Source organism: Pseudophryne corroboree, chromosome 3 (assembly GCF_028390025.1).
Source record: "Pseudophryne corroboree isolate aPseCor3 chromosome 3, aPseCor3.hap2, whole genome shotgun sequence".
Classification (NCBI taxonomy): Eukaryota; Metazoa; Chordata; class Amphibia; order Anura; family Myobatrachidae; genus Pseudophryne; species Pseudophryne corroboree.
Genome location: NC_086446.1, coordinates 208,358,051 through 208,430,139, shown reverse-complemented (window position 1 = coordinate 208,430,139; position 72,089 = coordinate 208,358,051). Strand labels below are relative to the sequence as shown.

Here is a 72,089-nt window from a genome sequence, read left to right as displayed (position 1 = left end):
CAATACAAAACACACTAGAACTATACAAAGAAGAACTTTTAAAGACAAAGACTCGTCAAATGAGAAACTATTAAGGGAGGGGGGGCATAATAGAGATGTTTTTCTCTTTGGTGCGGTTTTTCCTACTGAAAACAAAAAGAAACAGAAGTTTTTTTTATCTCCCCGTAACTTTCAAGCCCTTACAAGATTGTTTGATTCCCCTACCTGAAAGGACTTTGCGTTTCGGGTTCAAGGACTTTGCGCTCGTGTTCAATTTTTTTTTAATGTACATGTAAATTGTTCATGAATGTGATTTTGTTTATTTTACTTATGGAAACTTGTTTGCAAAACTGTATTTGTTTATAGTAACTGCACTAACTCCAAAATTATTTTTCTCTAACGTCCTAGAGGATGCTGGGACTCCGTAAGGACCATGGGGATAGACGGGCTCTGCAGGAGACATGGGCACTTTAAGAAAGACTTTGACTCTGGGTGTGCACTGGCTCCTCCCTCTATGCCCCTCCTCCAGACCTCAGTTTGATACTGTGCCCAGTGGAGACTGGGTGCATTTCAGGAGCTCTCCTGAGTTTCCTGTAAGAAAGCATTTTTGTTAGGATTTTTTATTTTCAGGGAGCCTGCTGGCAACAGACTCCCTGCATCGAGGGACTGAGGAGAGAGAAACAGACCCACTTCTCTGAGTTCAGGGCTCTGTTTCTTAGGCTACTGGACACCATTAGCTCCAGAGGGATCGGTACACAGGTCTCACCCGTGCCGTCCGTCCCAGAGCCGCGCCGCCGTCCTCCTCGCAGAGCCTGAAGAAAGAAGCCGGGTGAGTATGTGAGGAAAAGACCCATCTGAGGCGGCAGAAGACACTTGAATCTTCACTGAGGTAACGCACAGCACTGCAGCTGTGCGCCATTGCTCCCCTTCACCTCACACACTCCGGTCACTGTAAGGGTGCAGGGCGCAGGGGGGGGGGGGGGCTGGGCAGCAATATAAACCTCTCTTATGGCACAGATGTATATATACATGTACAGCTGGGCACTGTACATGTATAAAAAGAGCCCCCGCCATGTATTGAAAAAATTGAGCGGGACAAAAGCCCACCGCCGGGGGGGCGGGGCTTCTCCCTCAGCACTCACCAGCGCCATGTTTCTCCACAGCACCGCTGAGAGGAAGCTCCCCGGACTCCCCTGCTGAACACACGGTGACAGAGGGTTTTAAAGTAGAGGGGGGGGCACATAATTGGCGCAGATACATAAAACAGCGCTGCTGGGTGAACATAAATTTACTGTGTTATTCCTGGGTCATATAGCGCTGGGGTGTGTGCTGGCATACTCTCTCTCTGTCTCTCCAAAGGGCCTGGTGGGGAACCTGTCTTCAGAAAAGAGCTTCCCTGTGTATGTGTGGTGTGTCGGTACGTGTGTGTCGACATGTCTGAGGTTGAGGGCTCACCTAAGGAGGAGGGGGAGTTTATGAATGTTAGGTCTCCTTCCACGGTGCCGACGCAGGACTGGATGGATATGTGGAATGTTTTAAGTGCAAATGTTAATTTATTGCACAAAAGGATAGACAAAGCCAAAGCTGGGGCACAGTCAGGGAGTCAACCCATGCCTGTCCCTATGTCGCCGGGACCTTCGGGGTCTCAGAAGCGCCCACTATCCCAAATAGTTGACACAGATACCGACACGGATTCAGACTCCAGTGTCGATTACGATGATACAAAATTACAGCCAAAGGTGGCTAAAGGTATTCGATATATGATTATCGCAATAAAAGATGTGTTGCATATCACTGAGGAACACCCTGTCCCTGACACGAGGGTACACATGTATAAAGGAAAGAAACCTGAGGTCTCCTTTCCCTCCTCACATGAGCTGAACGAAGTATGTGAAAAAGCGAGGGAAACTCCAGACAAAAAATTGCAGGTTCCCAAAAGGATCCTAACAGCGTATCCTTTCCCGTCGCAGGACAGGATCGGTGGGAATCCTCCTCTAGGGTGAACAAGGCCTTGACGCGCTTATCAAAAAAGATAGCGCTTCCATCCCAAGATACGGCTACCCTCAAGGATCCTGCTGACCGCAAGCAGGAGGTTACCCTGAAGTCCGTTTACACACATTCTGGTACGTTACTCAGACCGGCTATTGCGTCGGCCTGGGTTTATAGTGCTGTAGCAGCATGGACAGATTCCTTATCAACGGATATTGAGACTCTTGATAAGGATACCATTTTATTGACCCTAGGGCATATAAAAGATGCGGTCTTGTATATGAGGGATGCTCAAAGAGACATTAGTTTACTGGGTTCCAGGATAAACGCTATTTCTGCTAGGCGTGTCTTATGGACCCGACAGTGGACTGGTGATGAGAGACATATGGAGTTGTTGCCTTACAAGGGTGAGGAATTGTTTGGAGAGGGACTCTCAGACCTCGTCTCCACGGCTACGGCAGGTAAATCAAATTATTTGCCATATATTCCCTCACAATCTAAGAAAGCGCCTCATTATCAAATGCAGTCCTTTCGTTCCAATAAAAGCAAGAGAGCACGTGGATCGTCCTTTCTTGCCAGAGGTAAGGGCAGAGGGAAAAAGCTGCATAACACAGCTAGTTCCCAGGAACAGAAGTCCTCCCCGGCCTCTGCAAAATCCACCGCATGACGCTGGGGCTCCCCTGAGGGAGTCAGCTCCTGTGAGGGCACATCTTCAACTGTTCAGCCACGTCTGGGTCCACTCACAGGTGGATCCATGGGCTATAGAAATAGTTTCCCAGGGTTACAAGCTGGAATTCGAAGAAGTGCCTCCTCTCCGGTTTTTCAGATCGGCCCTACCAAAACAGCCCCTGGACACAGACCAGAAAAGGGTTTTTCTTCCGACGGAAAAAGCGCAGGAACTCATGACTCTAGTCATTAACCTGTTGAAACCAAAACAAGTGTCAGTACATCATTGCACTCAAGTTCTGAGAAAGATGGTGGCAACATACGAAGCCATTCCATACAGCAGATTCCATGCAAGGACCTTCCAATGGGACCTATTGGACAAATGGTCCGGGTCGCCTCTGCAATTGCATCAGCGGATCACCCTGTGCCCCAGGGCCAGAGTATCTCTCCTGTGGTGGCTAAACAGTGCTCACCTTCTAGAGGGCTGCAGGTTCGGCATTCAGGACTGGATCCTGGTGACCACGGACGCGAGCCTCCGAGGTTGGGGAGCAGTCACACAGGGAAGAAATTTCCAAGGACTTTGGTCAAGTCAAGAGACTTGTCTTCACATCAACATCTTGGAACTGAGGGCCATATACAACGCCCTACGTCAAGCGGAGATCTTACTTCGCAATCGATCAGTTCTGATCCAGTCAGACAACATCACCGCAGTAGCTCATGTAAACTGCCAAGGCGGCACAAGGAGCAGAGTGGCAATGGCGGATGCCACCAGAATTCTTCGCTGGGCGGAGAATCATGTAAGCGCTCTGTCAGCAGTGTTCATTCCGGGAGTGGACAACTGGGAAGCAGACTTCCTCAGCAGACACGATCTGCATACGGGAGGGTGGGGACTTCATCAGGAAGTCTTTGCGCAGATTGCAAGTCAGTGGGGACTACCCCAAATAGACATGATGGCATCCCGTCTCAAAAAAAAAAAAAGCTACAAAGGTTTTGCGCCAGGTCAAGAGACCCTCAGGCGGTAGCTGTGGACGACCTAGTGACACCGTGGGTGTTCCAGTCGGTATATGTGTTTCCTCCTCTTCCTCTCATACCCAAGGTGTTGAGGATAATAAGAACAAGAGGAGTGAGAACAATTCTCATTGTTCCAGATTGGCCACGAAGGACCTGGTATCCGGATCTGAAAGAAATGCTCACAGAAGATCCGTGGCCTCTTCCTCTAAGGCAGGACCTGTTACAACAAGGTCCCTGTCTGTTCCAATACTTACCGTGGCTGCGTTTGACGGCATGGCAGTTGAACGCCGGATCCTAGCGGAAAAAGGTATTCCGGATGAGGTCTTTCCTACGCTAATAAAGGCTAGGAAGGACGTGACGTCTAAACATTATCACCGAATATGGCGAAAATATGTTTCTTGGTGTGAGGCCAGGAATGCTCCTACGGAAGAATTCCATCTAGGCCGTTTTCTTCACTTCCTACAAACTGGACTGAATTTGGGCCTAAAATTAGGCTCCATTAAAGTTCAGATTTCGGCCTTATCCATTTTCTTTCAAAAGAAATTGGCCTCTTTACCTGAAGTACAGACTTTTGTGAAGGGAGTACTGCATATTCAGCCTCCTTTTGTACCTCCGGTGGCGCCTTGGGACCTTAACGTGGTGTTAAGTTTCCTTAAGTCACATTGGTTTGAACCACTTAAAACAGTGGAGTTGAAATATCTCACTTGGAAGGTGGTCATGTTGTTAGCCTTGGCTTCGGCTAGGCGAGTTTCGGAATTGGCGGCTTTATCACATAAAAGCCCCTATCTGGTTTTCCATATGGATAGAGCGAAGTTGCGGACCTGTCCTCAATTCCTACCTAAGGTGGTCTCATCCTTTCATATGAACCAACCTATTGTCGTGCCTGTGGCTACACGTGACTTGGAGGATTCCGAGTCCCTTGATGTGGTCAGGGCTTTGAAAATTTACGTGGCCAGAACGGCTAGGATCAGAAAAACAGAAGCACTGTTTGTCCTTTATGCAGCCAACAAGGTTGGCGGCCCTGCTTCAATGCAGACTATTGCTCGCTGGATCTGTAACACGATTCAGCAGGCGCATTCTACGGCAGGATTGCCATTACCGAAATCGGTTAAGGCCCATTCCACTAGGAAGGTGGGCTCGTCTTGGGCGGCTGCCCGAGGGGTCTCGGCACTACAGCTGTGCCGAGCTGCTACTTGGTCGGGGTCAAACACCTTTGCAAAGTTCTATAAGTTTGATACCCTGGCTGAGGAGGACCTCCTGTTTGCTCAATCGGTGCTGCAGAGTCATCCGCACTCTCCCGCCCGTTTGGGAGCTTTGGTATAATCCCCATGGTCCTTATGGAGTCCCAGCATCCTGTAGGACGTTAGAGAAAATAAGATTTGAAACCTACCGGTAAATCTTTTTCTCGTAGTCCGTAGAGGATGCTGGGCGCCCGTCCCAAGTGCGGACTACTTCTGCAAGACTTGTATATAGTTCTTGCTTACATAAGGGTTATGTTATAGTTTCATCGGTTTTGGGCCGATGATATGTTGTTCTTCATACTGTTAACTAGATAGTATATCACAAGTTATACGGTGTGATTGGTGTGGCTGGTATGAATCTTGCCCTTGGATTACAAAAATCCTTTCCTTGTACTGTCCGTCTCCTCTGGGCACAGTTTCTCTAACTGAGGTCTGGAGGAGGGGCATAGAGGGAGGAGCCAGTGCACACCCAGAGTCAAAGTCTTTCTTAAAGTGCCCATGTCTCCTGCGGAGCCCGTCTATCCCCATGGTCCTTACGGAGTCCCAGCATCCTCTATGGACTACGAGAAAAAGATTTACCTGTAGGTGTAAAATCTTATTTTTTTGTATGTATAACTACAGAAGTGAATAGGTTCTATACTAAGATAGGGAGAAGTAACCAGAATTACATTTCCAACTTATAGTGTCGGATTTCCGACAAACAGGGGGACTGTGAAGGAGCATCGATATTTGAGTCTGCTCAGCGCCACTGATAAGGTGCGCATGCGCAAGACTGTGCTTGCGCACATTAAGAAATACACTGGGAATAAATCAGCTGTATATAGAACAAAAGAAATATACTGTATTGATCGTAACATGAGCTACAGTAATACAAAGAACAGGAAATGACACCTAGCCAGCCATGGACCTAATGTCCCACTTCCAAGCCATGTGCAGCTGTGGGGGTAGGTTGGTGAAGTGCATGCTGGGAAAGGTTATATAAAGTCCCCTCACCCAAAAACAAGCTCTCTTTTCCTGACACTACAATACAGGACACAACACTGACCTGGCTTCTGGAAATCCACTCGACAAAACACTTTCTTTGGAAGGTAACCATACTTCTGACTATACTATAACACACTCTACCTTTATTTACCTTCACTTTAAATCATCTCTCCTTTTGACATTTTGTCTGCTTTCATCTCTCCATCTCTATACACATACTGATAACTTTTTAACATACACACAAATATATATATACAATTACATACATACTTCCTACAAACTGGAGTGAATTTGGGCCTAAAATTAGGCTCCATTAAAGTTCAGATTTCGGCCTTATCCATTTTCTTTCAAAAGGAATTGGCCTCTTTACCTGAAGTACAGACTTTTGTGAAGGGAGTACTGCATATTCAGCCTCCTTTTGTACCTCCGGTGGCGCCTTGGGACCTTAACGTGGTGTTAAGTTTCCTTAAATCACATTGGTTTGAACCACTTAAAACAGTGGAGTTGAAATATCTCACTTGGAAGGTGGTCATGTTGTTAGCCTTGGCTTCGGCTAGGCGAGTTTCGGAATTGGCGGCTTTATCACATAAAAGCCCCTATCTGGCTTTCCATATGGATAGAGCGGAGTTGCGGACCTGTCCTCAATTCCTACCTAAGATGGTCTCATCCTTTCATATGAACCAACCTATTGTCGTGCCTGTGGCTGCACGTGACTTGGAGGATTCCGAGTCCCTTGATGTGGTCAGGGCTTTGAAAATTTACGTGGCCAGAACGGCTAGGATCAGAAAAACAGAAGCACTGTTTGTCCTTTATGCAGCCAACAAGGTTGGCGGCCCTGCTTCAAAGCAGACTATTGCTCGCTGGATCTGTAACACGATTCAGCAGGCGCATTCTACAGCAGGATTGCCATTACCGAAATCGGTTAAGGCCCATTCCACTAGGAAGGTGGGCTCGTCTTGGGCGGCTGCCCGAGGGGTCTCGGCACTACAGCTGTGCCGAGCTGCTACTTGGTCGGGGTCAAACACCTTTGCAAAGTTCTATAAATTTAATACCCTGGCTGAGGAGGACCTCCTGTTTGCTCAATCGGTGCTGCAGAGTCATCCGCACTCTCCCACCCATTTGGGAGCTTTGGTATAATCCCCATGGTCCTTACGGAGTCCCAGCATCCTGTAGGACGTTAGAGAAAATAAGATTTGAAACCTACCGGTAAATCTTTTTCTCGTAGTCCGTAGAGGATGCTGGGCGCCCGTCCCAAGTGCGGACTACTTCTGCAAGACTTGTATATAGTTCTTGCTTACATAAGGGTTATGTTATAGTTTCATCGGTTTTGAGCCGATGATATGTTGTTCTTCATACTGTTAACTAGATAGTATATCACAAGTTATACGGTATGATTGGTGTGGCTGGTATGAATCTTGCCCTTGGATTACAAAAATCCTTTCCTTGTACTGTCCGTCTCCTCTGGGCACAGTTTCTCTAACTGAAATGCATTATGCGTCTCAACTAGAGTCCCATGTGAGCTACACACGCGAACTCTCTACTATTGCCTGGGCCAAAACCGTCCAAATATTACTCCTTGACAAAATCCGTCAAGTAACCTCGTTATATCGCTATATTGCATTATCCATATGATTTAAACATTCAAATCCTTCTTACCCTCAGTTGTAATGAACCAAAGACCATATAAAGGATAACATCTTTTACTCCATAAACAGTAACTGCAATGTTATAGATGACTTACATGTGGACAGTTACAAATAATGCAATATAGATTATCAGGTCAGATACACTTTAACAACTCAGAAGTGAATTCCTAACTTGATCCCAGTAATGTATTACCCCATTCTGTTGCTAAATAAACTTCAATGCAGATTCTAGTTATTCCTTGCTAGTATATGTTCTTGGTGTACGTATAGATATATATATATATATATATATATGTGTGTGAATGTATGAATGCAAGAAAGCTGTGCTAGTGTTATCAGATTGTGCTCTTCCCTGTGTACGTGTGTATAAGGATGTGAGTAGATGGCTGTTCTAGAAAGCATGGTGAGAAACGTGTGTGTGTGTGTGTGTGTCTGTGGCATGTATTGTTAGGGGATGATAACGTGTGTGTGTGTGTGTTTGTGTGTGTTTGTTGCATTTATTGTTAGTGAATAAATGTTTAACACGCACTCGGCTAATCAATGGACTAACTGGTAAATGCTGGATAATCATCTACCTGAAAAACATCTAGTGTGTGTGTGTGTGTGTGTGTGTGTGTGTGTGTGTGTGTGTGTGTGTGTGTGTGTGTATTTGTGTGTATGTTAAAAAGTTATCAGTATGTGTATAGAGATGGAGAGATGAAAGCAGACAAAAAGTCAAAAGGAGAGATGATTTAAAGTGAAGGTAAATAAAGGTAGAGTGTGTTATGGTATAGTCAGAAGTATGGTTACCTTCCAAAGAAAGTGTTTTGTCGAGTGGATTTCCAGAAGCCAGGTCAGTGTTGTGTCCTGTATTGTAGTGTCAGGAAAAGCGAGCTTGTTTTTGGGTGAGGGGACTTTATATAACCTTTCCCAGCATGCACTTCACCAACCTACCCCCACAGCTGCACATGGCTTGGAAGTTGGACATAAGGTCCATGGCTGGCTAGGTGTCATTTCCTGTTCTTTGTATTACTGTAGCTCATGTTATGATCAATACAGTATATTTCTTTTGTTCTATATACAGCTGATTTATTCCCAGTGTATTTCTTAATGTGCGCAAGCACAGTCTTGCGCATGCGCACCTTATCAGTGGCGCTGAGTAGATGCAAATATTGATGCTCCTTCACAGTGTGTATCTGCCTTCAACTGCGATTATGTACCTAGTGAAACACAGCGCCAGCGTCACAGCTGCCGCAGCCAGTCTGTGTGACCATAGACTCACTCAGTGTTGACGTTCCTCGTTATTGTGATGGCTGTTGTGGGCATCCATATTCTCTTCTGGACTCCTTGACTTGCGATGATTAGCAAGTGCATAGCCTGATAAGTCGCAGCTTGGGCATATGCGTACAAGCATAAATTAGGCCCCCAAGTGCGGTTTTATAAATCCAGGTGCAAATTCACACATGATGATGATGATGATGATGATGATGACGATGACGACAAAAACAATAACTATAATAATAATAATAATTCTGATTAGTAAGTTTAGTGTGCTCTCCATCCACCCAGTTCCTCACAAAAAATGGTTGCATGCATATCAAAAATATTGTTAAACTATGTCTATAGCCTATATAGCACCACCCTTTATTGTTAGATAACTGGACTGCAGAGTACTAATTCAATACAAGAATAAAATTGGAAGTATAAATCATTTGTCTTGCCTTTGGCAAAAGAACTATAAAAAGTGTAATCATCACTATTTCCAGCGCCAACACCTCATACCTCTTGCTTTTAGTCTGTAAAAAAATTATATACAACTAAACTACTCTACTCTCCTGTGTTTCCAGGAGACTTTTGGATCCTAACCAGAGAAGTAGACGGCCCAGGGGTGTGATGACACAATTTGCATCATCATGACTCCGCACCACTGCATAGTGCAGCGAGTCACAAAATTGTGCAGTGGAAAATATGATTATAAAGGAATAATATAATATACAACATTATAATAAATATTTTATATTTAATAATATATAATAATGTATCTTGTTCTGTCTAGCATATAAGACTATGAGTAATGATTTGTTGTTAACCTTAGCCTGTAGAAAAGACCTCGCCATATAGATTATATGGCATATAATTATAGTTCCAGCTCTTATATAACACTGTACAAAAGGTATTTAAATTTGATGATAAATCGTGAATAGTAAACAACTCACAATATAGTAATATCCTGGTACTCACTGATTATATATCAATTTGTATTCAATAGAAACCCAGACCCATTGGCCACTATCAGCAATATCAGCAGTCACAGCGCCACCATGTTTTTAATCACAGGAAACACAGTTGATGTCAGATGCACAACGCGGAAACTGCCAATGCCTGTGTTTTTTCAACCACTCCCTGCAAATGCCATGTGACCACTGATGAACAGAGATCACAGATTACTGGGCCTGTGATTGCATTGCGTTTGCATTTTGGCCCGTGCATGTGTGATGCGGTTGCAGAGCATGCACAGTCATCCAATAATCGTCTGATTTGCGATACTACAAAATTGCAACTGAAGCTGAATAAGGCCCAAAATTAGCACAAAATAGCTTACTGAAGTACAGTAAGTAACTGGTTTCATCATTTAAATAACAAGCATGTGCTTTTAGTTACAGTACGATATTAGGAAGTTTCAAAATAACCCCAGGACTCAGGGCAAGGTAAAGGAAATATGTGATATCTGTGCTCCCATTGTACTGAAGGGTGAGCTTGTACCAGCCTGTAGTTCGTTACGCTCTCTTAGAGATAATTAAGTAATAACATCTTCAGAGGCAGGTAATGTCATCAGAGTCTTTTGGGAAAATTAACACCAAAGGCAAAGACAAGGGTGGTTAATGGACCTATTAGATTCAGTATGATCTGTCTTATAATGGCAGGAGAGTCATTGGATGTCAACAACACAGCTCGGAAAGAGAGTGAAATTTGACTTTTAAAATCCCCCGAATGTCCTACCAATCTTTTGATTGGTATAGTTGTTACTGTCTCCTTAGAAGAAAAAATACCAGATAAAAGCCGCTTTTGCACATACTAAATCTGAAATCCTCTTCTGAGAATGTTTTAATAAGAAATGACTTTTAGGTTATTACAGTCTAAAGATAATGCGTTATTCTGAGTGTGCTTTGATTGTATAACTGTGACGTGGGTCAGTAGCCAGGTTAACATTTTATGACCTTTTCCTTAGATCTACAAATAGATATAGTAGTAAGTTCTATACAACATGACTGCTGTCGCATATGCTTAGAGTCTGCATGTAACAATCATTTACACATGCATTAAGGGCTTGTTCTCACTCTTTTTTTCATATATTCACAAGTTAATTATATTTAGTACATGAACAGTGCATTAAAAATAGGATGAATGAGTTGTTTCCACCTAAAATGCTGTGTTATCGAATGTAGCATACCAAATTAGTCATATACTAATGTGTGCACTGCTACCTTTAAAATAAATGGTATTGGTTAAAGCGCAATGCATTACAAATGAATGGTCTATAAATAACTAAAGCAAACACTTTGGTTTTCATTACCCATTTTACCAGTGCAAATGCCCAAACAAGCTTTAGAAGTGCTGATTGAATAAATGTGTATTGCATTGTTTTATTTTGCTCAGAAAAGCAACGGACGTGATTTTCTCTGAATCACTGCTTTGTGAGCCATATGGATAATGATGATGATAAAAGCTGCAAGACTGGTTACCTTACAGCAATGGGGCAATGACTTTCATTCCTACCAGGCTGGGCCAGATTAACAATGGGCCAGAAGGAGCTGCAGCTCCAGGCCTCCACATAAAAATCGGCCCATTATCATGTCAGCATGATAATGACGAGACGCCTAGTTAGCCGCACAGTCACCCATAAATCGTAAGTGGTAAAATTGAATTTCTATTCTTTTTCCCCAAATTCTGCAAAATTTCTATTCAGTGGGGAAACTCTCAGAGGCAACGGAAGCATTGGCATCTGGGTTCCAGCTTTTAGGGGATCACAAGTGGCACAGATAATTCCATCTATAACCACTGCCTGCTCCCTGCTGATCACTGCATATAGTGGAGTTATAGTGGAGTACAGGGAGCTGCAGTTGCTTGCCGGCAGCTGCTGGTACAATAAAGTTGTTTTTTTGTTGAGATGAATGTGCATGACGTCATGGTGTCATGCCATTCTGCACTACTGACAAAGAGGAGCCACTGTGTAAAGGTAAGTGTCTGTGGGCTGAAAGCAGAGGGATGTGTGGACCAGAGCTGGAGAGACACTGTGGGACTTGAGACAAAAGAGGACTAGATGGATAGACACTGTGGGTGCTGGAGATACAGAAGGTGGCTGGCTAGAGTGACAGAAGGGGCTGGCTGGAGCTGGAGTCTCCAGCTTGGAGATACACTGTGGACTGGAAAGACAGAAGGGGGCTGATTGGAGAGAAACTGCAGGGTTGAAGAAACAGAATATGGCTGGTTAGGGAGACACTATAGTGCTTGAGAGACAGAAGGGGCTGGCTTGAGAGAACTGAGAGGGTGGAGAAACAGACAAGGGCTTGCTGGAGAGACACTGGGGGGCTGAAGAGATCAAGGGAGGATGAGGCCAAAGTGTAACGGGGTAGAAGTGACTAAGTACTTTCCACAACTGGCAGGATTAATGGCACTTTACGTCCTCCTATGGCCCCTTCACTGCGCTACAGCATACAGTGTTTCCGGTCACCTGGTATGAACTTGTGCCCTTGCTTCTTTTTAGGGTTTTTAGAAAACAGCTTGGCTGAGAGTGTGGGTGGTGTACACAACACATGGTTATGGTCACATCCTCACGGCACTGCCCCTATGTGGGTATATATAGTGGTTTGTAATGCAAGGCCCCCCAGAACCCCCTCCTCAACTCTCATAACATCCTTGCATTCCGCAGGAGCTCCACCCACCAACACATCAAAGTGAGTAGATCATACCACACAGCATTTCTAGACAATTTATGATGTCATATTTTGCAAACCAGGGAATATTAGCATAAAAAGAAGTAACCTGGCTCCCTGATACAGATAATGAGTATGAAATGACTGATTTTGAAGGGGTAGTCCACAATGGTAACGAAAAATTGCTGGTAGAATATATAAAAATACATTCAAACAGGAGAATTTATAAATGGGAACAAATTACTAAACATATTTATATTGCATACATCTTTGAGGCCTCACAAAGGTACACAACTACACTAGGGAGCTAATGTAATAGCCCCTGATATGCAAGTTCTGGCAAGATTACAGGAGTCTGCCTATAGGTTATCTTTTAAATGACTGTTTCATTAAAACTAGAGATGAGTGGTTTCGGCTCTCAGAGATCCGAACCCCCCCCCCCCAAACTTCACGATCTTCACTGTATCGTACCGCTCAGGACTTCCCACCTGACTCGGATCCCAGAACGAGGCGAAATGTCATCATCCCGCTGTTAGATTGTCATGAGTTTTGGATTCCATATAAGGAGCTGCAAGTTGCCACCATTTTCACTCCGGACTTGGAGAGTGAGGGAGACAGACCTCTGTCTCTCTGTGGGTTGTAGCATTGGGTGGGGTCAGTGTGTGCTTTTTAGGGGTGCTGTCCTGTGCACTGTTAGGGGTGCTGTCCTGTCACTGTGGTGTCTTGTGCTGTTAGGGGTGCTGCAGCTGTACATGGGTGTTGCTGTCCTGTCACTGTGTTGTACAGGGGGACTGTGCTGTATGCTGTGAAAAATACAGGGGTGTTGTAAAGGTACACTGGCCCTGTCTTGTATGCTGTAAAATTACACGAGTGTTGTTAAAATACAGGGGTGCTGGACCTGTCCTATATGCTGTAAAAATACAGGGGTGCTGCAAAAATACAGGGGTAGTGGTTCTGTCCTGTATGCTGTAAAAAATATAGAGGTGTTGTAAAGGTACACTGGCCCTGTCTTGTATGCTGTAAAATTACAGGGGTGCTGTGAAAATAAAGGTTACACTGGCCCTTTCTTGTATGCTGTAAAATTACAGGGGTGCTGTGAAAATAAAGGTACACTGGCCCTGTCTTGTATGCTGTAAAATTACAGGGGTGCTGTGAACATAAATGTACACTGGCCTTGTCTTGTATGCTGTAAAAATACAGGGTTGCTGTGTAAGTAAATGTACACTGGCCCTGTCTTGTATGCTTTAAAAATACAGGTGTGCTGTTGTTAAAATAAAGTTACACTGGCCCTGCCTTATATGCTGTAAAATTACATGGGAATTGTTAAAATACAGGGGTACTGGACCTGTCCTGTATGCTGTAAAAATACAGGGGTGCTGGTTCTAACCTGTATGCTCTAAAAAATACAGGGAGTTTTAAAGGTATACAGGCCCTGTCTTGTATGCTATAAAATTACAGGGGTGTTGTTAAAATACAGGGGTGCTAGTTCTGTCCTGTATGCGGTAAAAAAATACAGGGGTGTTGTAAATGTACACTGGCCCTGTCTTGTATGCTGTAAAATTAAAGGGGTGCTGTGAAAATAAAGGTACACTGACTTGTCTTGTATGCTGTAAAATGACAGGGGTGCTGTGAAAATAAAGGTACACTGGCCATGTCTTGTATGCTGTAAAATTACTGGGGTGCTGTGAACATAAACATACACTGGCCCTGTCTTGTATGCTGTGACAATACAGGGTTGCTGTGAAAATAAATTTACACTGGCCCTGTCTTGTATGCTGTAGAAATACAAGGGTGCTGTTGTTAAAATAAAGGTACACTGGCCCTGTCTTGTATGCTGTAAAATTACATGGGTGTTGTTAAAATACAGGGGTACTGGGCCTGTCCTGTATACTGTAAAAATACAGGGGTGCTATGAAAATACAGGGGTGCTGGTTCTGTCCTGTATGCTCTAAAAAATACAGGGGTGTTTTAAAGGTACACTGGCCCTGTCTTGTATACTGTAAAATTACAGGATAGCTGTGAAAATAAATGCACACTGGCCCTGTCCTGTTTGCTGTAAAAATACAGGGGTACTGTTGTTTAAAAAAAGGTACGAAAAAATAGTTAAAGATCTGGAACCACTTCCAGTTCCTAGTACTAGTGCTGAAGCTGCTGCTGTCACCAGTCATGACATTGACGATGCAATTCCATCAACGTTGTCTGCTAAGGCTGATGCCAATGTCATAGAGGGCATGTAAAATCCAAAAAGCAAAAATTAATAACCAAAAAAAAAAAGAAATTATCTGATGAGAAACGTAAAATTGGCAATATGCCATTCACGACTTGAAGTGGCAAGGAAAGGCTAAGGCCTTGGCCTATGTTCACGACTGGTGGTTCAACTTCCCATGAAGATGGAAGCCCTACTCCCTCTTGAAAAAAAAAAAAAATAAAGCTAGTTAAAGCACAGGAAAACACAACTGTGCATTCAGAGATATCACAAAATCCCAAGGAGAGTCCTAGTGTGTTCGCAGTTGCGATGTCTAGGCCTGACCTTCCCAAGACTGTATGAGAAGAGGAGGCTCCTATAATCATTTGCATGCCCCCTACAAGTGCTGGGAGGAGCACCACCAGTCCAGTTGCTGATATTGAGATTAAGGATGTCACTGTTGAAGTAAACCAGGATGAGGAGGACAATTCCATCTCGTGCATATTTTCTTTGTCTGCCACAACATTCCTGGGGTGCTGCCCTATATGGGGTGCTGTTGCCTGTCTGCTGTGCTGTGCAATTTTCCAGGGGTGTTGCCTATGCTGTATAACTCCAGGGGTGTTGCCTGTCTGCTGTCCTAGGTGCTGCCATATAATTCCAGGGGTGCTGCTGTACTTGATCCTAGGTTAAAATTAAAGCCTAGAGCAGAATATAAAACATGCTTCAACATCACAACCAGATTTGTGAAAACATATAGCCGCAAAGGTGAAAATGGTAATTGCAATTTTGACAGAGTGTTTTCCAATAAAGTGGGGAGAGACCACATTTGTGGCAAAAGTCAGTTAGACAGAATCAGAGACAGAATCATAATCCAGCAGAACGTGACATGGCATCATCTCCTACTTCATTTTCTCTGGCAACTGCCGAAGAAAACTAGATTTTCCAAACACACCTATGTCTGTATGTTTGCCATATAAGTCCAGGGGTGCCCTGTATGAACCCACTCATCTCGAGTAGATATATCTTCTAGTGTGCACTGTGTACCCAGCATTAGAGAGAGGTTCTTCTCAATTATTTCATGTTAGGGACTCAAATTAATGGCTCAAATTAGTCAACCTTAATTTTGATTTATTATTAATGTTGCACATTTTGGGATTATTTACAAGATGTTAATTTGTTGTACAGGGTTCTTTTCCTTTATGTTGTACATGTTTTCTCCTTAAAAATTGTGCAATGTAAGGGTTGCATAGGGTTATCGCAAGACCTCACGGTGTTAGAAGAACAGTTTCAGTGATCTTGCATTGCATCAGCTTTCCATTGCACTGAAGAACTAGATGGACAAGGAGCTCCTGTGAGGCACAAACAGGTACTGAATAAGGACCCTGTATGGAGTCTCCTGGTGGCTTACAGCCAGAAAGATGTCTGGCTTCCCTGACTGAGGCATGCTGGTGGCACAGAGGTTAGCATTGCTTTCTCCCACAGTCCTACTTCTAATATGAAATGAGTTTGGACTAGAGTGGTAAGCTCCACTAGGGCAGGAGCTCAATAATAAAAAATGCACTGCACAGTCCTGCTAAGTACTGTATCGAACCAACCCAAACTCAACTTGCCTGATCCAGGGCTACTGTGGGGGCTCAAGAGGGGCTGCTAAAACATCTAAGGGGCTGCTTTATTTAAAAATAAAATATGAATAAAATAAACAAGACACACTGGTATGCTCACATGCGTGTAACTGAGACACACAGGTATGCTCACATGCGTTTAACTGGGAGCTGTGAAAAATTAATATAAAGCACCCACCCTTATGTTGTATAAACAGGACATGCACACTTTAACTAACCAATCATTTCAGCGACAGGGTCACGAGGACATGCACTGAGACTGGAGGGGGGGAGGTTCAGGGGAAATTTGCGGAAAAATTACTTCACAGAAAGGGTAGTGGACAAGTGGAATAGCCTCCCATCGGAGGTGGTAGAGGCTAAGACAGTAGAGCAATTTAAACATGCATGGGATAGACATAAGGATATCCTTACAAAGAAATAAGGATCAATTAAGGTTAGAGATAACAAAAAAAAAAAAGGGGGCAGACTAGATGGGCCAAGTGGTTCTTATCTGCCGACATATTCTATGTTTCTATGTTAGGGTCTGCCACACGACTGTGGCTGAAATGATTGGTTTGTTTGGGCCCCCACAAAAAAAAAGCAATCAATCCCCCCCACCAAAAAGAACCAATTCATCTCTCCTTGCACAAACTGGCTCTCCTCCGATTCCTCACCACCCCTTTCAGTGTGTACATCCTCCTCATAGAGTATTAATTCGTCCCCACTGGAATCCACCATCACAGGTCCCTGTGTGTTTTCTGGAGGCAATTGCTGGTAAATGTCTTCCTGGAGGAATTTATAATTCATTTTGATAAACATCATCTTCTCCACATTTTGTGGAAGTAACCTCCTACGCCGATCGCTGACATGGTGACCGGCTGCACTAAACACTCTTTCAGAGTTCACACTGGAGAGTGGGCAACTTAGGTAAATTAAAGCCAGTTTGTGCCTCAATATTGCCTCTTTTTCCTGCCGGTATACAAACAGTCCGTACATGCCTACTTGGATGCTGTCACCCATATAATCCTCCACCATTCTTTCAATGGTGACAGCATCATATGCAGTGACAGTAGACATGTCAGTAATTTTTGGCAGGTCCTTCAGTACAGACCAGATGTCAGCACTTGCTCCTGACTACCCTGCATCACTGCCAGCGGGTGTGCTCGCAAATTGTATCTTTCCTCGCTGCCCCAGTTGCAGGAGAAAATGAAGGAGATGCTCTTGACGGGTTACATTCTGCTTGAGTTGACAGCTGTCTCACCAGCGGGTCTTTGAACCTCTTGGCCAACAACTGTCTCCCCCGGTGCCTGATTTAAATAAACCACATCACCATCAGAATCCTCATCGTCAACTTCCTCCTCAGCGCCAGCAACACCCATATCTTCATCCTGGTGTACTTCAACAGTGACATCCTCAATTTGAATATCAAAAAAACTCTTCCTGTCCAGTGTTGGGAAGGTCAGGCATCACAACCGCCGACACACATGGAATCTCCTTGGGGATTTGTGATGCCATCTTAGAACTCACAGTTCTTTGCTGTGCTTTTTGCCAGCTTAACTCTTATCATTTTTCTAGCAGGAGTATGAGGACTTCCATCGTCAGGTGAAGCTAAACCACTAGTCATGAACATAGGCCAGGGCCTTAGCCGTTCCTTGCCACTCCGTGTCGTAAATGGCATATTGGCAAGTATACATTTCTCCTCAAACCATTTAAATGTTTTTTTTGGGGGTAATTTTACTGAACTTTAGCTTTTTGGATTTTACATGCCCTCTACTATTACATTGGGCATCGGCCTTGGCAGACGATGTTGATGGCATTTCATAATCTATGTCATGACTAGTGGCAGCAGCTTCAGCACTAGGAGGTAGTGGTTCTTGATATTTCCCTATTTTATCCTGCAAATTTTGGTTCTCCATTATTTTTCTGGAGTTATAGAACAATATGCGGCACAGGAGAGCGTACCTCTACCTCACACAGGGCAAACCCTGTAAAAATTATTTGGATTAAATATTAATAACCCCTTTTATTTGGAGTAAATAATATACAGCACAGGACAGCACCACTGAATTTATATGGAAGCACCACTGGACTGGATTTATACAGCACTACCACTAGACTGGATTTATACGACAGTACCACTGGATTTATATGGCAGAACCACTGGACATATACGGCGGTACCACTGGACTGAATTTATACGGCAGTATCACTAGACTTATACAGCAGTACCACTTGGCTGGACTTATACAGCAGTACCACTGGACTGGATTTATACGGCAGTACCACTGGACATATACGGCAGTACCACTGGACTTTATTTATATGGCAGTACCACTGGATTTATACGGCAGTACCACTGGACATATACAGCAGTACCACTGGACTTATACGGCAGTGTCACTGGACTGGATTTATATGGCAGTACCAATGGATTTATATGGCAGTACCACTGGACATAAACAGAAGTATCACTGGAATTATATGGCAGTATCACTGGACTTATATGGCCGTACCACTGGACATATAAGTCAGTATCACTGTACTTATATGGTAGTACCACTGGACTGGATTTATACAGCAGTACCACTGGATTTATACAGCAGTACCACTGGACATTTATGGCAGTACCACTGGACTTATGTGGCAGTACCACTGGACTAGATTTATACGGAAGTACCACTGGATTTATACAGCAGTACCACTGGACATATATGGCAGTACCACTGGACTTATACGGCAGTACCACTGGACTGGATTTATATGGCAGTACCACTGGATTTATACCACAGTACCACTGGACATATATGGCAGTATCACTGGAATTATATGGCAGTACCACTGGATTTGTATGGCAGTACCAGTGGACTTGACTAATACGGCAATACCACTGGATTTATACAGCAGTAACACTGGACATATGTGGCAGTACCACTGGACTTATACGGCAGTACCACTGGACTGGATTTATATGGCAGTACCACTGGATTTATACAGCAGTTTCACTGGACTTATACAGCAGTACCACTGGACATATACGGCAGTACCACTGGACTTATATGGCAGTACCACTGGACTAGATTTATACGGCAGTACCACTGGATTTATATGGCAGTATCACTGGGAAAATATCGCAGTACCACTGGACTGGATTTATATGGCAGTACCACTGGACGTATACGGCAGTATCACTGGACTTATACGGCAGTACCACTGGACTTATACGGCAGTATCACTGGACTTATACGGTAGTATCACTAGACTTATACAGCAGCACAGGGACACCACCACTGGACTGATGCAGGATAACACAGCACCACTGCAATGAGCTGGACTTATACAGCAGCAGAGGACACCACCACTGTGACTGGACTGATGCAGCACAAGACACCACCGCTGGAATGAGGCAGGACAACACAGCACCAATGGCCTGGACTTATACAGCAGCACCGAACATACGGCAGCAGAGAACACCACAACTGTGACTGGATTGATGCAGCACAAGACAGCACTGGAATGACACACATAAGACAGAGCAGGTTGCCACACCACTTTCCCGCACAGACAGACACTGAGGAGAGAGACATGTCCTCTCGCTTCACTCTCCAGGACTGTAGTGAAAATGGCGGTGATGCGCAGCTCCTTATATTGAATCCAAATCCCATGAGAATCTGATAGCGGGATTATGACGTTTTGCCTCGTTCTGGTTTCTGAGTCAGGTGGGAAAACCAGAGCCGGACTTGGATTTGGGCTCGGGACATGTTTGGTAGGGTTCGGTTCTCAGAGATCCGAACCCTCTCATCTCTAAAGAAAAATCCAGATCCAAAACCTAAACCCATAAGGGTGGTTTTGGCAAAACCAATGCAGATTCAAAACATGAAGAGAGATCCAGATCCCAAATTATCCGGCGCACATCTCTATTTAAACTACAGGCAGACTCACCAGAATCATAGGCATATCGAAGGCTATTATATAAGCGCCTAACAATCTTGCAAAGGACAGGCTCAAAATATTTTTATACAGAAAAATATGACACAGCTCTATAAATGGCAATTAGGTAGAGAACCATTACTCTTAAAATGTTACACCTACCACATTTCTGCTCTGCTTCTGCATTCAATAGCTCACCTGGTTTATATCAACATATTAAGAAATGTATTAAAGATTGTATTAAAATATAAGAAATGTATTAAAGAATATATATATACTGTGTGTGTGTGTGTGTGTGTGTGTGTGTGTGTGTGTGTGTGTGTGTGTGTGTGTGTGTGTGTGTGTGTGTTCATAAGCTGTGGGGCAATATCTGGTTGCTTTCTCATGCAGCACACAGTAATATCACCCCTGACATTTCCTTGAAAATTGTTTGTGCAGAAAAATATCAGTGATTCTGTGAATATCACCCTAAGCACACTCTTCTATCCCAGATAAATAATATATCACTGACTCACTGTGCCAAATATGATACCTTTACAGACATTTCAAGCAGAAGGAGAGAGACAAGTTATTCAGGGCAAGAATGATAAGTGATGATTCTGATACCTGCACTGTGATTTCTCCACCCGAGTAAAGGTCCCTTGAGTTATAGCCTGTCAGCTAACCCCAACTCTGAATTGTTTTTATTTCCAAGTAATGGTGTTAGAATACAATGGACAATTTAGTAAGCACATTTGGACCAGATTGAGGGGGTAATTCTGAGTTGATCGCAGCAGGATTTTTGTTAGCAGTTGGGTGAAACCATGTGCACTGCAGGGGAGGCAGATATAACATGTGCAGAGAGAGTTAGATATGGGTGGATTATTTTGTTTCTGTGCAGGGTAAATACTGGCTGCTTTATTTTTACACTGCAATTTAGATTGTAGATTGAACACACCACACCCAAATCTAGCTCTCTCTGCACATGTTATATCTGCCTCCCCTGCAGTGCACATGGTTTTGCCCAACTGCTAACAAAGATCCTGCTGCGATCAACTCTGAATTACCCCCTTAGTTAGCTGCAAGCTGCCATGTAACCATTAATTCCGATAACTGATTTCTGCTTTCATCTCCATAGGCTCTGAGAAACATCCCACAAGTCCATTTTAACTGAATTTGGCCTCAAGTTTTCTGAAAGCCTGCAAAATGCATAGGGCATTGGTCATTTATAGCATATAAAGACTATAGTAATAGTATAGAGTGAAGGAGATATGAACATTAAACATGAGCAGAGAAACCCTTTCTAATATATGTAAATTTTTCTAGAAAAGAATTATGCCATAGATTTACATAGGAGTTACAGTATACAGGCAGTGAACAAGAGGGGAACATTTTGCCTGGAAAAGTTGTAAAGGGGGCATCCTATTCCCCTGCGAAGGGTGCGAGTTGCTGTTGCAGCAGTGTGTACCTATAATGGCCCCCACGCTCATACACTTTGTGGCCCTTTCTAGTGTCTGGCTCACACATTTCTGCAAGTCAGCGGTACCAAAAGTGCGGCATACAGCTGCACTTAATTGCACCTGTGTACATAGTGGGTAATTGGAATCACCCTGAAGAATTAAAAAATTAGACACTCACCTGTGTGTTCCCGTAATCATCTACCATATGCACTTGCTTTGATCAGTAACTGGAAAATCACTGCTGAATTGATTTGCAAACTCATGATTCTTGCATCTGCTTCATTAGTACCTCTTAATCTTGCCACTACTTACCTCACTCACTCTTACACATTTTTCAATAATATTTATCAATAACTTTTTCACTTTCTCCTTCATGCTCCCTTTTATCAACTACTTCCTCTGTCACTCCTGCTTAGCTACTTTATTCTTCATTTGGACATACTGTAGTCACCTCCACATTGCTAACATACAGGGGCGGATTGGGAACAAAAAGTGGCCCTGGAAAAATTTGTACTAGTGGCCCCACATGGGCAGCACCAGAGGTGTAAGGTCTAGCCATGGGCCATGGCAGCAGCACCCTCCCCCCAAATCTTTCCAGATAGTGGGCATGTCTAGCATCAAGTTAAAAGGAAATAATTATATGATACACCTTTAGAATTTAGGAAACTATATCATTCTTTAGAAAGATATATTTTCTTGCTTATTACACCAACCGTATCCCAATTCACTCAATTCACCCGATTCACTCAATCTTATATGTCAGCCAAGCAGGCACACTAGATCAGAGGTTCTCAAACTCGGTCCTCGGGGGCCCACACAGTGCATGTTTTGTAGGTCTCCTCACAGAATCGCAAGTGAAATAATTAGCTCCACCTGTGGACCTTTTAAAATGTGTCAGTGAGTAATTAATACACCTGTGCACCTGCTGGGTTACCTGCAAAACATGCACTGTGTGGGTTCCCGAGGACCGAGTTTGAGAACCTCTGCACTAGATCATCTGCAATCACAGGCTAAGTGGCAAAGTCATTTTCATATATGCAAATTATTTAGCATCTTATTCATTAAGTCTATAAATAGCACCACATGTCCTCAAACAAAACAGGCCCCACAGGTGCGTGGGAATCTTCCCTGTACACCCTATGGCCAATCCGCCTCTGCTAACATATCTCCACTGCTAGCGTCTCCATTACTGGAACTTAATTGTTATTGCCATTCTATTGTTCCATCACTATGTTGCTGTGCTGTTGTGTTACCACATTGATTATACTGCCACTGTCACATTTCACAGCATGCAACTCAAAACTTCCTGTACAGTATCTCTATTGTCTTATGTACTTTCTGTCTTCTCCCTGATCCCATCACCTTTACATTGTTGCATTTCTCTCCATTAGACCTCTATATCCCTTGTTTTACTATACTCTGCTGTCATCTCACCTCACGTCTAACCTCTTCACGGCCCTACAATCATTCATACATCTTTTTAACAACTACTGCTGTATCTTTTTGCCTTTCTTATGCTTTGATCCTCTTTCCATTCCTTTCCATTTCTATACCAAACGCTTCTTTTCCGCATCTTTACATAATACTTCCCCTTCTGTCTTGCTGTCCCTTCCTATTGTCCTCCCTCTCCTATTGTCCTCTCTCTCCTATTATCCTCTTTCTCCTATTATCTACCCTTATGACCCAGTTTTGTTTCTTACGCTGCCTTACCCATTCTGTTTCTCGGACCATTGCCTCCCTACTATTGGTCACCCCCTGGCTCAAAACCATACCAATCTCAGCAAAAAGCAATCTCAGCAACCTAATCCAGATTTCTCCTTTCCACTCCTTCCAGCTTTCCTGTGTTCTCTGGAATGTCAGATCAGTTTGCAACACAATGACCTTTGTCCATGATTCCTTCATTTCTAATTTCCCCAACCTCTTTCCTATCACTTACATCTGGTTACCTCCAACCCAAACAGGTCTACCATTGCTCACTCTGTTCTAGGCCTTGAAACTTTTACCTTATATGTCACTATTACCAGCCCAACCATGGCACATTCACTTTCTGATCACCTCTGTAGGAAGTTGTGATGTCATGTATATTTCTGCATCTTCAAATGTATTATTTCCTCTTACAATGAATGCCATGTCACCAAGGGCATTTTAAGAGAGGAGGAGGCCCGTGTTCAGCCTCCTCCGTCGGGCCCCTTCCTCTCTGCTCGGAGCGCTGTAGAGTCTGAGCACTAGAGGGCTCAGACTCTACTGCGCATACGCAGATCTCAGGGAAAATGGTGCGGCGGCCATTTTCCCTGAGATTTCTCTACTGCGCATGCGCTGAACTCCGTGAAAATGGCAGCTGGGCCATTTCACTGTGTTCTAACGGCGCTGGACTTCGGAGGGGTGAGTATTTTAAAAATGGGTGCAGTGTCTGCGGTGGGCGCCCCCTCTGGAATCAGGGGCCTGTGTGCACCGCACACACTGCACCCATTATAGAAACGCCAGTGTATGTCGCTCAATACAGCTCTAAAGCAGTGCTGCAAGTATGGCGGTATGGGGGAGGTACGGCGTACCTGTAAGAAAATCCTAGCAGGTATGCCATACCGCTGGGCTGCCACCTTGCAGACACGGGTGTTGGAGAGAGGAGCGCGCAGCATGCGCCTCTCTTCTTCTGCCTGCGAGTCCGGCAGCGGTGACGGTGGTGTGCACTGAGCAAGTCCGTGAGCCAATCAGAGCTCGTGGACCAGCAGCCAGTCAGGAGCCACTGCTGCCGGACCGCGAGCCCTCATTGGCTAACGGACCGGCGCAGTTCAGGAAACCGGACTGAGGGCAGGAGAGGGATAGGAGGAGTGCATGCTGCGCTCTCCTCTCCCCAGCAGCAGGCCAGCACGAGAAGATAGTGCCAGCCCCAGGCACCAGCAACAATGGTGAGTTGCACTGCTGGGGCATATCTGGCACTCTGGGGGCATGTGTATCTGGCACTGTGGTGGCATATCTGGCATTCTGGGGGCATGTATATCTGGCACTGTGGGGGCATATCTGGCACTGTGGGGGCATGTATATCTGGCACTGTGGGGGCATGTATATCTGGCACTGTGTGGGCATGTGTATCTGGCACTGTGGGGGCATATCTGGCACTGTGGGGGCATGTATATCTGGCACTGTGGGGGCATATCTGGCACTGTGGGGGCATATGTTTATCTGGCACTGTGGGGGCATATCTGGCACTGTGTGGGCATGTGTATCTTGCACTGTGGGGGCATATCTGGCATTGTGGGGGCATATGTGTATCTAGCACTGTGGGGCATTTGTGCATCTGGCACTGTAGGAGCATATCTGGCATGGTGGGGGCGTATCTGGCACTGTGGGGACATAGTGTAACTGGCATTATTGGTGTCATAAGTGTATCTGGCCCCCCATATGTGTATCACGCCCCCATTTTCATTGGCTACGCCCCATGTGGCATTTGGCCACACCCATTTTTCGGCGCACGCACACAGTACCTATAAGACATTTTTTCTACTTAAACCACTGCTCTACAATAAGGGTCTCATTTGCTCCTATTACTAAAGCTACTGTCACTTTTTTACTATCTTCAACTCCACAGAATGGGATGCGGTCAATTTACCTACAATCAAAATCCAGTAGGTCAAAATCCCAACAACCATTGACCGATGGCCAAAATCCCAACATGGTCAAAATACCTACATTTAAAATACAGACAAGGTCAAAATACTGATATTTAAAATGTCAACAGGTCAAAAAGTCAACAAGAGCTTTTCATGATTTTTTTTATTGAAACCGACTTGTGCATAATTTACCATCCCAGTGGACTTGGAGGGGGAATATAATATGCATGCCGAGCGCAGCGGGTACACTTATACGGTGTCCATGCAACCTATGTCGACATACACATGAAAAACTTGTGTAAGCTTTTTGACCTGTCAACATTTTAAATTTCTGTATTTTAACCTTGTCGGTTTTTTTAAATGTTGGTATTTTGACCTTGTCAGTATTTTGACATTGTCGGGATTTTGACATTGTCGGGATTTTGACCGTCGGTCAATTGTTTGATTGTAGGTATTTAATACTGATCCCCACAGAACAGCAGTGTGCACCTTCTTTGCTTGATGGTTAATACTTTCCCTCCCACAAATCAGGAAGGCATGGTATGTACATCCTCCTAGTCTATGATTTAAATAATGACCTACCACACAGTAAAATTGCACTCATATGCTGATTTTGCCGTAGGAATGTCATCGAACTGTTTTTTTTTTACCAGCTTTGTTCTATTACTATTGTTCCAATTGTAAATTGGTAAGTGCCACACCATTGGAGGATAGATATATACAGTATATATATATATATATATATATATATGAATGTATATACACACACACACACACACACACACAAAAATAAAAAAAGATCTACCACATTACCATTCCCTGGAACCAGCACTCACCAGCCCCAGGTAAAGGTGCAGTGGACTGTGACCGCATTGCTTAAACAATATACCAAGAGTCCAGCACTCACCATAGTAAGCTCATACTGAGCTCACTGCACCCTTGTTCTGGCAGAAATGTTAGGACTTGCTAGTGTCTTTAATAATGCACACTGATGGCTGCATTATGGGGGTCATTCCGACTCGATCGCTCGCTGCAGTTTGTCGCAGTGCAGTGATCGGGTCGGAACTGCGCATGTGCCGGGGCCGCAGTGCGCCGGTGCATGGCAGCTTTCGTTGCCTAGCAATCGCCACTGAGACAGAGGTGGTCGCTGGGCGGGAGGGGGCTGAACGGCAGCGTTAAGCCGCCGTTTAGGGGGTGCGGTCCAGCCAATGCAGGCATGGCCGGACCATTGGAGGGGCGGGCCACGGCGGCTGCGTGACGTCTCACGCAGCCGCTGTGGCCAGCGCCAATTAACTCCCAGCCAGCCGCAGGAGCTGCACTGGCTGGGAGTTACTCCTCAAATACAAAGGCATCGCCGCAGTGTGATGCATTTGTATTTGTGCGGGGGAAGGCTGGACTGACATGCGGGGCAGACTAGCCCTGTGCTGGGCATCCCCCCGCATGTCAGGGAACATGATCATAGCTGTGCTAAATTTAGCACAGCGACGATCAACTCGGAATGACCCCCTATGTGTTGAAAGTCTGTGTATGTGAGGACTGCAGTGTTCACCCACCACTCCTGCAGGTCCTCTGTTTCAGCACCCTGGACAGCTCTTTTTCAGGCCCAGTCCCCTTCTGTCTTCATCATCGAGAGCGTATTTCTGCCCACTATTGTGATGGCTCAGCCCACTGCTGCTTAATCAGAAATGTATGAAAAACCTGATGGTTTGCGTACCGATGTTTGTGGGAGACTGCATGCGCAGGACCCTAAGCTGTAGCCTGATTGATGGGCAGCAGATAAAGAACATTCTTCTTCTTCTTCCGACAGTGGGCCTAACTCAGATCTGATCGCATCAAATCTGATTGCAGCAGCAAATTTGTTAACAGTCGGGCAAAACCATTTGCATGGTAGGGGGGTCAGATATAACATGTGCAGAGAGAGTTAGATTTGGGTGGGGTGTGTTCAAACTGAAATCTAAATTGCAGTGTAAAAATAAAGCAGCCAGTATTTACCCTGTACAGAAACAAAATAACCCACCCAAATCTAACTCTCTTTGCAAATGTTATATCTTCCACACCTGCAGTGCACATGGTTTCACCCAACTGCTAACAAATTTACTGCTGCGATCAGATCTGAATTACCCCCAGTGTCAACAGCCATCCTGAGTAACCGGTATCTCTGATGGTTATATCCTCAGACGCAGCAGTGGATCACAGAAGCATGAAGGAAAAATCTATTAACACAAGACGCCTCTTGATTCATTTGCATAATTTAGCAGTGGTGGCTGCAACAACAGTCACAGCTGCTACTGCATTGTGTCCATCTCTGATTATAGCCCTACATCCTGTTGTTGGATGCCTGCACATCTTCCTCACACTGAGATCTGCACCACTGACATGCACGCCTCTTCCCCCTCCTTCACGCTGCACTCTATCCTTACATAGGCAAACACAGGGGGGTTCTGGTTGTCTGCAAACCCCCCTCCTCTTGGCAAGTGGCTCAAATGATGACAACAATAGTGGTGGTATATAGTACAATTACGACAGCTGCCGCCACATCATGCAATTTAAGGGACAGAGCAGAGCTGCTGCACATGCCCAGTGGTAGCAGCTTCTTCTACCAAGTTTGCTGTATGTGTGAATCTGAGTCCTCAATCAATGCACTGGACCAGAGAGTAGCTACCAGGAAGAAGAGACAGGAGCCTTACCATGAGGGGGGAGAATGTGAGATTAAAAAGTGCAGTACTGGTTCTATTATGTTTGAGTATTTATTCATTATGGAATGTTTAACCTTTTCCACTTATTTAAATGTTTGATACAGCCTAAATTAGAGAACATCTATAGTGTTAAATATTAATACTGTTTTCCATACAGTATTCAGTGTATAAAAAAAGCAAGGTTTACATTAATGTCCAGGATTGTCACTAGGTTCTTCTACTGCTCTCCCAGACTCCTGCACTTGCTCCAACGTTCCGCAGAGCGTGGAGACTGTGGACTGCATTTGGAAACCCCCCTCAAGAAATCCTGCGTTTGCCAATGCCTTAGGTACTGTAAGTCCAGTTCCTGCCCAGCCTGAACACTAATTATATTCCTCCTCAGTCTAGTCACATGCTCATCAGTCTCCTGCCACATCATTGAGCTACATAGCTGTGAGTACTGTCCAGAAGGTTCTAGCACTTCCTCAAAAGATCAAGTTGTTAGTATATTTTAATGTTCAGCATCAGACCCTTTTTCCATGGGACACACTGATAGTTTATATGGGATGCAGGTATGTGACAGATGGTTGAGAGACCGCCGGTCACTATACCAATGCCGGAATCCCACTCGGTGGAAAGCCCGACAGTCAGCATGCCGACTGACAGAGACTTCCCACCTTTGGGTGTCCACGACATGCAAGCTTATTGAAATACTTTAATCATAGTCTACAGAGTCATAACATTTAAACTACATGTCTGTGAAATGTTATGCTAAAACAATTATAAAAGGATATGTATTTTGAATTACATTTTAAGTACTTTCCAAGAAATAATAAAGAGGGGTGTATAATTATTCCATGAAAAAAGTATCAAAGTAGTTCAGTGAATAGACAGGAATCCCGAATACATAATTTAAGATGGAAGAACATTGGAAAGTAACAGCTTTACAAATAAACACCTTAAATGCACGTATATTTAATGTGTACAGTACTTGTGAAGCTTATTGATGCCGAGACTGAAAGGCTAATTTAAATGAGGCATCCAGACAAAGAAAACTGGTGTTCTCTTCAATTTGTGCAGTGTGTTAAAGATTTTCTTAATTAATCTCCTAGAAATGCAACTATGCATATATCATAATGAAGGTAAGTGAATCAGATTCATTCAAACGCTTGTTAATATGTTTTCTGGAATTTAATATGTATTTTTTTATTAAATAACTATTCCTGAGAAATGGAACGTTCTGTCCCCAGCAATATTAGAACACATTTTGAATTTTAAAAATATGCATTTAATAGTTTTGCTATTCTGCTTTATCTCCCTTGCCAATAATACAATTAGATTCTGAGTAACCTCAAGTACTAACTTTATGGAAAGTAAATAGAAAAATAAAGTTGTTTTTTATTTTATTAACCTCTCTCCATTTCGTACTTCTTTTACAGTATGTCAGGCACTTTGTGTGGCACTTATGTACTTGCGTGAGTTTGATGCACTGTTGCTGATATTTGTAAATACCACAAAAATATCACAAAGAGTAAAGGTTACTCAGGGTTACCTGTGGTCCAGGCCTCTCTGTGGGCAGTGCAGCAGGGGTGCAGGCCTCATGCTATCAGTCTGTCACATCGCCGGAGTCAAGAGGCGGCAGCAGGCAGAGCAGGGACTCCAGTGGTAATGTGCATGTCACGCTGTGGTATCCCCCATCCTGCACATATACAACACAGGACACTCCGTGGCCTACTGCTGCTGCCGGGTAGAATGCACAGATTCCCCAGGTCACCCCATCTCCCTCTCATCACCAGGGGTCTTTATCACCATCTTATGGCCCCAAGCTTGGGTAAAGGGCCGGGTCACACTCAGAGTGCCGGCGATCTATCTCTGTCTCACATCCGAGGTCCGGGCGACGCTTCCTGTATGAGGGGCTGCGCCATTCTTTCAAATCGCTGTGGATAGAAGAGCAGTAGCAGCCGCAGCCGCCACAGCAGCCGCCACCGTCATCACACCCGGCCTCGGAGCGTTCTGATTGGTCATGGGTGCTGGCCGGGAGGGGTGAAATTGTTCCTTTCAGCGGTTATGTACTGTAGGCTACATACATTATGTAACCTCATTCCTCTCACAGGTCTCCAGCTGACAGCTAGCAGTCCAGGTATTGCAGCTAAGACGTGTGGTGGTCTACACAGTTGCGTACTCGGCATCTGCGTTGGGCTGGTCCTGCATTTACACCATGGCCCTCATTCCGAGTTGATCGCTCGCTAGCTGTTTTTAGCAGCCATGCAAACGCATAGTCGCCGCCCACGGGGGAGTGTATTTTTGCTTTGCAAGTGTGCAAACGCCTGTGCTGCCGAGCTCTGCAAAAACATTTTGTGCAGTTTCAGAGTAGGGCTGAATTTACTCAGACCTTGCGATCACTTCAGTCTTTTGGTGCCGGAATTGACGTTACACACCCGCCCTCCAAACGCCAGGACACGCCTGCATTTTCCCTACCACTCCCAGAAAACGGTGAGTTGACACCCATAAACGCCTCTTTCTATCAATCTTCTGGCAGTGAGGCAGAGATGTGCCGCTGGCAATGAGGCAGGGATGTGCCGCTGGCATTGAGGCAGGGATGTGCCGCTAGCAGTGAGGCAGGGGTGTACCGCTTGCAGTGAGGCGGGAATGTGCCGCTGGCAGTGAGGCAGGAATGTGCCGCTGGCAGTGAGGCAGGAATGTGCCGCTGGCAGTGAGGCAGGAATGTGGCGCTGACAGTGAGGCAGGGATGTGCCGCTGGCAGTGAGGCAGGGATGTGCCGCTGGCAGTAAGGCGGGAAAGTGCCACTGGCAGTGAGGCGGGAATGTGCCGCTGGCAGTGAGGCAGGGATGTGCCGCTGGCAGTGAGGCAGGGATGTGCCGCTGGCATTGAGGCAGGGATGTGCCGCTAGCAGTGAGGCAGGGGTGTACCGCTGGCAGTGAGGCAGGAATGTGCCGCTGGCAGTGAGGCATGAATGTGCCACTGACAGTGAGGCAGGAATGTGCCGCTGGCAGTGAGGCAGGGATGTGCCACTGGCAGTAAGGCGGGAAAGTGCCGCTGGCAGTGAGGCGGGAATGTGCCACTGGCAGTGAGGCAGGGATGTGCTTCTGGCAGCAGGGCCAGTGCGAGGTTTCTCTGCACCCTAGGCAAAGCTTCAGCCTAGTGTGACCTAACCTGCAATCGCCTCCTCTCAGAAGCGAGATGCAGGTGAAAACTAGGAGGGTTGGGGTGAATTGCATCATTATAGAGAAAGGGACAACACTCAAGGACTTTTTAAGTGAAAAAGTATAATGTAAACAAAGTAACACTTTTTTTGACTTTTTCATAGTGAATATACTTTTACTATCAAATCCTTGAGTGACGACCACTCTTTTTGCCTATGTATACACACTAGATGGCATGTTAAGAATTGTATAGGACACTGAGGGAAATTTCACATTTTCTCTGAGAACTGGCATTTCACATACATATATTTGTATGCTCCTTATTGTGTTCCATCCCCGTATGTGTAAGTTCATTACTGACCTCCCCTTATCCATATGTACTGTATTGTGCCACAGTGCCTGTGTTTTCCCTATAATGCTGTTTACAAGTGCTACCACCCACCGGGCTGTAAGCTCTGTACTGTCTGTGGTCCCACAGAAACATCCATGGGTTACTTACCTAAATGTTGTTTCCTTGTTTTCTCTCCAAATTGGCATGGTTCCTCTTACAGCCGGCAGCAGCAGCATTACAGTGATGCTGCTGGGTGCATACATTTAGGGGGTCATTCCAACCGCTCCCAGCAGTTTATCACAGCACAGCAATTGGGTCAGAAATGCGCAAGCGCTGGTGCCGGCGCCACAGTGCGCAAGCGCTGGTGCCGGCGCCACAGTGCGCCGGTGGATGCCAGACGGCTGAAGGCCGATTGACAGGCAGAGGTGGTCGCTGGTGCGGGAGGGGGCTTAACAATGCCGTTTAGGGGGCACGGCACGGCCAATGCAGGCGTGGCCGGGCCGTTGGGGGGGCGGGCCGCGGCGGCTGCGTGACGTCACACGCAGCCGCTGCGACCCGGGCAGCAAAGAGGTTCTCCCGACCAGCGCGCAGAAGCTGCGCTGGCCAGGAGTTACTCCTCAAATGCAAAAGCATCGCCGCTGTGCGATGCTTTTGCATTTCTGCCGGGGAGGGGGGGCAGCACTAACATGCAGGGCGGGCTAGCCCTGTGCTGGGCATCCCCCCGCATGTCAGTGTGCCTGATCGTAGATGTGCTAAATTTAGCACAGCTACGATCAACTCGGATTGACCCCCTTAGTCAGGTGCTGCTTGCTGCTGGAGATCCTGGATCCAGGGGCCTGGAGGAGCTGCATCAAGGCGATGAGCGGCCATGGTGGCACCCCTTGGGAGCAATAGTTACATTTGCCTCCTACAGTATGTGCCTTCACATGACTTGATATTGCACGTGTAAGCACAGAGGAAGTGTGTGATACAGCCTGATAGTGGTGGGTGCACCTGATTAGACCCATAGCAGCAGCCAATGCAGTGTAAAAGGAGGAGGCCGCATACAGAGACATCCTTCAATTTTTTGCTAGATGAATTCAGTGGCGCTCTCCAGAGGTAGCGCCCCTAGGCAGCCGCCTAATACTGGCTGATGGGAGAGCCAGCTCTGGCTGGCAGTGAGTCACGGAGTTGCCGCTGGCAGTGAGGCAGGAATACACTGCTGTCAGTGAGGTGCTGCTGTCAGTGAGGCAGAAGTATGCAGCCCCAATTGATCATTGGTAAATAATGCATGATCATGTGATTTAATGGGTCCAATCATGTAACTGAGCTCATCATGCCATGTTTTTATATAGATAGATAAATAGATAGATAAACATACATATATAATGTTATCAATTAGATCACATATCTGAGTCTCATTGGCCAGGTGCTACATTAGCTATTATATATTTACAAGCAGCCTGTTAAAAACTGGCAGAAGTTTTGTTGTATGGTCTGCCTCTGCTTAGGTATGCTTCTATATCTGCAGAGTACCCAATATTCTGTAATTAAGGGGTTAATTGTCCAGTAGTGTATACCTAAAATATGTCTCTGGTCACTTATCAATCTAATTGCAGAATCATCCTAGTCAATAGATAGACACCTCATGTTAGACAGTCAAAAGGTCAACAGGGTCAAAAGGTCAACAGAGTCAAAAGGTAGACATGAAAAAAAGTAGACAATACAAAGGTCGACAGAGTCAAAATGTTGACATGAAAATGATCGACATAAAAAGGTAGACAGCATTTTTTTGCATTTTTGTGGTTTGTGTGCATAGTTTTGTTAACTGGTACCCCCAATTGTAGAAAGACATCCCCTTGTGGGGCTCGCCACACTTTGGGCAATGCTTTGGGCTCGCAGTCTCACTGCGCTCGCCCCAAGGTTTATAATCAACTATATGCCAACATGAATTGAGAAGGTATGAAAAAGTCCAAAAACATGTAAAAAAAATTTTAAAAACAGTGTCTACCTTTTTTATGTCAACCATTTTCATGTCGACTTTTTGACCCTGTTATACCTTTTGATCATTAGCTTTTTGTACTGTCGACCTCTTGACCCTGTCGACCTAATGTCTGCCTAACATATGGTGTCTATGTATTGACTGTCTAAGACACTATGAATGATTGCCCTGCTAGCCTTACTCCATGGAGCTTGCATACTGGCTGTATGCCCAGGTGTAAATTCCATTATTTTTTTTATTATTTTCTGTTGCAAATAGAGTACATATCTCTGCATTATATAATTGCAAAGTGAGTATAGTCTCTATGAAGACAATATTCAGCGGGGGAATGCAGAATAAAGTTGTTCAAGAATAAAGTTGTTCAAGCTCTTTTACTGTCGTGAAGCAGAGCCTGCTATGGTACCCCTCTCTCTCTCTCTCTCTCTCTCTCTCTCTCTCTCGCTGTCCTTTTAGCACGTTTTGGAGCTGTCCTTTCAGCACTAGCCCTGCAGCTGTCTTCCTGTGATCCGCCCTTCGATCTTGACCCCTCTTTCAGCCTCTCTGTATGGGGCTTCTCCGCTGCCTCTTTTATATCTGGAGGAGATCGATCTATTGCTACTGCCTACCGCTGCCAGGACTCCTGTCTAACCTGGAATGCACAAGCCCTTCAGTACCCGCTGCTCCTGTAACAGAGAAGAGAGGAACTTACGTGTGGGCGGTGCACTCCTCTCACTGTCCTGATGAGCTCTAAACAATGGTGACCCTTATGTTATCGCAGGCAGCCTGTAGCCACAGTGCTCCATTAATCCTTTCTCTGAGGCGGTGCTCAACCTGGCTGGAACCCTGCTGCTTCAGTTTCGCTGCTCAACTCCGCCTGTGAGTTTGCAGCTCCCTCTATTTAGAAAGTTGCCGTATGCGCCGTTCAGTGTGGGGCTCGCAGATTCCTGGTGTACTGTATAGAATATACCATTTCTTTTTTATACAAGTATACAAGACTTTAATAAATGCACTTCCACTACAAGCCTTTATATTACGCAAGGCATCCAAAGTTTTGCACAGTATACTGTATTGCAGTTACTGTATATACAGGATATTACATTTAGCATACACACATTTGTTCCCAGTGTCTCAATAAAAATCCTTTAATACAGTTTTGATAATTTTATTTTTATTTATTGTGTTATACTGTTCCCTATAAAATAAATGTACATGACAGTTACAGTGTAGCTAAGTCATCAGTAAATGTGCCATATCATTCTTTAAGTAAGTCATGGTACAGTGAATTTGTGGACAGTGATTGAGACCTTATTCAACCTGCAATGGATTGGTGATTGATGTCCTCTTTTAAGGTTAGTTCCTCTGTTCTAAGATGCGTTAAATCACCAATCTGTGGGATGTTATATATTGATCATACATCCATAGGAATCGCATTTAACAGAAAGGATGGGTATGGGTGTGAAATACACCTGAATAGAACATATTGTGAGGAATGGTTATAGACATCTGTTGAAATATACAATGTTTCGGTGGGAAGTGAGAGACAGTTGATGATTATTAGTATGTGTTATTAAACAGAAAATACACAGAAAAACAGCACAGTTGTTTTATTCTTCTGTCAGTCCAAACGTATGGAAGGAGGATGGGGGCAAAAAAAAAACAAGGATTGCCCTGAGCAAAGGGCAAGGAAGTCAATACTAGTTCCCTGTGAGCTCCTAATAAACAGTATAAGGTAAGCCCTGTCACTCACATTCTTTGGAATTTCATTGGGTGTTGAGCCTTGTATGTTCTTTATGGATCAGTACCTGTTTTACTTAGATTAACTGTTATTTGTACTATGTGGATTTGGAAGGTGACAGTTGTATGAATTTATTAGCTATAAAGCAAATGTCACATTACTGTACCTCCCACACCCTAGCTTAAACTTATTACAAATAACTTGCCTCTGTATTCCCAAACTGGAGCCTTCTATGTTTTCACAAGACGGACAAATAGTCATTAAAATAATCTATAAAAGCTTTCTGTACCCATTATAAGAATATGTGACTTACAGTAGCAGGCTAATGTGGCACTGTCCACCATATACTCGACAGTAAGACAAATGCCAAACCATGGCACTTGGCTAAAATCACCCTGCTCCATCTGTCATTGATTGAAATGAACATAATAAAAATGCATTATCTGGGGGATTTAATAAAATTTTCTAGTAAAAACATGTTTGTTCACATAAACTAAGTAACTCCAATTACCACATTGAAAGAAATGATTGCTTTAAAGCCATTGTACTAATCAAGTCTCTTTGAGCAATGCTACTTGAAAGCTCCCTGACCTATTGAAAAAGGATGACATAGGGAAATAATAGACATAGTTTCCAGATATATATAGAACATAAAGACTGTATCGCCTTCTTTGTATGGCGGTAGATGAAACAATATTTTAGACCACTCAAAAAAATGTCCATAACATCGCATGTGAATTCATTTAAAGCGTGAATCCAGAGGCAGAACTCTGGGAGGCAACGGAGTCATCTGCCGCCGGGCTCCTGCTCTGAAGGGGGCACCTCTGCTCCCATTCTGTGACACCATTGAATTAAGTTAATTAATAGCTGCCACTGTCTTTTCAATGGCCGACTTCCTCACTGGTCCCTGCACCTTACAAATTCACACCCTTTTTATTATACTGTAGATACACATTTTACAAGTGTCACACCCAGTATTAGAAACCACAGCCTACTACACTGGAAGCAGACACCTTACTGATGAAGCTGTTTGCTCCTGTATAGGAAATATGAGAATTATAACTATATGAAGCTACTTCCTTCTCTGACAATGACACGTAACTTCATATAGTTAGAATTATCATGCTTCCTCAACAGGAGCAAATACCTCCATCAGTAAAGTGTCTGCTGTTAGTGTAACAGGTCATGGGTTCTAATCCTGGGTATGACTGCTAAGAAATGTGTGATTTAAAATAAAAGACAATTAAATGTATAAATACGATATGTACATTTTTTCAGAACACTCCACACACACACACACACACACACACACACACACACACACACACACACACACGCACGTGTGTGTGTGTGTATGTATGTATATATATATATACAAACAAATATAGAAAACCACAGCACTCTCCACCCCAGAAGCGGGGTGCAATATCTGCACTCACCACCCATAGGGTGGGGTGCATGCAGCCCATGGCCACCAACCCAAATATATACAAACAGAAAGTTCAGCACTCACCATAGCAAGCTCACTTATCCTCACAACATCAATAAATAAATGATGGGGGTTTAGTTAGTGAATTGGCCAGTGCACGGAAGCCTGCATACCGCTCGCCAAGGTACCCCACCTTCATGCAGGTCCTACACTATCACAAAGTCTCAAAAATTAAAACCTGGCAACTATATCACACATAATATACTGCACACATGCCCACTAGGTTTAATGTGTATCTGCCATGCATCTTATGGCTTTAAAAGGTACACTAGTCACCTGACACTGGCTGATAAATTACTAAGGAGCAGCTGACACAGGTTTAGAACAAGTGAGATTACACAGGGGTGCATGAAAAGGCCTTTGTGATAGTGTAGGACCTGCATGAAGGTGGGGTACCTTGGCGAGTGGTATGCAGGCTTCCGTGCATTGGCCAATTCACTAACTAATCCCCCATCATTTATTTATTGATGTTGTGAGGATAAGTGAGCTTGCTATGGTGAGTGCTGAACTTTCTGTTTGTATATATATATATATATATATATATACGCACATCTACATACATATATTTATCTTAATATAGTAAATAGGGGGGCACCAATATTTATCTTGCCTCCGGGCAACTGGGACGAACTTACGCCACTGCGTGAATCAATTTTCTTATCTTGAATAATTGTCAAAACAAGATAGGCGTCATTATTGTACTGGCAATCCATTTCGTTGTGTTGATCACATCCATTGAAATTATTTTTTTTTTTAAATAGGACAAAACGTCCAATATATATAGCACCAAAGTTCATGAAGGAGCAATTACTTGACAGCAAAACACTCATGTTGTTATTACACTTACATTTAGATTTCTTGGAAATAGAATGTAATCCTGTTTTGTTCTCTTACTTATTAGGCCGTTATTAGTCAGTTGTCTCATACGCAAGAATGATGGAAAAAGAAGACTTACTTGATAACATTTTTATTACACACAAAATTCAAAATAACGTTGTCACAATACATTCACATTTTGCAACATACAGTAGTAGTTTAAAAAAAAAAAAAAACCTTTAACCAGAACTGTTCTGGGGCAGTTTATATCATACATAGCATATTGCATACGATACATCCTGCCGCTTATTGAATGCATAGCAGCATTTATTAATGCTTTATGCATGAATAGTAGCAAGTATAAATGCAATGAACTGCTTTTATTATAAAGAGCTGTCCTTTGCGTTGTGCGGATTTCAGGGTTTATGACCCAGGAGTCGTACTGCGCATGCACCGCAGTTGGCCTGCACACATTCAAGCCATAGGGGGATCTGTTCAGGAGAATTCTGCAGTGAGAAGCCCATAGGCTTTTATAGGCAACACCATCTACATATGGCATTGTCTGTTGGGTACAAGATCTGGAAAGTTTTGCTTTCTGGAGCTTGATACATATGGGGGTTGCTGCAAATCTTTCTTTGACCACATTTTACCATTAGTAAATCCTGCCCCTAATCTGAACACTTTAATAAATGCAGCAAATTGAAATATGGGCCTAAGAAATGTGTATCTTGTATTCTTTGATAATGACCAGAGCCAGAGTATGGATAGAACTGCAGACCCCACTTGATGGGTTGGTAGCCTTCGCTTCTCTTCACAGCTGTGCCAAAGATGTTTTATTGACATTTGGCCTGAAAGAGATGTTAGAGAAGTAATGATTAATAAAAAATCTTTTTGGCCCATAGTAATACATAGGCCCTTATGCCTTATATTCAGACATAACTAGTATCTTACTTCTTATTATAGCTGTATGTCCAAAAATATTTTATGTATAAAGTACAGCAAAGACAAAACTCATAATAGAACATTTTCATTGCCATGAAATTGGCAGAACATTACAAGCCATCTGCCCCTCGCCATGTTATAAACACCATAAATTTGGAAATGCAGCAATTCTGAAGTCTTTTTTTTTTTCCTCACTGTGATTCCTGTGTGCGTGCCTAAAGGTGAAATCAAATTTTGTGCTCCCAAAACAGAAATGGGAGGCCAGGCACTGGGAAAGAAATTGATTTAGGCTCAGTTAGCTGGAAATGTGTTGAGGTCAAAAACTCATTTTTAGAATTCTCTATTGAGTGTTTTCTGCAGATACAGCAAAGTAAATCTGAACATTTAGCCTATGATCTTAACTCCTAAGCTGCTAAATTGGACTCTTTTGTACTATGCGTTTAGTCAGAAAATGGGTAAGTAATACAAATCTGTTCAAAAGATATCTGCAGATAAAATCAATGTACAGTATACCTTCCTATTGTATGCTATAAGTAAGATGTCAGTGTATCTGACCATGCACAAGTGACTAGAATCTGTGCAGTGTGGCAAAAAGAGTTATATTTTAAGATGCAGTAATGCTAGCTCTGTGCTTTCATCGCATGAATAAGGATTTGCTCTTCCTTATGCATTGTTAAATCTGGAAGTGAATTGTATCTATTAACCCCAACACTGAACTAAAAATATTTCATCCATACAAGTTAGGTATGTACAGTACCACACACAAAAACTAATTATGTTCTATTATATAACGAAGGAAGATTTCCGTGTATGTTTGTGTATCTTGGTATTATTTACTGTATATAATAGAGCTGCCCTATCCACTCTGCATTTCTCTATTTATAGGCTTACTGCACAGTCATGGGAGCAGCTATAGTTGATGTCATGAGTGCCATTGCTATAGGACCCAGAGGCAGGGGCGGATTAAAAGCCACTTGAACCTGGAGCTGAAAATGTTCAAGGACCTACTGTGAGAAGGGGAGAAGCTGTGACCAGTGCTGTGTGGGGGTGGTCAGAGCCATGTGGATGCGTATGCCCCCTACACTACTAGCCTCACTGTTTCCCTAAGTGCATACATAGAAAAATTGCATCATTTCTGAGAAAACTAGAAAAACTATTTTAATACATGGGATTTATGGCCGTCTGTGTGGCTGGACCTCATCATGCTGCCAGCATGATGGGCCTATTTTTATGTGGAGGCCTGGATCTGTAGCTCCATTTGCCCCATTGTTAATCTGGCCCTGCCCAGAGGTTTAGGGGAACCAGGTCATATAGTTTGCTGAATTAGCTGCTAAGCAATTGAAAATGTACCTGTCTCTCAGTAAAGCGCCACACTGATGTGATCTAACTCCGGTACTCCTGTTTCACCCCCAGAGGTACAACTGAGCTATCTAGTGATGATGGCCCATCAGATAGAGTAGGTGTCTTCTTGACTACAACCCTTGTGAAGGCAGTTTGGAAACGGAGATTGAGCTTCGAGATTAATGCTTTCCCAGAAAGGGACATGGCGATGAAATGAAGAAGATCTCTACTCAAAGTAGAATTCCTGCTATCTGTCCGCCCTCCAGCCCCCCCCCCACCCCCCACCCCCAATCCACCGCTGACTTTACAATCACTGTATCATAAACACATATGTCGTAAGGTGGGAGATGTGGCCATGGTCCTGGGATGTCCCTGCAGGCTCAGCCACATCTTCCAGCATCAGCGAGGTGAGGAGCCTTAAGGGCAGCAGTTGTGACTGCAGTACAGTAGCACGGCACACTCCTGAAAAATAAAAGAGACGCTAATGGGGCTCAGTGGGTGGCAGCAACTAGGTGCAGGAAGAGGGCTGGGCCCCATTGCAAGTGCATCCTCTGCACCTATTGTAGCTATGCCCTTAAAGAGTCAGTTGTCTAGTATGGCCAGAAACTTCTTGTGGCGCAATTTCTGCCCAAATCACTCAAAGGTGCTTCCAAAACTATGGGCTGCAAGCATTTTTGAGCAAGTTCGGGGCTGCCAGTGTGGCTGTTGTCGCGCTGACTTGTAAATGTGAAAAACTTGCACCCAATTGGATTGATCCCTAAGAATGTAGTTGTAAAAAAAACTTTATATAAAGTAACCAACACTTAAATCATCCAAATATAATAATAACTGAGATAATTGATTTTTTTGTTGTTTGTTTTTTACAATGGCATGTATTTGGGGCCTAATTCAGCATGGGTCGTAGATGTGCGAAAAATGACACATCTACAATCATTTACACTGACATGCGGGGGGACGACCAGCACAAGGCAAGTCCGTCCCACTTGCCGGGTCCTGCCCCCCAACCAGCAAACATGCGAGCTCATTGCAAGACGGCGATACTCTCGCATGTTTACTGTTGCTCTTGCATGTTTAGGGTTGCCTCTGTCTACGCAGCCATCGCTGCCCCGCAAATGGTCCGGTCACTGAGCCCACTAAATGCCGCAATGCTTTCCCCAAAACACTGACGTGGCACCCCCTCCCGCACAGTCGCATCTCACTGTGTGCGCATGCGCAGTGCAGCTCCTGGGTGTGCGCACACTTCAGAAGGCCCCAGTATGCAAATGTTGTTGTAGCAGCATTACATGCTGAATAGTGCCCCTGCTGTTTACTAGGCATAATGCAGTTCTCAGTTCTTGAGTTTTATTGAACACTGACTGGTTGGCACGTGGGTCCTATATCAATATGTAGGGTGTATTAATGTTGCATCTATAGACAGGATGACTATGTGCTTTATTATACATACAGCATAGTACATGAACCTGCTTTTACAGGACTATGGCGCATTCACTACAGTGCATAATATGGCAGATTATTCTGTATGAATTACCAGCATTCATTATTTATCTCTATAACGAGGCCTGGACCATGCACTGTAGTACCACTGTTGTCTGCTATGTCCCCTGTAATATTTGCTGCCCCTTGTGGTAACTGATCACACTCCTTAAACATGGGCCCCTGCCACTGCATACCCTGGTGGGCTCTTCATGCCCCAGTCTGACACTGCAAATCAATGAGGTGTGAGGATTAATCATTACAGAGTGTAATACTATTTGAGGATTGCAATTTTACGCTAAACAATGACTAAGGACATGATGTGAATCGAGTACTATGCCAGTAATTCCCCTTTCAGACCGCATGAGGTGGGTCGCACCTGGAAGCCTGACACTGGAGCTCCCAGGGAGTGACCCGCCTCAGGCGCCCCGCTGCCACTGTCTGCAACCTGGCATATTGCCGGGTTAGTGACGTCACCGGTGACGCAGCGGGGGAGGGGGGATGTTAGGAGACCACATGATCTTTAAGAGCCGCCCGTGCACACACAGTGAACGGGAAATGGGTGGCATCAACCCGGCTCCCGTTCACACCGCACAGCGAGCTGGGTTGAACACAAGTTCGACCCGGTATTTTTCCCCTTGCAACTTTTAGACTGCACATGAACACGGGTTATGCGCGCTCATGTGCCGATAACCTGTGTTCATAGCTGGCGGTCTGAAAGGGATATCAGTGTAGCATATCTTGCATAAAATACTCAGTATTTGACCTGAAAAGTTGGCGCATGCATACACAGTTATGTATATTTGCATGATTATGACATCTAGAGAGTTGTAACTGGGGAGGAAAAGAGATTTCTAATATTGGTTGAGTACAATAAGGTCATTATTTTGGGGTGGTCATTGGTCAAGAGCAGCTGCAAAGATTGTCAGCTGCATTTTCTAGCAGATGCAGATTGTGTGTAAATCATTAGCATCTCAGCTATATTACATCAAGTCGGAGCCATCTGTTGCCATTACTTAATTGACAGTATTATTTGGAATGAAGATTTAAATTTAATTCTTAAGGGTAAATAAAATAATGCAAAAATGTTTTGCTTTTAAATAAATTTTTTATTGAACATTTTCTAATTTATTAATAACTGAAGACATTATTATCTCTAGTATCTTCAATGCAGCCAATTAGCAGAGACTTGCATTCCAAAAACAGGCAACCACTGTAGCTGATCATATGACCGCTACCTACATTAATGAGAAGTCTTCTTATAGATAAAAAAAAATACATGTCAAAACGATCTCTTTTTAAAAATTATGTGGGTCTCCACTAGAGATGAGCGGGTTCGGTTTCTCTGAATCCGAACCCGCCAGAACTTCATGTTTTTTTTCACGAGTCCGAGCGACTCGGATCTTCCCGCCTTGCTCGGTTAACCCGAGCGCGCCCGAACGTCATCATGACGCTGTCGGATTCTCGCGAGGCTCGGATTCTATTGCGAGACTCGGATTCTATATAAGGAGCCGCGCGTCGCCGCCATTTTCACACGTGCATTGAGATTGATAGGGAGAGGACGTGGCTGGCGTCCTCTCCGTTTAGACACTTGATTTACTAATTTTGGGGAGCATTAGGAGTACTCAGTAGTGTACAGTGCAGAGTTTTGCTGATAGTGACCAGTGACCACCACTTTTATTTATAATCCGTTCTCTGCCTGAAAAAAGCGATACACAGCACACAGTGACTCAGTCACATACATACCATATCTGTGTGCACTGCTCAGGCTCAGGCCAGTGTGCTGCATCATCTATATATATTATATATCTGTCTGACTGCTCAGCTCACACAGCTTATAATTGTGGGGGAGACTGGGGAGCACTACTGCAGTGCCAGTTATAGGTTATAGCAGGAGCCAGGAGTACATAATATTATATTAAAATTAAACAGTGCACACTTTTGCTGCAGGAGTGCCACTGCCAGTGTGACTAGTGACCAGTGACCTGACCACCAGTATATAATATTAGTAGTATACTATCTCTTTATCAACCAGTCTATATTAGCAGCAGACACAGTACAGTGCGGTAGTTCACGGCTGTGGCTACCTCTGTGTCGGCACTCGGCAGCCCGTCCATAATTGTATATACCAGTGACCTAACCGTGGTTTTTTTTTCTTTCTTTATACATACATACTAGTTACGAGTATACTATCTCTTTATCAACCAGTCTATATATTAGCAGCAGACACAGTACAGTGCGGTAGTTCACGGCTGTGGCTACCTCTGTGTCGGCACTCGGCAGCCCGTCCATAATTGTATATACCAGTGACCTAACCGTGGTTTTTTTTTCTTTCTTTATACATACATACTAGTTACGAGTATACTATCTCTTTATCAACCAGTCTATATATTAGCAGCAGACACAGTACAGTGCGGTAGTTCACGGCTGTGGCTACCTCTGTGTCGGCACTCGGCAGCCCGTCCATAATTGTATATACCACCTAACCGTGGTTTTTTTTTCTTTCTTTATACATACATACTAGTTACGAGTATACTATCTCTTTATCAACCAGTCTATATATTAGCAGCAGACACAGTACAGTGCGGTAGTTCACGGCTGTGGCTACCTCTGTGTCGGCACTCGGCAGCCCGTCCATAATTGTATATACCAGTGACCTAACCGTGGTTTTTTTTTCTTTCTTTATACATACATACTAGTTACGAGTATACTATCTCTTTATCAACCAGTCTATATATTAGCAGCAGACACAGTACAGTGCGGTAGTTCACGGCTGTGGCTACCTCTGTGTCGGCACTCGGCAGCCCGTCCATAATTGTATATACCAGTGACCTAACCGTGGTTTTTTTTTCTTTCTTTATACATACATACTAGTTACGAGTATACTATCTCTTTATCAACCAGTCTATATATTAGCAGCAGACACAGTACAGTGCGGTAGTTCACGGCTGTGGCTACCTCTGTGTCGGCACTCGGCAGCCCGTCCATAATTGTATATACCAGTGACCTAACCGTGGTTTTTTTTTCTTTCTTTATACATACATACTAGTTACGAGTATACTATCTCTTTATCAACCAGTCTATATATTAGCAGCAGACACAGTACAGTGCGGTAGTTCACGGCTGTGGCTACCTCTGTGTCGGCACTCGGCAGCCCGTCCATAATTGTATATACCAGTGACCTAACCGTGGTTTTTTTTTCTTTCTTTATACATACATACTAGTTACGAGTATACTATCTCTTTATCAACCAGTCTATATATTAGCAGCAGACACAGTACAGTGCGGTAGTTCACGGCTGTGGCTACCTCTGTGTCGGCACTCGGCAGCCCGTCCATAATTGTATATACCAGTGACCTAACCGTGGTTTTTTTTTCTTTCTTTATACATACATACTAGTTACGAGTATACTATCTCTTTATCAACCAGTCTATATATTAGCAGCAGACACAGTACAGTGCGGTAGTTCACGGCTGTGGCTACCTCTGTGTCGGCACTCGGCAGCCCGTCCATAATTGTATATACCAGTGACCTAACCGTGGTTTTTTTTTCTTTCTTTATACATACATACTAGTTACGAGTATACTATCTCTTTATCAACCAGTCTATATATTAGCAGCAGACACAGTACAGTGCGGTAGTTCACGGCTGTGGCTACCTCTGTGTCGGCACTCGGCAGCCCGTCCATAATTGTATACTAGTATCCAATCCATCCATCTCCATTGTTTACCTGAGGTGCCTTTTAGTTGTGCCTATTAAAATATGGAGAACAAAAATGTTGAGGTTCCAAAATTAGGGAAAGATCAAGATCCACTTCCACCTCGTGCTGAAGCTGCTGCCACTAGTCATGGCCGAGACGATGAAATGCCAGCAACGTCGTCTGCCAAGGCCGATGCCCAATGTCATAGTACAGAGCATGTCAAATCCAAAACACCAAATATCAGTAAAAAAAGGACTCCAAAACCTAAAATAAAATTGTCGGAGGAGAAGCGTAAACTTGCCAATATGCCATTTACCACACGGAGTGGCAAGGAACGGCTGAGGCCCTGGCCTATGTTCATGGCTAGTGGTTCAGCTTCACATGAGGATGGAAGCACTCAGCCTCTCGCTAGAAAAATGAAAAGACTCAAGCTGGCAAAAGCAGCACAGCAAAGAACTGTGTATTCTTCGAAATCCCAAATCCACAAGGAGAGTCCAATTGTGTCGGTTGCGATGCCTGACCTTCCCAACACTGGACGTGAAGAGCATGCGCCTTCCACCATTTGCACGCCCCCTGCAAGTGCTGGAAGGAGCACCCGCAGTCCAGTTCCTGATAGTCAGATTGAAGATGTCAGTGTTGAAGTACACCAGGATGAGGAGGATATGGGTGTTGCTGGCGCTGGGGAGGAAATTGACCAGGAGGATTCTGATGGTGAGGTGGTTTGTTTAAGTCAGGCACCCGGGGAGACACCTGTTGTCCGTGGGAGGAATATGGCCGTTGACATGCCAGGTGAAAATACCAAAAAAATCAGCTCTTCGGTCAGTTCGGTGTGGAGGTATTTCACCAGAAATGCAGACAACAGGTGTCAAGCCGTGTGTTCCCTTTGTCAAGCTGTAATAAGTAGGGGTAAGGACGTTAACCACCTCGGAACATCCTCCCTTATACGTCACCTGCAGCGCATTCATAATAAGTCAGTGACAAGTTCAAAAACTTTGGGTGACAGCGGAAGCAGTCCACTGACCAGTAAATCCCTTCCTCTTGTAACCAAGCTCACGCAAACCACCCCACCAACTCCCTCAGTGTCAATTTCCTCCTTCCCCAGGAATGCCAATAGTCCTGCAGGCCATGTCACTGGCAATTCTGACGAGTCCTCTCCTGCCTGGGATTCCTCCGATGCATCCTTGCGTGTAACGCCTACTGCTGCTGGCGCTGCTGTTGTTGCCGCTGGGAGTCGATGGTCATCCCAGAGGGGAAGTCGTAAGCCCACTTGTACTACTTCCAGTAAGCAATTGACTGTTCAACAGTCCTTTGCGAGGAAGATGAAATATCACAGCAGTCATCCTACTGCAAAGCGGATAACTGAGGCCTTGGCATCCTGGGTGGTGAGAAACGTGGTTCCGGTATCCATCATTACTGCAGAGCCAACTAAAGACTTGTTGGAGGTACTGTGTCCCCGGTACCAAATACCATCTAGGTTCCATTTCTCTAGGCAGGCGATACCGAAAATGTACACAGACCTCAGAAAAAGAGTCACCAGTGTCCTAAAAAATGCAGCTGTACCCAATGTCCACTTAACCACGGACATGTGGACAAGTGGAGCAGGGCAGGGTCAGGACTATATGACTGTGACAGCCCACTGGGTAGATGTATGGACTCCCGCCGCAAGAACAGCAGCGGCGGCACCAGTAGCAGCATCTCGCAAACGCCAACTCTTTCCTAGGCAGGCTACGCTTTGTATCACCGCTTTCCAGAATACGCACACAGCTGAAAACCTCTTACGGCAACTGAGGAAGATCATCGCGGAATGGCTTACCCCAATTGGACTCTCCTGTGGATTTGTGGCATCGGACAACGCCAGCAATATTGTGTGTGCATTAAATCTGGGCCAATTCCAGCACGTCCCATGTTTTGCACATACCTTGAATTTGGTGGTGCAGAATTTTTTAAAAAACGACAGGGGCGTGCAAGAGATGCTGTCGGTGGCCAGAAGAATTGCGGGACACTTTCGGCGTACAGGCACCACGTACAGAAAACTGGAGCACCACCAAAAACTACTGAACCTGCCCTGCCATCATCTGAAGCAAGAAGTGGTAACGAGGTGGAATTCAACCCTCTATATGCTTCAGAGGTTGGAGGAGCAGCAAAAGGCCATTCAAGCCTATACAATTGAGCACGATATAGTAGGTGGAATGCACCTGTCTCAAGTGCAGTGGAGAATGATTTCAACGTTGTGCAAGGTTCTGATGCCCTTTGAACTTGCCACACGTGAAGTCAGTTCAGACACTGCCAGCCTGAGTCAGGTCATTCCCCTCATCAGGCTTTTGCAGAAGAAGCTGGAGGCATTGAAGGAGGAGCTAACACGGAGCGATTCCGCTAGGCATGTGGGACTTGTGGATGCAGCCCTTAATTCGCTTAACAAGGATTCACGGGTGGTCAATCTGTTGAAATCAGAGCACTACATTTTGGCCACCGTGCTCGATCCTAGATTTAAAGCCTACCTTGGATCTCTCTTTCCGGCAGACACAGGTCTGCTGGGGTTGAAAGACCTGCTGGTGACAAAATTGTCAAGTCAAGCGGAACGCGACCTGTCAACATCTCCTCCTTCACATTCTCCCGCTACTGGGGGTGCGAGGAAAAGGCTCAGAATTCCGAGCCCACCCGCTGGCGGTGATGCAGGGCAGTCTGGAGCGACTGCTGATGCTGACATCTGGTCCGGACTGAAGGACCTGACAACGATTACGGACATGTCGTCTACTGTCACTGCATATGATTCTCTCAACATTGATAGAATGGTGGAGGATTATATGAGTGACCGCATCCAAGTAGGCACGTCACACAGTCCGTACTTATACTGGCAGGAAAAAGAGGCAATTTGGAGGCCCTTGCACAAACTGGCTTTATTCTACCTAAGTTGCCCTCCCACAAGTGTGTACTCCGAAAGAGTGTTTAGTGCCGCCGCTCACCTTGTCAGCAATCGGCGTACGAGGTTACATCCAGAAAATGTGGAGAAGATGATGTTCATTAAAATGAATTATAATCAATTCCTCCGCGGAGACATTGACCAGCAGCAATTGCCTCCACAAAGTACACAGGGAGCTGAGATGGTGGATTCCAGTGGGGACGAATTGATAATCTGTGAGGAGGGGGATGTACACGGTGATATATCGGAGGGTGAAGATGAGGTGGACATCTTGCCTCTGTAGAGCCAGTTTGTGCAAGGAGAGATTAATTGCTTCTTTTTTGGGGGGGGTCCAAACCAACCCGTCATATCAGTCACAGTCGTGTGGCAGACCCTGTCACTGAAATGATGGGTTGGTTAAAGTGTGCATGTCCTGTTTTGTTTATACAACATAAGGGTGGGTGGGAGGGCCCAAGGATAATTCCATCTTGCACCTCTTTTTTCTTTTCTTTTTCTTTGCATCATGTGCTGATTGGGGAGGGTTTTTTGGAAGGGACATCCTGCGTGACACTGCAGTGCCACTCCTAGATGGGCCCGGTGTTTGTGTCGGCCACTAGGGTCGCTAATCTTACTCACACAGCTACCTCATTGCGCCTCTTTTTTTCTTTGCGTCATGTGCTGTTTGGGGAGGGTTTTTTGGAAGGGACTTCCTGCGTGACACTGCAGTGCCACTCCTAGATGTGCCCGGTGTTTGTGTCGGCCACTAGGGTCGCTAATCTTACTCACACAGCTACCTCATTGCGCCTCTTTTTTTCTTTGCGTCATGTGCTGTTTGGGGAGGGTTTTTTGGAAGGGACATCCTGCGTGACACTGCAGTGCCACTCCTAGATGGGCCCGGTGTTTGTGTCGGCCACTAGGGTCGCTAATCTTACTCACACAGTCAGCTACCTCATTGCGCCTCTTTTTTTCTTTGCGTCATGTGCTGTTTGGGGAGGGTTTTTTGGAAGGGCCATCCTGCGTGACACTGCAGTGCCACTCCTAGATGGGCCCGGTGTTTGTGTCGGCCACTAGGGTCGCTAATCTTACTCACACAGCTACCTCATTGCGCCTCTTTTTTTCTTTGCGTCATGTGCTGTTTGGGGAGGGTTTTTTGGAAGGGCCATCCTGCGTGACACTGCAGTGCCACTCCTAGATGGGCCCGGTGTTTGTGTCGGCCACTAGGGTCACTAATCTTACTCACACAGCTACCTCATTGCGCCTCTTTTTTTCTTTGCGTCATGTGCTGTTTGGGGAGGGTTTTTTGGAAGGGACATCCTGCGTGACACTGCAGTGCCACTCCTAGATGGGCCCGGTGTTTGTGTCGGCCACTAGGGTCGCTTATCTTACTCACACAGCGACCTCGGTGCAAATTTTAGGACTAAAAATAATATTGTGAGGTGTGAGGTATTCAGAATAGACTGAAAATGAGTGTAAATTATGGTTTTTGAGGTTAATAATACTTTGGGATCAAAATGACCCCCAAATTCTATGATTTAAGCTGTTTTTTAGTGTTTTTGGAAAAAAACACCCGAATCCAAAACACACCCGAATCCGACAAAAATAATTCGGTGAGGTTTTGCCAAAACGCGTTCGAACCCAAAACACGGCCGCGGAACCGAACCCAAAACCAAAACACAAAACCCGAAAAATTTCAGGCGCTCATTACAGGTCTCCACTTGTTATTATTTCATAAAACTGGATATGGTATACTTTTATAGTGAATTTTCATGTTTTCAATTATTGTCACCTGTTTATGATGGGCAATTAGCACAGCTACTGTATATAAGGGCAATCAGTTATGGAGCACACTTACCTTGACAAGCATTACACGTTGGTGTTACAGGAGTTGGGCACTGGCTGATATCTGCATCTATTCTGGAGTAATGCCTAGAGGTCTATAAACAACAAAAGGGGAGCCTATTGTGACATAGAGCTTGCTAAAGACCGGAGCTTTAATAGGACTATCATCAGGTCCAGAATCAAGCCTCAAAAAGGTCTTCTTTTTCACCTTCATCAGTGGATATTAATCTGAATCACTGTGGCACATATCCCCAGGACTGTAGCTAAACTCTCCATGGACATTGTATGCACCCTGAACCCAAATATCCTGCAAGTGGTAATATCCGCATTAATTGTGCTGTGCTTGCCCTAATTTTTATTTTCTTCTAATTTATGATGTTGCAACTATATATACCTTTTTTTTATATATGTGTAAATTAATATTGTATTTGTTTTTACCATATCCAGTTATTAGCGCTGTCATATCTATTCATTTATCCTATACAAGGGACTAACTATCCCTTTTTATCAGCTGCTTAAGGTGAAGCCTCTCCTTCCACTAGCGCCAGACGTATTACTTTGGTAATTTTTCCTGTTTCAATGCATTTTTATATTGTACAAGAGCAAGGTATCGCAATGTATCACTTCTTACTGACACTGTCAAGCCACATCTCTAATGTACTTAAGCATACGTCCCCTTTTAAATCATCATTTAGAAAGGCCAGTCACTATACAGTACTTAATAATCAAAAGCAGAGAGCTTTGACTGGTTTTTCACATTCAAGTTGTCCAGTGCGTATACACAGCAACAAGTTACTGGACAATAGGGGAGATTTATCAAAGCTTGGAGAGAGAGTAAGTGGAGAGAGATAAAGTACTAACAAATCAGCTCCTAGCTGTCATTTTTCAAACACAGCCTGTAAAATGACAGTTAGAAGCTGATTGGTACTTTATCTCTCTCTAATTTATCTCTCTCCAAGCTTGATAAACACTGGCGTGCGCAGCACATTTTATTAGGGGGTGCACCGTCGGAGGGGTGTGTCTAGCATCGCCTTTTGGGCATATCTAGCACCATCTATTGATGGTCAACGCATATAAAATATCCACCTTTGTACCAATCCTAATAAAGCGAGTGCATTGTCAGATGTTGTGGGGTGCTCCAAACAAACACCCCTGATGGCACTCACTGCAATTACACTGCTCCTCCTCAGCCTGGTCTGGCTCTCCCTCTCTTTCCCCTGCAAGCTGCAGCAGCTTACTTACAAGTCAGTAACTAAACTGACACTGACAGTCACAGACTAGTACTGACGCTGCTGGAAAAATGAGTGATGTGTCCATGCTGCTGCCGGCCGTCTGCCTGTTTTGAATTTGTCTTCCTAAGTGGAACGCTGGCTGCATGCTGCTCCTCATCAGTGGCTGGCATTGGCATAGCATAGAAGGAATGAGGTGAGCGTGTGGCGGGTGTGATGGGTGAGGGTGCGAGCAGCATGACGTAATCACGTCACATCGCACTGTTTTTGTACATGGAGGTGGAGCTGGGAATTTGAAAGCCGGTGTCAGTGGCACCCGTGATTAACCCAGGCGTCCCGTCAGTATTGCAGTCCTGACAGGGTACAGGGTGCAGTGCAGAGGGGACAGTAACCAGCCTGCTCGGCTATCGCTGCATCAGGCATGTGAGATCAGGGTGCCAGACATTAGGGGGTGCCTGTGCGCACCAGGCACCCCCCCCCCCCCCCCGCGCACACCTATGTTGATAAATATCCCACCAAGATCCTTTGTTGTCAATGACATCTGCAGCGGTGACTTCCCCCTGGATTGCTCCCACAACAATAGACCTTTATCCAGCGGGCATTTCAATGGTTTTCTCCAGGTGGGAGCTCCATCCATGGCCAAACTCCTTCTCACTCAAGTGGGCCTCTTCCAGCATCTGTCAGTCCTCCTCCTGGGGCACAGCTGCACCCATTCTCACAAAATCACCTCAAACCATCATAATCAAACACCTGGTTAATTTCACCATTACAAGCCTGCACCTTGTTTCTCACAAAAATAGAAACTAAAAGCATAGTATTTTTTACCACCTATTGTTCTTTCCAAGACAATGGGGTTGGGCTGTTACAGCATAACCATGTATGTTTAGAACAGAATAGAAGTTTGTACCATATATCCTAGTTTGTATTATTGTAACCAAATACTATTAGTGTGACTACAGCACCCAGCAATGTTCTTTGTTCAATCAACTGTTCAACAAGAAAGTCTCCTGTCTAGATAAAAACAATGGGGTAAATTTACTAAGATTCGTGTTTTCCCGTTTGAGGTCAAAGTTCAATCACGAATGACATCGAAAGTGTAAAACTGCAACTTTTTGAATTTATTACGCTTAATTTACTAAGCTGTCGTATTCGGGTTTTTCTTTTGTTCCGATGTCGATGTCATTCGTTGTTTTTTTTTTCTATTTTTACGGCAGTGATTAGCAAAACACTGCCGACTTTTTAAAAATGAATCTCGGCCGGATCTGTGTGATCCGTGCTGGGGTTCATTTTTTTTGTTTTTTTTAAATTAAACAGTGTAAAATAAAAATAAAAATTGCGTGGGGTCCCCCCTCCTAAGCATAACCAGCCTCGGGCTCTTTGAGCCGATCCTGGTTGCAGAAATATGGGGGAAAAATGACAGGGGTTCCCCCATATTTAAGCAACCAGCATCGGGCTCTGCGCCTGGTCCTGGTTCCAAAAATACGGGGGACAAAAAGAGTAGGGGTCCCCCGTATTTTTAAAACCAGCACCGGGCTCCACTAGCTGGACAGATAATGCCACAGCCGGGGGTCACTTTTATATAGTGCCCTGCGGCCGTGGCATCAAAAATCCAACTAGTCACCCCTGGCCGGGGTACCCTGGGGGAGTGGGGACCCCTTCAATCAAGGGGTCCCCCCCCAGCCACCCAAGGGCCAGGGGTGTAGCCCGAGGCTGCCCCCCCCCCCCATCCAATGGGCTGCGGATGGGGGGGCTGATAGCCTTTGTTGTAAATGAAAAGATATTGTTTTTAGTAGCAGTACTACAAGTCCCAGCAAGCCTCCCCCGCATGCTGGTACTTGGAGAACCACAAGTACCAGCATGCGGCGGAAAAACGGGCCTGCTGGTACCTGTAGTACTATTACTAAAAAAATACCCAAATAAACACAAGACACACACACCGTGAAAGTAAAGATTTATTACATACATCCACACAAACATACATACATACTTACCTTATGTTCACACGAGGGTCTGTCCTCTTCTCCAGTAGAATCCAAGGGGTACCTGTTGAATAAATTCTACTCACCAGATCCCGGGTCCCAGGGTCCTCGGGGCAACCATTTGTAATCCAGGTACTTGAATAAAATAACAAAACGGAGAGCCGAGCCACGAACTGAAAGGGGCCCCATGTTTTCACATGGGACTCCTTTCCCCGAATGCCAGAAACCCACTCTGACTGATGTCTAAGTGGGTTTCTTCAGCCAATCAGGGAGCGCTACGTTGTAGCACCCTCCTGATCGGCTGTGTGCTCCTGTACTGAGTGACAGACGGCACACGGCAGTGTTACAATGTAGCGCCTATGCGCTCCATTGTAACCAATGGTGGGAACTTTCTGCTCAGCGGTGACGTCACTTTAGGTCAACCGCAGGGCAGAAAGTTCCCACCATTGGTTACAATGGAGCGCATAGGCGCTACATTGTAACACTGCCGTGTGCCGCCTGTCAGTCAGTACAGGAGCACACAGCCGATCAGGAGGGTGCTACAATGTAGCGCTCCCTGATTGGCTGAAGAAACCCACTTAGACATCAGTCAGAGTGGGTTTCTGGCATTCGGGGAAAGGAGTCCCATGTGAAAACATGGGGCCCCTTTCAGTTCGTGGCTCGGCTCTCCGTTTTGTTATTTTATTCAAGTACCTGGATTACAAATGGTTGCCCCGAGGACCCTGGGACCCGGGATCTGGTGAGTAGAATTTATTCAACAGGTACCCCTTGGATTCTACTGGAGAAGAGGACAGACCCTCGTGTGAACATAAGGTAAGTATGTATGTATGTTTGTGTGGATGTATGTAATAAATCTTTACTTTCACGGTGTGTGTGTCTTGTGTTTATTTGGGTATTTTTTTAGTAATAGTACTACAGGTACCAGCGGGCCCGTTTTTCCGCCGCATGCTGGTACTTGTGGTTCTCCAAGTACCAGCATGCGGGGGAGGCTTGCTGGGACTTGTAGTACTGCTACTAAAAACAATATCTTTTCATTTACAACAAAGGCTATCAGCCCCCCCATCCGCAGCCCATTGGATGGGGGGGGACAGCCTCGGGCTTCACCCCTGGCCCTTGGGTGGCTGGGGGGGGGGACCCCTTGATTGAAGGGGTCACCACTCCCCCAGGGTACCCCGGCCAGGGGTGACTAGTTGGATTTTTGATGCTACGGCCGCAGGGCACTATATAAAAGTGACCCCCGGCTGTGGCATTATCTGTCCAGCTAGTGGAGCCCGGTGCTGGTTTTAAAAATACGGGGGACCCCTACTCTTTTTGTCCCCCGTATTTTTGGAACCAGGACCAGGCGCAGAGCCCGATGCTGGTTGCTTAAATATGGGGGAACCCCTGTCATTTTTTCCCCCATATTTCTGCAACCAGGATCGGCTCAAAGAGCCCGAGGCTGGTTATGCTTAGGAGGGGGGACCCCACGCAATTTTTTTTGAGAAAATAATCACTTTCCCACCCCTTCCCACTGATATACATGCACGGATCTCATGGATCCGTGCATGCCTATACAATCACGGTAAAAAAAAGCAGGTCTGTTTTTTTTAAGCACTTTTTTACGAGTTGTAATTTTTCACGGCAGTGTTCGGTTTTTTTTTGCTTTGCACTTCTTAGTAAATTACCGAGATTCATAGTTAAACAGCCGCGTTTTGACCGATGGTGTATTCATTCGTAATTTTTTTGTTGGACTTCCAAAAAATTACGAATGCCCTCATCACTGCCGTGATTATTGCTTAGTAAATTACCGAGATGACACTTTGATGAAAAAACGGCATCTCGGTCAAAATCGGGACCTTAGTAAATATACCCCACTATGTCCGTTTCATCTCCTGCAATTGTGCCTAGCCACTGCATATTGAGGGTAATTCCAAGTTGATCGCAGCAGGAAACTTTTTAGCAGTTGGGCAAAACCATGTGCACTGCAGGGGGACAGATATAACGTGCAGAGAGAGATAGATTTGGGTGTGGTGAGTTCAATCTGCAATCTAAATTGCAGTGTAAAAATAAAGCAGCCAGTATTTACCTGCACAGAAATAAAATAACCCACCCAAATCTAACTCTCTCTGCAAATGTTATATCTGCCCCCCCCCCCTGCAGTGCACATGGTTTTGCCCAACTGCTAAAAAATTTCCTGCTGCGATCAACTTGGAATTACCCCCATTGCTCCGAACCATGCCTTGCCTATGTGAATGTAAACTATGGTTTAATAAGATTGATTTACTGTCACTGGGCATATAATAAAGTGAGGATGCAATTGTCGCGTGCTTTGTAATTATGCCCCTCTTTCAGCTTTAGTAGCAGTTTTGCAATCTTGGCAAGACTGCTAATAATAAAATCGCTTGCTGTGGGCCGCCCAGCATGCAACTACGCTGATTTGTGCAAGTCCCCCTGCCTCCGCAGCCAGGTTGTGAAGGCAGGCCTAGCACCCTCATTTTCCAAGTTGCATCGGCCATGTGTTACGTCACGTGGCCGCCCCGAACCCACCTCCGTTTCCCACTCCACACCCGCCCAATGCTTCGTAACCACCCCTGCAATACCACATCCCTGCCCTGTGCCACCCCACAAACGCCTCTGCCTGTCAATCAGGCAGAGGCATTTGCATAACTGAGATGCAAATGCATTCCCCCCTCCCCCCCCACCGCGCGCGCACACGCAGAGCTGGTCCTGCACCTGTGTACCACAGGGGCAGATGGGGAGATGCAATTTTATCTCAAATCCATCTGAACCTGAATACCCCCCTTTGTGTGGTATTTACTCATGTTATAGCTAACCATTCCATGGGGTATATTGTGGACAGGGCAGGAGATGCCACAATATAGGACCTGGAAGGCAGCACCATAGCTGCCCTGTGATACCTGTATTTGGCATGCTGGGTGGCTATGATGTCCAATGCCAGGACAAACCACATGGTAAAAGTCTGTCCCAGTGAAGCAAATCTATAGAGATCTGAGTATTTCTCTGCTGTTTCCTGCTTTATTATAATGTGACCCTATTTCTTCTGCTAAAAATCAGGATTAAAGATCTATTTTACTTTGTATAAATATATCCCTTAGTATTCTGTGCAATATTCCCCCTATGATTTTTATCTAAATGGAATTCAAACCTCATCACAGAGCAGAGGCTTTTTCCCTTTTCTATTAGCAAACAATTTAGAATCTGTGAAATGCTGGTTTAGAATACACTCTGGGATCAGCAACAGGCCGCAATTGACCAAATTTGATTTCATCTAAATTTGCTGCACCTTTGCTTCGCTCATTATTTACACCATCGATACACTTAGATTTGTACTGGATTATATAACACATGGTCAACTACTGTATAGGAGTAAGAAAGTTGAATTGATAGAACATTAGGAAACTCACCAAGCGATGAGTTTCTGATCAACCTGTTCATTTTAGCACAGAGATCCCTGCAAGTTTGGACTTTGCTGCAGTGACCCCACAGGTCATGGCTCCCGAGGTAAGTATCATTAGGGATAGGATGGATTTGGGCAGGTCACAGGCAGTTGTTTTATATATAGAGCATTGGATGTAGCAGGCAAGGGATAGGCAAGTAATCAGGGCAGGTGGCAACCGGCTTACACAGGTCATGATGTGAGTTCAGGGCAGGAAGCGCACATAGAGAGAATCTGATAAACAAGCCAAGGACAGGAGATCAAAGTTAGGTCAGGACAATCTGTATCAGCAGGTATCCCATGGTCAGCAGGCAGTATAACCAGTACTGAAGTGAAGATGCAGTCTCTATTTATGCAGTGCAGTGCCAATGACAGTACAGGTGGGCCAGCCCATTACAATCACACAATGAACAGCACCTGGATAAGTCTGGAAAGATTTAGACCCGGGGAGTGTCTCTAATGTCCGTCACTATGGAAACTGGATGTGTTTGAATGAGAACCGGCTGCATCTCTTACATATCCCAAACATGGCAGTAGGGACATGATCATATATACGTTATGGTAAGAACTTACCGTTGATAACGGTATTTAAGTCCACAGGATCCACAGGATAACAATGAGACATGATGAAGCGACAGTGGATTTGCACCAATCGGTCAAAGCATTCCGTCCTCCCAGCATGCAACGGGCCTGTCCATATATCTCCGCCTCCTGGCTCAGGCAAATCAGTTGTATTCCAAAGCTCAAGGCAGGAGCATCATAGATAGCCCTAATCAGGTGATAAAAACACACATGCACACCCTTCCATACAAGTAGGAAGAGGTTAGTGAGTAAAAGGATCCTCAAATCAGGTGCATCAGGGTGGGATCCCTGTGGATCCTGTGGGCTTAGGAGAAATACCGTTATCAATGGTAAGTTCTTAATAACGTATATTTCTCCGGCAGAGTCCACAGGTTATCCACAGGATAACAATGGGATTTCCCAAAGCAATTTAGTGGTGGGGACGCTCCTGATTGGACAGGAGAATCCATCACCCCAAATTCAGCGTCCTGAGAGGCAAAGGTATCCATGGCATAATGGGCAGTTTATTGCAGCGGTGCGATCGGGTCAGAACTGCACATGTGCCGGCGCATGCCAGATGGCCGAAGGCCGTCGGGCCGCTATGATAGTTTCTGCCTGATTGACAGGCAGAGGCGGTCGTTGAGTGGGGGGGGAGGGGAACAGCGGCGTTTGGCTGCCGTTTTGTGGGCGCGGTCCGTCCTGTGCTGGGCGTTCCCCCACATGTCAGTGTGAATGATCGTAGCTGTGCTAAATTTAGCACAGCTACGATCATCTCGGAATGACCCCCAATGTCTAATGAATGTGTTAATGGAAGACTATGTGGCTGCCTTACATATCTGTTCTGCTGAAGCACCACGTTGTGCTGCCCATGATGGACCTACATTACGAGTGGAGTGAGCAGAGACATTAGCCGGAACAGGGAGATCAGCTTGAGAATATGCTTCTGAAATCGTCATCTGTAGCCATCTTGCCAGTGTCTGCTTATCAGCAGGCCATCCTCTCTTGTGAAATCCGTAGAGAATGAAAAGAGAATCTTTCTGATGGCACTGGTACGATCCACGTAGATCCTTAATGCACGGACCACGTCCAGCAATGCATCTCCCGCAGAAAGACCCGGTACTGGGAAAGCCGGGACTACAATTTTTTCAGTAAGGTGGAATTTAGACACCACCTTCGGAAGATACCCAGATCTAGTTCTGAGAGCTGCTTTATCTGGATAAAAGAAAATCAGAAATGGGGAACGACATGATAATGCCCCTAAATCTGATATTCTTCTAGCTGACGCCATAGCCAGTACAAAGAGAACTTTAGCTGTCAACCATTTAAATCCAATTTATTAAGTGGTTCAAATGGGGCAACTTGAAGGGCTTTCAGGACTAGACTTAAGTCCCAAGGCACTGTAGGAGGAACAAAAGGAGGATGAATGTGCAGCATTCCCTGGAAAAAAGTATGCACATCCTGTAAGTTGGCAATTTTATTTTGGAACCATACAGTCAATGCTGACACTTCTCAAGGAAGCCACCTTCAAACCTTTATCCATTCCTGCCTGAAGGAATGCTAAGACCCTGGAAACTCTTAAAGACTTAGGGTCCATTTTCCATGCACTGCACCAATGAATATAGGTTTGCCATATTCGGTGATAAATGCGAGCTGAGGAAGGTTTCCTTGTTCTGAGCATAGTGTGAATTACCTGTTGTGAAAATCCTTGACTTCAGGATAGAGGTTTTAAGAGCCACGCCGTCAAAGACAGTCGATCCAGATGTCTGTGATAACAAGGACCCTGAATCAGTAGATCTGGATGTTGAGGGAGCAGAAGTGGAGCATCCATCTACATTCTCTGCAGATCTGTGTACAGTGTGTACTAATGCCTTCTGGGCAAAGCCGGAGCTATTAGTATCACGGCACCTTTCCATTGCTTTATCTTTCTCACCACTCTGGGTAATAGGGTGATTGGAGGAAACACATAAGCCAGATGAAAGTCCCATCTCACCGACAGGTCATCCACAAAGATCGCTCTGGGATCCTTTGGTCTTGACCTGTATGCGAGAACTTTGTTGTTCAAACGGGACGCCATGAGGTTTATCTCTGGCAACCCCCACTTGTCTACTAGAGTCTGGAAGACCTCTGGATGTAGAGCCCATTCACTTGCCTGAATGGCGTGTCGGCTGAGAAAGTCTGCATCCCAGTTTAGGACTCCCGGAATGAACACTGCGGACAAGGCTGGGTGATGAAGTTCTGCCAACTTTAGTATGTGACTTACCTCCTTCATCACTTTTTGGCTGTGAGTTCCTCCCTGATGGTTGAGGTACTCTACTGCCATCGCATTGTCTGAGCAGATCTGGACTGGTTTTCCCCCAAGAATGTCTTTTGCCTGAATCAGTGCCATGTATATGGCCCTAAGTTCCAATATATTTATTGGCAGGCAACCTTCTTCTTTGGTCCATTGCCCCTGGAACCACAACCTTCCTGACACTGCTCCCCAGCCCTGGCGACTGGCATCTGTTGTCAGAATTTCCCAATCTGATATCCAAAAGGGTCTCCCCTTGTCCAGATGGGATGTCTGTAGCCACCAGGCTAATGACCTTCTTACTTCTATCGTAACCATAGTCTATGTTTTTATCATCTCTTGCAACCCATTCCATTTGGCAGGAATCAGACGCTGCAGAGGCCTCGAGTGAAATTGTGCATACTCCACCATGTCGAATGTTGACACCATCAAACCCATCACATGCATTGCTGCGTGAATGGATTCCTTTTGACTGTGTAGCAATGCCTGAATCCTTGACTGAACCTTGGATATCTTGTTCAGAGGTAACATTACTCTCTGAAGACTTGAATTCAGTACAGCCCCTAAGTGAGTCATCCCCTGTGACGGAACCAGAGACAATTATGCCCAATTTATGAGCTACCCGTGCTTCTGCAGACACCTTATTGTCTGTTGCAGATGACATATGAGCAATTCCTGTGACTGTGCCAGGATTAAAAGATCATTGAGGTATGGAAAAATTCTTATCCCTTGCTGGCGGAGATAAGCTGCCATTACCACCATAATCTTGGTAAGTACTCTGGGGGCTGTGGCTAACCCAAAAGGTAGGGCCTGGAACTGAAAATGCTGTTGGAGGATAGCGAACCTGAGATAGCACTGATGGGACAGTGCTATAGGAACATGTAGGTAAACATTATGCATATCATATAATCCCCTTGCTCCATGGCCAAAATGATGGAACGTCAAGTCTCCATGTAAAACCGAGGTACCTAAATGTATTTGTTCAGCACTTTGAGATTGAGAATGAGCCAAAATGACCCATTTGGCTTCTGAACTAAAAACAGGTTGGAGTAAAACCCCTGTTCTCTGTTGTGCATGAGGAACTGGAATGACTACTCCTGACTGAAGCAATTTCTGAACTGCCTCTTGCAAAGCCCTGGCTTTCATCTCCACCCAAGATGGGCTGGTACAAAAAAAACCTTCGAGGAGGGTGCTTCTTGAAGGCAAAATCATAACCTAGAGATACCACTTCCTGCACTCAGGCATCTGCTGTAGACTGCTGCTAGATCTGGGCAAACTGAAGAAGTCAGTCCCCCACCCTGGGATCCCCCAGGTGGAGGCCTGCACCATCAGGCTGATGGTTTATCTGTTTTACCAACCAGTCCTCTGGTAGCCCAATGCTTTTTAGTCTTACCAGACTTGTTTTATTGGGACTGCCTGCTATCACTTTAACTTTTAGCTTTTCCATGAGACCGAAAGGGCCGAAAAGCCAGATCTTTAGGTTTGAAATTGTATGTGGAAGGAAACTTTACTTTCCTGGAGTCTGCTTCTGACTCCAAAATATTTGTAAATTCTTTACCAAAAAGAATATCTTCAGAAAAGGACAAAGATTCCAAAACCTTCTTAGATACTGAATCAGCTTTCCACGTACGTAGCCAAACTGCTCTATGAGCAGCTATTGTTGAAGCTGATGCCCTGGAGGCAATAGTACCCATATCCAATGCTGCTTCTTCCAAGAACATTGCAGCTATATGTGCTATATGGGATTTTTGCTCTCTAGATGCTATTGAAAAATCCCCCTCTAATGCATCATCCCAGGCAGCCACTGCCTTTGCCATCCAAGCTGAAGCCATGGCTGGCCTTATGACTGCCCCAGACAGGGAAAAAATGGTTTTTAGAAAACCATCCACACTCTTATCCATGACATCATTTAATTATGTTGAAGGCAAAAGTAATGTAAAGTTTTGCTCTAATTGAATCACATGCATATCTACTTTAGGAGCCACCTCCCTTTTTAAACAATCCCCAGCTGGAAGAGGATAACTGGAATTCCATTTCTTAGGAATTCGAAAGTTTTTATTAGGCGTAGCCCAAGCCTCTTCCATGATTTCCATCAGCTGATCTGACCCTGGAAACTCAGTCTTAACTTTTTTGGGATGTTTACACACAGGTGCCTTGGTTTTTAACACAGGCTCTGCTGAATTCTCTAAGGATAGAATGTCTTTCATTGCTTTAATTAACACGGCTATATCCACTGAGCTGAGACCTTCCTCCTCCTCTTTGTATGCCGAAGTAGAATTAATTGAGCTTTCATCCTCCAATGAATCCTCGTCTGAACCATGTGTAGCCTGTGAGGAGGAAGATTTACTTACCACCGGCTTATCAGCCTGTTTCTTTTGAGAGGCAGCTGCTGGAAGTGATACACCACAAGTGGGAAGCTGCATGTAAGGGTTAATCGTGTAACCTATCCCCGGTACAGGAGTTGGAGGAATTATCCTTTCAGCTATACTGGATAAAGTCTGTGCAAACATAGCCCAAGGTGGATCAACCCTGGTGAAAGCTAAAACAATTTGCACACAAACCATCCTGAACCAAATCCTGAGAGGATAACACAGCTTTGCAAGACAAACATGGTATGAGAGTTGGTGTTGCTGTGAGTGTATCTTCCTCACCTTTGCCACTCTTAGACATGATAAATAATCAACACTTCCACAGTGTACTACACAATTTGTGACTGTAATCACTTTAAGGTTTTTAAAGTGACATACAATCCGACCCTACCTATGCACCAGCATTGAGGATCAGAATAGAATAAAACTGAAAGAATAAAGTCCGCAATCACACTAGCAGTCAGTCACATGTCATACATTAGTTTAATAAGCAGTATGAGCAATAAGCAATATCATCAACTACAACTACATTTCAAGTATGTAGGAGAACATATTACTGAATCATGTTTAAACAGATCTACCGTTTTCAGATGCATTGTGAAAGAAACAACAGTGAATGTATACAGACCCATATGCAATAGGCACTTATCTAACTATTCATACTTAAAAAGGTAGATAGAGACTTAGTGCTGTATTATCCGTACTTAGTAGAGTGGGATACAGGGAGACTCACCTTGCTTCCAGAACCGATCAATACATTAGCGAACGCTGAGTGGATCCAGACACTACTAGTGTACACTGCCGCTCCATGAACCTATAGTGAACACAGATGCTCAGTGGGTCCCATTCGTGTACAGCGTCTGAGATGGATGCAGGAAACAGTTAATCACTGGGGACTTAGAGGAAACTGGTCATGAAATGGAGGGAGGGGCGACCAGGAGAGCGTCTGACTCACAACTATGCTCCATTGTATTGTGACCCTAGTTCTATACAGGGTTACAATAACATTGCGATCAGATCTCCACCGAGCTACTGTTACTGACTCATCTCTAGATTTGGCTTGGGTCAAGCCTTCTTAATGTTATTATTCACACCTGTACACTCAATTCCCACTCTGGTGATAATATACAACTCAACCTCAAATCCAACTGAGTCAAAGTGAAAATATGTTTTCTTTTTTTCTTTTTTTCAGGAACTCTTCATCAAGTAAGAATGCTGTAAACTTTAACTTTATACATTATCAACAACACTGGAGCATTAAGGTAAGAATTTACAATTCACGAAGTTGTATATATGGATAAACATGTACTAACATCAACACAAATATATTCTTGCAGATTTCCTGAAGCTGCTAACTATGATGTTAAATCTAAATTTAATAGTGAAGCTTTTCCCATAACATTAGGTTAACCTATACACAAATCATAACTGTCTCTAACTATACACTAGCAGTTCTACCCGTTCTTTGCACGGGAGTTTCTGATTTTCACGGTTGTAAATATAAATGAGTGTCAAAAATTTGGTAAATCTATAGAGATATGAATTTGAGATGTCTTAATGTAAGTAAATATTAATCCATTGTTCTTTCCATTACCCGAGGAGCAGCCGTAGCAGATACGGTAAAAAGTGACAGGACCATTTTTGTAGTTTATTAAGATCTACACACTGGAGATGCAATCCAGGAGTTACAGTATACTCACTTAAATTGACCACCATGACCCTGTGTATTTTGCCTTGATAAACATTTTTAAAATTAGTATTTTTTATTTTATTAAATAGTTCAGTGTGATTGGAAAGCTTTTACCCCATTATTATTAATCATTTAACTGTATAGTGTCAACATACTGTATTACGCAGTGCTGTAATTAACATGTAATATCCAACAGTTCTGAGTGGAAGCAAAAATGCATCCGCTCTACCTCTTTATCTTACTATAGTAAACTGGCTCCACAAAGTTAATGAGAAGGGTAATCAAAGATTGATTTTATTTGTAAATTAAAATAAACAAAATCCACTTAAATAAATTGTTAATTGATCCTATAAATTCTCTAATATAATAAAAAAAAATCATTAATTCTAAGGTGCTTGTTATATAGGTTCAGGCATATCATGTATCGTACAAGCACTTTATGTTGCATTTGTTTTTCAATCTCAATCCAACTATATCTATTTCTGCTTAGTAAATGTATTCATGGTAAGTGACATTGAACTTGTGAGCTGTAGACAACATAGAGAATTACTTACACACACAGAAAAATACATTTAGGGTAGATCAGTAGGCGACTTTGTCAGTTATAAAGACAGTCTGATCGCACTTCAAAAGTCAGTATTATTAAAGTACTTTTGTATTCATTTTGTTTTCCAATTACATGCATTGTAAACTCTTTCTGGGTTGGCAGGATATTTTGATAATATATGATTCACCCTGTGCATTTTGTAAAGCTAGTCATTTATTCCAGATTTCAGAGTTATACTACGTGTATCTATGTTACGAGTTTATCCATACAAGTTCCCATCCTGCGGTCTCCCTGAGCATCAATAGACTGCAGGATGGCTGTGCAGTAAAGGTGAATTATTTCTATATCTCCACCACCTTTTCATCGTACTGTGACAGTGCCAGCATATGCCACTGCGAGGGTGTGTCACACAAGATAAAAACACTTTGTTTTAATAAATGTAGAACCTAAACAAAGGGGACTTTAATGACAGTTTTTCGCATTGTAAAAAGGACAAATCAAAAACATTTCTGTCTTTAACCCCACGGCCATCTTTATTGCAGTCTGATTTTTTTTTTTCAGACTATTAAACGGCTGATAGTCTTTGAATGGAAAACAGAACAGTTACTGCGGGAAAGCAAATTACATTATACTGGTCAGAAGCAGGGAGGATGTCTTCTAACCTTGCCCTCTTGTGACATCTCTGCATGAGGACTGCTGCGCCTGGCTGATAGGCTACATCAATGTACAGGGGACAGTTGGGCAAATATGATATTAGTAGTGCTATCTCTACATTGCAAAGATCCCTTAGGCTGTGCTTAGGCATCTACCATGAAGATTGCATCAATTACTCAGCAACTTATAATAAATCCCCTATACACTTTAACTTATTTGTCCTAGGTAATAATATGCCACATACAGAATAGCATCATGCAAAAAACAAGTTTTTAAACACCACCTCGGTTCTGGAATTTTAATGGTATTTGCATAGAAATGATATTAAAGGCTAAGGGGCCAATTCAGATTTTCACCTAATGTACATTAAGCCTCTATCTTTGGAAAGGAGGAATACTCTTTGAAGAGGCACTATAAACATTACATCATCCAGTCTTCTAATTCTTTGAACTAAGGGGGACATTTACTAAGCGGTGATAAGAGCAGAGAAGTGAACCAGTGGAGAAGTGCCCATGCAACCAATCAGCACTGAAGTAACATCTATCATTTGCATACTATAAAATTATACAGAGCTGCTTGATTGGTTGATGGGGCCACTCCTCCACTGGCTCACTTCTCCGCTCCTATCACTGCTTAGTAAATGTCCCCCTAAGGGCCTTATGCAGCGTCAGTTGCAGTTTTGCAAAATAAGCAAAACTGCAACTGCTTCTGATCGAATGCTGGGGGTCACCCAGCACAGGACAAGGCCTCCCTACATGCTAATGGCCGCCATCCATGCAAATGCAAATCAATTGCTTTCGCATCGCTGTCTCCACAAAATAAGTGATGCCTTCTGCACAGCCAGGCTGTGAAGGCAGGCGCAGCATGGCCATCTTACCCGTTGCAGCGAAAATGGCCCAGACCCGCCTGTGTTCCCACTACCACAACGCTGGGCAAATGCCTCTGCCTGTCAATCATTAAAAGCCACGCATGGGGCCTAAAATCTGCATAATGCGATCGCATGGCAGATGCGATGTGACCTGAACAAGGTCCTAAACCTTTTAATTTCAGTGATATTTTCCGTTTTCTTCTAAAAAAAAATAAAATGCTATGGATATCGCTTCACTAAATAGTGCGAGTGATGGGACATCAGGACTGGTTTTATTACAAGGGTCATTTTTATGTGTGTGTGTGTGTGTGTAGTAGTGACGTGCATTGAGGTGAAGCAGAGCCCCTCCTGTCATACTCCAGTATATGTCAGAGTTTTGACTAAAAAAGTATATGAAAAATACAGAGAATATATTAAAAATATCTTCTTTGTAATATTCTAATCATTTTTATAGTCTATGACAGGTGAGGTAGCACCTCCCTTGCCTACCTATTCCACAAATCTCTGATCAAAACTCAGCAAATTTCAAGCAGTATATACTGCTGCACCACATATATTGTGTATATGGCTCTTGTACTAGCCAGTGCCTCCAGAGCCATTTACCTCAACGCACGTCCCTGGTGTGTAGCAACATTTACATGTTAGCTGTTTGTGACTGGTTGAACAGGTGCTGCACTGAAGCCTCACTGACTGTTATTCATCTTTAGTATTATTATTATTAGTAGTAGTAGTAGTAGTAGTAGTAGTAGTACACGGATCAAGTCACATTACTATGACCACCAGCTAATAGAGTAACCGTCATCTGCAGAATGGACAGCAGCTTTCATTTTGATGGGGATATGCTCCTCTGTAGCGTGTTGGCCGGCCCTAACATACCTTCGTAGCCCATGTTCATCTGTCACATCAATGGCACATGGTGCTCCACAGTTTCCATGTCAGTTATTTGCAATGGTGCCATTTGTCCTGTCATGATACACCTTCACCACTGCAGCACACAAACAGTTCACAAAGCTCTGTTTCAGAAATACTGCCACCCTTGGCCCATAAGCGAATAATCATCCCTTTTTGCACCTTGGATAAATCGCCCCTTTTTCCCATGATGAGTGATATGTGTGCAGATGGCCTATCGCACACCTTATATACCAACCAAGCCAGCACACGGCACGTTAATTACTTCATGGGCTATGCCAACGTCAAATGTAGGAGGTGGTCATAATAATGTGACTAGACCATGTAGTATTTATTTAAATATTTTTATACCTTAGACTCTTCTGTTTAAAATAATATGCTGCATGCCTACATTCTCTGTGTGTCTGCGGCTGTAACTGCATATGAATTGAAATGGTATGTTACAGTGTTTTCTAGGAAAACACTGTAACATACCATTTTGTATGCATATACAGCCACGGTCGCACACAGAATATAGGGGTCATTCAGATCTGATCGCTGGGCTGCTAATTTTGCTGTCCTGAGATCAGATAGTCACTGCCTCCAAGGGGAGTGTATATTCGCTGTGCAAGTGTGCGATCCTATGTGTACGCTGAGCTGCTAAAATCCAGTATGGGCAGTCTGTGCGCAGCCCAGGACTTATTCCTCCAGGTCGATCACATCGGACTGATCAGGGCTGGAGCTGACGTCAGACACACTCCCTGAAAATGGTCAGTTACCACCCACAAACAATCCTCCTGTCAATCACCTTGCGAATGCCTGTGCAATCGGATTTTTCACATCATCCCGTCACTGGCCAGCCATCCCCGTTGATGGCTGATGCGTGTGAGCATTGTGGTGCTTACACAGTTAGTACATGATTGCCCGCTGTGCGAAAACGCACAGGAGCTTTCAGATCTGAATGATCCCCATAGGCATGTCACATATCATTTTAATCAGCATAAGTAGCTTGGTATGCGGTTAGCATACCGATCGTCGGGATCGTGGCAGTCACAATACAGATGCCGGGATCCCAATGGGGGTACCATACCGACGCCGGTATACCGGCGAGGTAGGTGATTACCCCTCTATGGGTGTCCACGACACCCATAGAGAGAGAATAGATCTGGTGGCAAGCGAAGCCCACCATCAAGCCCGCAGCATGCAGCGAGCCCACAAGGGGCTTAGTTGCGTTCGTCCCCCTGTCAGCATTCCAGCCCTCGGGATGCCAATGTTGGTATAGTGACATTCGGCATCCCATGCGGCAGTAAAGCATACCAAACCCAGCTTGTTGTGCGTCCCGTTCATATCACTTTGCAAATAAGATGCATTTTAATGGAAAAAGTCGCACATACAGTACAGACACTTGACGCTACTGAGTCACTCCACGGCATGGCGTGACTAGTAGGGATAAGTAGACACATCTGTACTTCAAACTTCATGATGCAGAAATATATGGTTTCTGTCATTGTGAGATGTATGGTGATTGTTTTTTTGAGGTTTAAAAGAATGAAGGTTTACATACATACTGTATGCTATATTTTTGTGCAGACTGGCCTTTTTGCAAGTTTAAACCTACAAAGAGTTACTGCTAATACAGTGGATTCCCTAATTAGGTTTTAAGCAAAACATTTTATATTTTTTTAGCAAAGCATCCTGTGTATTTTCCATTGTATTTTAGTGGCATATATGTTTGAATTGGCTTATTTTATTCCATTTACTACTTTCTTATTTTGTCCCTTTTCCGTATGTGACGGGTTAGTTCCTATGTAGTAGTTGTACACTGTGGACGGGATGTACTATGCTTTAATAACACTGGTATGTACCTAGACCTGTGATTAGTATCCCAAAGGACAACTCTCCAGATAAGAGTAGTCCTTTGTGATCACAGGACTTCTGGGTCCTGTGATCCTGTGACTTCCAGGTCCTGTCTACCAGGTATGACACAAGCACTGCGGTGGATGGATCCTATTAGATCCCACTCAGATGGAAATACAAAAAGAAGCATTACCCACTTGAGTCCAAGCTCCGGAATGAATCACAATCCAGAGCGTGGTACGTATAGAAATGTGGTCAAAATGCTGAAAACTTCATTTTCTGCATTTTGGACAATTTATTCCCTTAGCACATCTGCTTTTTAGAATTTATAGTTTATGTAAATTAATAAATTGTAGTATTATACTATGTCAGTTTTTTGCCCATTAAGAAAAACAAAATCTGTAATGGGATCAATTATCTTAAAGCTCCCATCTTGTTACTTAAGAAAACATGTAAAGATGTATCCGTCCCTGGACTGTCCACCAGTTAGATCACCCAGTGTCATGATAATTATTCATTGAGACTGTAGATATTCCACAGCTTCTGAAGAAAAGTCTAGCACAGACTTGTGTTGCCAGAATTTGGTGCTTTATTCTTATTCCATCATCATGTTCATGACTGAACTACTCATGCACCTGATCCAGCCTGCTAAGTCAAATTTGACACTTTCCTGTCTCTGGAATACCTAACTTATGTTGCTGACCCCCTGTTCACCATTTTCCTGGCTTACAGATTACATAATACAATAAAGTGGGTGCTTACACTGTAGCAGCCCTTCACAGCTCTTGTCACTGAGCGACTGCTCACTGACACAGTGTCTGCTTAACTGATACTGCCTTGCACAGCTGGGCTCATTAAATGCCTGTATTACCTGACATTTAGTCTGCAACATACAGCACACACCTCATTGTGTCATTCAGATATCCTACGCTACCCTTAGAAATATTCAGAAAGCAGTACAAAGTGTATGATAGAAACTCCGGCACCCATCAGGCCAAGGCAACACCTTATTCTACCACTTGCAGTTCTCAAACTCCCACATTGATTACATTTTTTGTTGAGCAATATCACTTAGCTGGAATACAAGCGGTCAATAAAATCAATTTAATAATCTGTTGATTATTCGTGAACGTGGATTTAAGATGCTCACCAAGTGGTATATGAATTGGACATGGAGAGATGGTCGTACCTAAAACATTGCATTTCCTTACTGCATGAGCTATGTAAAATACGTAGGTCTAGATGCGTCATCGCTTGGAGTGTGATAAAAAGGAGAGAGAGAAAGTGCCAGCCAATCAGCTCCCAACTGCCATGTTACAGGCTGTGTTTGCAAAAGAACAGTTAGGAGCTGATTGACTGGTAGTTTTTCTCTATCCATTTTATTACTTTCTATATGATGATCTAGCTAGTAGTCTGTAATATATGCAAATGTTGTTGCATTTTACCATCACAATTGGAGAGATGGAATGGAATAGAGAAGGTGCAGACAGCTTACAGTAAGGGCATGTTCACGGAAACATAATGATGACAGTGCCACAGGCTGGTTTAGTTGTGGACCTGGACTGAGCAGAAGTACGGGGCCCTGGCTTGAAATACCAACATGGAATGAGCAGGTTTTATATGAGATTTATTCATGCACAATAAACGGATCAATAAGTATAAACTGTATTATTATCAGCAGATAAGAGACCAGGAATGAAAGCAAGTAGCTTGGAGAATGCAGGCCAGCTTTGCAGGAAACCAGAGTACTGGGAGAATGCAGACCAGCTATTCGGTTACATGGAATTACCTTGCGTAGACTGTCAGCGGTGGGTTGGGAGAATGCAGGCCAGCTTTGCAGGATACCAGAGTACTAGGAGAATGCAGACCAGCTACTCGGTAAACCATTAGCGATGAGCTGGGAGAATGCAGGCCAGCTATGCAGCCCGAGTACTGGGAGAATGCAGGCCAGCTACTCAGCAGACCATTAGCAATGAGCTGGGAAAATGTAGGCCAGCTTTGCAGAATACCAGAGTACTGGGAGAATGTAGGCCAGCTACTTGGTTACATGGAATTACCTTGCGTAGACTGTCAGCGGTGAGTTGAGAGAATGCAGGCCAGCTTTGCAGGATACCAGAGTACTAGGAGAATGCAGACCAGCTACTCAGTAGACCATTAGCGATGAACTGGGAGAATGCAGGCCAGCTATGCAGCCTGAGTACTGGGAGAATGCACACCAGCTACTCAGTAGACCATTAGCAATGAGCAGGGCAGGACACCGGGATTGAACGTTGAGCAGAGATACACAGCCGAACACCAGGATATACTGATGAGCAGAGATGCACAGCAGGACAGCTACCTGGATCACTTGGTGAACCGATGACAGCAGCGGTGCAGCTACAAGGGATAGCTGTAGGAGCCAGGTGGTGCTATGGATGGTGTTAGCACTGAAGACCAGAATAACCAGGAGCAGGATTGCAGGCTGCATACAGGGAATGAACAACAAAGCACTGGTCATTCCACTGTGCTGGGAGACTGGCTTTATACCCCTGGCTGGATGGTGATTGGCCTTGGCAATCAGCTGATGGCAGAGTGGCTCTTGAGTGGATACAGACTTGTTGTCACGGCTGAGGTTATTTGTGAACCCGGACTAGTACTGGACACTGGGTTTCGTCTTGAGTGCAGTGAGCAGAATCGGGCTGGCTTAGTGAACGATCCGCTCGTCCAGACGTGGCAATGCTTGTAGCAGAAGCTGAGGACCTCAGCAATACTTGTAACCAATGCCAAGGACATTATCAATACTTGAAACCGAAGCGTAGGATGTCAGCAATGCTTGTAGCAGAAGCGGGGGGTGTTGGCAATGCTTGTAGCAGAAGCCGAGGATGTCAGCAACACAGGTTTCCAGATGCTGGGCAGCTGAGGTAGCGCAATGGGGATTCCGTATGCTGTGCAGTGAAGTGTCGGCACTGCTTGTTTCCCAGTAGCTGTGATGCGGTGGTTCTGCCCAATGGATACTGCAATGTGTAGACAGCAGTGGCAGGTTTTCCGGATACTATGGTGCGCTACCTTGCGCAGCAAAGAACTGGAAGCTTGCAAGAACCATTAAAGTATCTAAGGCCGCTAGGGATATAGGACTGTCCCTCTGGTTCACTGAAGGACTCCAGTGAGTCTGGAGATGCCAGGATGTAGTGGCAGCAATGGCCTTTTAAATCATCCAGGAAGTCAGAAAGTGCGTGAGATGACAATTGCAAATGTCACTAGGGATATAGGATAGTCCCTCTGGATCACTGGAGGACTTCCAGTGAATCTGGAGCTGCCGGGATATAGTGGCAGCGATGGCCCTTTAAATCATCCAGGGAGTCAGGCAGTGCTGGGAATGGTAACTTGCACAGAGTCTATTACCAGCAGGAGATTCTGGAGCTCACTCCAGGCTGAGAGACACAAAAGCACTGACAGCTTGCTAGTGCTTAAGACCTGGAATTTATACCCAGTGCTTACAGCTGAGTGGATGAGCAGCTCACATGATGCAGAAGTGAATCCGGATTGGACCCTAGAAGGTCAGCTGACCAGGAACTGTCATGGCGACGTCCATAGCTGGTTTTTGGAGGGAACTCTGGCGTGGTGTGTGCACAGACAGGCAATTATGGCCACAGGTCCTGAGAGCACAGGAAGGTATATCTGATAACCACTGGACTTGTGGATGCTGGCATGGAAGTATAAGACTGCATGAGAATCCTCAATGATTGCTATGCAGGCACACCATGCAGAGACTACTGAGTTCTGAATTCACACAGAAGATTAATCAATACAGATGCGCTCATTAGCAGAGAGTGAGCTCAGCACACAGAGAACTCATGATATTGGTGAGCTGTTTATCCCAGCCAGCAGAACACATACAGGTTACAGGACAGATGGCAGAGGTAAGTCACCAAATGATAGGATTTTAGTCAGGATTGTGACACTTGTCAGCTGACATGGCTGCACAAAGTACTGAGCTTGGAGGGAAACTCCAGTGTTGTGGGACCACATGGAGGCAGTAATGGCCGCAGGCTCTGAGAGCACAGGGAGCTGAATCTGGTGACAACTGGAGTCAGAGAGGCATGTAGCATGGACAATCCTCAATGATTGCTGTGTGCGCACAGCATGGGCAAACTTGCTGAATTCAGTATTCACACAGAAGGTTAATCAACAC

General features: G+C 44.6%; 1 long non-coding RNA gene across 1 annotated transcript; it reads left to right on the top strand.

Annotated features, from left to right (window-relative positions):
• The first annotated feature begins 49,579 nt into the window (after positions 1-49,579).
• LOC135057599 (uncharacterized) lies at positions 49,580-64,641 on the top strand. The gene is made up of 3 exons (XR_010244231.1): positions 49,580-49,869; positions 62,607-62,676; positions 64,213-64,641. It is a non-coding gene; the product is annotated as an uncharacterized LOC135057599 (long non-coding RNA).
• The last annotated feature ends 7,448 nt before the right edge of the window (positions 64,642-72,089 follow it).